The sequence below is a fragment of the Peromyscus leucopus genome, chromosome 1 (genome assembly GCF_004664715.2).
Source record: "Peromyscus leucopus breed LL Stock chromosome 1, UCI_PerLeu_2.1, whole genome shotgun sequence".
Lineage (NCBI taxonomy): Eukaryota > Metazoa > Chordata > Mammalia > Rodentia > Cricetidae > Peromyscus > Peromyscus leucopus.
In genome coordinates, this window is record NC_051063.1 from 101,672,588 (window position 1) to 101,734,225 (window position 61,638).

The following is a 61,638-nucleotide window of genomic DNA, read 5'->3' on the forward strand; positions in this document are numbered from 1 at the left end:
GAATGGGAACTAGGATATGTATTACATCGGGGAAGAGGTTTTGCTTTTGTTTCCACAGAAGAAAAGCTATGGATACTATCAAAATTAATAAAGATTAGATTTGAACAAGAGAGACCTCTTGATTAGAAGAGGTGATAGTTCATCAACCAGCATGACCATCCAATTGAAAATTAACTTATACCACTAACAAATGCTTTTTATTTAATCAGAAATAACTTGCCAAAAGGGAACCTCCCCAAAGTTAGACTTGGGGAAAGGTTTTTGTTTTTATCTTTCAGGAGAATGAAGGCTAAGGAATCTGAAGAACACTGGACAAATGAGACATCTGAAGAAATAGGATGAATCATCCAGATAAAATGTCCCAAGAAAAAGACTAAATTGGCATATTGATATACCACATTTCCAAGAGGATAAAATTTCATAAATCTTCCTAAATATTTGTTTCTGCTGTTCTCTACAAACATATAATGCAAATGGTCTTTTTGAAGTCCCAGTTCAATTAAAAATTAAAGATGGCTTTGGAGTTGGAGTTTGGCTCTCTCCTTCTCTAAACCCAAACATGCTTGTTAAAAAGGAAAATCCAAAATCTCTGTCTTATGTCAAAAAAGCCACTTGATAGGAGATAGAAGAAAAACAAAAATTAAGAGACTATTCTATTGCTGCTAATCTCAAGATCCTTTGGGTTTGTTTTGACTCTTGAAAAATTTCTTGAGGTATGAATATTATATCAAAATTTATAAGATTAATATACTTTAAACTTTTTGTCATGATATTTGTGGCCATATAGAGTACTAACTAATTCTAGAAAAGGGCTTCATCTAGTTTCCTGTACATGACTTCAGGTTTGTGTCTCTATCAGGTAACTATGAATTAAGTTTTTGTACTCTGGATGTATATAAAAATTATGATCCTTTAACCTCTTTGAGATCTGCTGCACATGACATTTAAAATGTTTGTAGTGGACCATGACCATGCCTAAAAATGACTTTTGAAGTCTCCAAAATGATGATGCGGCCCCACAACAAGGATTCTACCTAGGCTATGGTAATGCTACTAATCTGACAAACACCACTAAAGATTAGATTTGTCCTATAAACTGCTTAGGACAATTTCAAGGAGGCTAACTGAGATGATCCAGCCTTACAGACTACTCTAGCTAGGACTTGAGACAAACCCTGAACTTTCCCATTACACAGAGACTAGACAACAAATGCTATAGCTAGCTCCTCCAGGACTTGACAATAACCTAATTTTTTTCAGGGTCTCCTAAAGATGCCGTCACCCCCAGACAGCAGGAAATAATTTTAAGAATAAAACACCCACATTCTCAAGAGGTTGGATGGTTGGTTTTTTGTTTTTCAGTGGGTTCTGGGCATTTGTCTTTGCTTATGGTGGTTGGTTACAAGTTGTTGTTGGTAATGGTCAGGAAAAAAGTTGAACAAAGGAGTTTAGATTCAGGAATCTTGTTCTAAAAACAAAAAAAGGTGGATATAGAATGAGGATAAAAAGGTAAATTATTGAATCTACTTATAAAAAGCAACTACTAGTTTTAAATATTTTACATTGGCTTGGATTTTTGTATATTGGTACAAATTTAAGGTTATTTTTTGTTATACTGTATATAAATTATGGAAATAATAGGATAAAAAGGTAAATTATTGAATCTACTTTTAAAAAGCAACTACTTGCTGGACGGTGGTGGCACACACCTTTAATCCCAGCACTCGGGAGGCAGAGGCAGGCAGATCTTTGTGAGTTTGAGGCCAACCTGTTCTACAGAGCAAGATCCAGGAAAGAAACAAAGCTACACAGAGAAACCCTGTCTTGAACAAACCAAAACATAAAAAAGCAACTACTAGTCTTAAATATTATACATTGATATGGATTTTGTATATTGCTACAAATTTAAGCTTATTTTGGCTAGAATATACTATACATACATTTCTACTCTTGTTCAAGGTATTTTACCTATACAGCTCATCTAACAATGTAATTTAAATTTCTAGTCCTTGAAAGTTATTATTACAAACTATTTAGAATAATAAAGAAATGCAGTTTAGTAGTTAGTCACCTATTACAATCAAACTCTTAGGGATGTTTTCAAGATATATTTTAGATAGGCAAGTGGTCTTCAAAGATCTACAGAATATGGCATTTAAGATGTTTTAATAACATAGGTTATTTTTTATGACAATGAGACATGTCTGCTCCTGGCAGCACCAGCCTACTTCAGAGAAGATGATGGGCATCAAAGAAACCCCATAATGAGTTTACTTTCTTTATGGCAAAAGTTAGCCACTGAGCAACTGCTGACTCAACTGCTGACAGTATGCAGGACATTGGACAAACAGAACAGAAAAGAAGTGACTGTAGAACTTTGCCAAGACAAGGTGGGAGAGTCCTTCAAAAATCCTGCTTTGCAGATAATTGTGCCAGATACTCTAGGCCTGTGGGCCAAAGATGAATGCCCCAATGTAGCTGAGGAACCTTGGGTGACTGTCCAGGCAGCCAAAAATTTATATATCATTTCTTATTTTTGAATGTTGTTTGAGCTACACTTCCTGTTTACTCAGGTAATATTATATCTTTCTCAGGTCTCTGATGGAGCTGATAGTTATAGCTTTCCTTGATATCAGATTCAAAAAAGACACTCATAAAAGAGGTGCAAAATGTATAAGGTTGGGAGACATAAAAAGATAGTTTTGGGTTGGTAATGCATTGTGTTAGAAAGTGAGTTAGGTACAACACTTTGGACTCACCCAGACAGGATGGATAATGGAGTATTTTCTCTGGATATGTCAAATACTAATGGACTAGACATTGTTAATTTAATTATTGTTTGTATATATTAGTATAAAAGTTATTGTATTTATTGTTTTTCTATGTTAGTTAAAACCTTTACTTTTTGTTTTAGACAAAAAGGGAGAAATGTTGTATGATATTTTGTTTGTGTTCTAACAAATAAAGCTTGCCTGGAGATCAGAGCATGGTGATAGCCACTAGAACCAGAGAGGCCCTACAGTGATGGCACACACCTTTAATCCCAGCACTTGGGAAGAGGAAGCAGGAGGATCAGGAGTTTAAGGCCACCCTGAGCTACATGAGATTGAACCAGTCTCAAAGAGAAACAGAGCCAGATGGTGGTAGCTCACACCTTTAATCCCTGTAATAAGGAGGTGGAGACAGGAATATAAAGTGAGTGGAGACAGGAACACCCATTCAAACAGAGGATTTGTAGAGACAGGACACCATTTTGTCTGAGGATGCATAGAGACAGGATCACCCCTTTTCAGTCTGAAAATTTCATAGCAATAAGAAGTTTCTAGTGGATGGCTGCTCTGTTTCTCTGATCTTTCAGCTTTCACCCTAATATCTGACTCTGGGTTTTTACTGTTAAGACTAATTAGGATCATGCATCACTTACTCTCTTTCTTTCTCTCATCATTCTCTCCTCTCTCTTATTACTTTGCCAATATCTTTTGATTTTAATTGTATGTGTAGAAATGAAAGATATATCCAGACCTACCCAAAGACATAGTGAAAAACTAATTTCTTACTCTGGATATAATTAACTTTTATGTCACATTTACTGTAATTGTAACAAATTTCCACCTAGAAATACCACATTACTTACAGATATTATCTATAAGTCTGGATTTGTGGATTATAAATATTTCTACTTGACTAAACTATATATAGCTAAATTTCATCATCTTAAGTTTAAGAAATTATGCATGTTTTTAGACATATGATTAATGGTTTCCTGATCTAAGAATTTCATATTCACTTGACACTCACAATTTTTGCCTCTGTCAAAAATAATACATGCTCATTACTTGTTTACTCACTGCAATGGATAGTCTCCTTCCTTGGATACTAGTATCACAGTCATCATCTGTTGCCAGCACTGTGAATAACCACCTACACTACCTACCACATACATCTACCTCTGTGCCATTCCAGGGTGGGAATTGCCCCAATTTTGGGTCTATTTCTCACTTTTTTTTAGTAGTTTTTAAAGAAGTAAATTTCCTCATGACATTTTCTTACACAGTTACTTAGGATAATTTCCTCATCTACATCTCCCTCTCCCCATGTCCCTAACATCTACCCCCTACTTACAGCCTTCCACACTGTTTTCTATTGCTATTGTTACTCATTGATGTGGCAGTGCTAAGTACTTCTATGAGCCCCTTCAATTTTTCCTGGACTCTCTAACTTTCATGAGGGAGGCGCTTTTTCACCTTACCTAAGATTGACCATTTAATTGGCTGCTAGTCTGCAAAATCAAGTTCTATACCTGCCACACTCATTCCAGACCTGTCTCATCCTCACTGTCCCTTCTGGTAGCTAAAGGTGTTCTGCAGACACAGCCTTATTTTCTTCCTCAATGTACCATTTTGTTCCAGTCATTACCAGCCTAACTAAGAACAGCTGCGATGACACAAAGTATTTTGAGTTGATGCCCTTGATCTTCATATTCTCCTGGATGCCCATCTGCCTAAACCAGATTGCCTCATATACCTACTGTGAACAAGTGACCATGCCTATGATGATACATGACACATCAGACCATATCCAGGTTCTCATGGCCTTTTCTGCAGTTGTTTAATATTGTCAATCCAATAGGTGCTGTGTAGGAGAAACTGTAATTGGAGAAACTCTACCTAGTGTTTAGTGCAGATGTTCATTTCTATGCAAACGTGCTGTTGTGAATATCCATGCTCAATTCTTTCTTCTCCCTTTGCTTTAGCTTCCATATTCTCATTCTTGTCAGTCTCAGCCTACTGGTTCTTTCCACCATTGAACCATCATCGGGGGCTAGATAGGGTCAAAGTCCTAAAGTGTTAAAGTATTGAACTTCTGTTCCCTGATAGGGTCATGCTTGGCCAGGTGAGCAAGGGGCTGGCGCCAGGGTTCTGAGGGTCCTCAAAGCCAGAGACTGGGGCCTGACAGTTTCCCCAGACACTTAGGTGCAAAATGCTGTCCTTTCTGTACCAGCATGCACCTTGCAAAAGAGGACACTAGCGCTGTTCTGATCTCCCTGCAATCCGGATATCTGATGCTCTTGACTTATTTTCTGCTTTCTCGTTTGAGGGGTGTACAAGGAAGCTGTGATACTAATACACTCACTGACTTGGGCCATCAATCCTTGTAGCAGCATACCTTTTGACTATTTATTTTTCTCATCCCTGGTCCTCCCTCCTTGGAGCCCTGGAGTGGACCCAGCAAGAACCACTGGTCCAGTTCAAACTATGTCTTTCTGGTTTTTATAGAAAAGCATGGTACAGAGATTTTGTGGGAAACTTCCCTATAATAAAGTCATAAGCTTGAATTCCTTTGTTCTCATTAGTTGAGGACCAAGAAAGTGTAAATAACAAAGTTCATCATAATTTGTTGTTAAATTTCATCCACAGATATTTCTGCAAGATTGCCTAGTGACTAAGTGCTCACCAAGCTCTTGGAGACCAAGCCCAGGGATCTTTAGCATGACAAGGGTATCAACTTTGAGTATTGTGCTTTAAAGCATTTATTTTATCATGATTTTACTAGACAAAGAACTTTTCTTAGAACAATGTATAAAAAAATTCACATTCTAGATTTTCCAAGGACTGCATTAACACATTAATTTTAATTGAAAAGGTCAAAACCTAAACCTAAAATGCTGAGCATTTCTTTTATTCTATTCTGTTGTTTCTACTGATGTTAAGATAACACCATACACTAATTTTATAGTATTATAAAGAAATGAACTACAAGTCAGTTGGCCCATAGCAGTCAGCAAGCAAATTTCCATAGGATAAACCACAACACAGATAATCTACACATTGACGCTTTTCTGTGCACATCGAACTAAAAACTTATAGTCTCAGCTCAGTCAAAGATCACTCATTCCAGATATGGTTTGAACATGGAATGTCTCCCCTGGGCTCGTGGGTCCAAGGCCTGTTCTCCAGTTGGTGGCACTCCTCTAGAGGTAGAACCTGGCTGGATGAAGTCAGTCACTGGGATTCTGTCCCTGGAGCTAATGCCCTTCTGTGGTCCAGTCCTGTCTTTCCTTCTTTCCTTTCCTGCTAACCATTTGATAATTTGCTTTTCTCAACCAAATGATCACACCATATTTCTAGGGCCTCAGCAATGGAACCAAGTGAACATGAACCAAATAAATCCTCACTGTGTGTGTGTGTGTGTGTGTTGTGTGTGTGTGTGTGTTTCCAGAAATTTGTAACTGTGATGCAACACTAAGGAGCACAGTTTACTAGAGGGTTAAACTCCATCTTACTTTCTTATATTTTTTTGATGCCTTGCGTGCTAGTGAAAGCTAGCCCATCCTACTGAAGAATGTTTTCTAATCATAACTATTTCTGACCACAAGGAGTGAGAGTGTTCATTTCTTCTTCAAACTGTCCTTAGGATAACAGATAAAATGCACAATTAAATCAAGGCCTTTCTCTACCCCAAGATCAGTTGAAATTAGCCAACAAGGCATTGTAGCAACCAATTTGCCCAGGAAACTGACTGAGAAAATGGTTATAAAATAGTTTATCTTAATTATATGACTAACAATTAGTGAAGGTCTAATGACTGGGCAGTAAGGTAGTGTTATACTAGGGCCCATTATATTTCTTCCTCTCTAAAATGAAAACTGTCACTCAATAACATAATTCCACAACTATTTTTATTTGTTATCTGTATTTTTTGTAAACTGTATGCCTTTGTGAACAGTGTGCATTTGTATATAAGTATGTACACAGTTTAAAAATCATAGGCATTTGAATGATTTCAAGGTCACACTTTATTCTCAGAGTCAAATGATTCTTCTGTTTTATTCTTATTCTTTAATAAAAACAACAAACAATAAAATACATGGAAGTTTTAGCATGGAGATGTGATAAATGTCTGGGGTTATGAATATACTAATTACACTGATCTGATAATGGCACCTTACATACATGTGTTAAAGTACCACATTGTGTACCTTAGTTAAGCACACTTATAATCTATCACACTCTATTGCTGAAGACACCACATATCTGAGCCATAAAACAGAGAGAAATCAATGAGGTACTGATCTGAAAGCTTCATGTCTCCTGGCTGGCTTTCATTTATCTAGAAGATGGTAGGCATAATCTTACTCATATGTGAACTCTATGACCTGTAACAATGACTACCTTGGCAAGATATACCTACCGTTGCAATAAAGACTCAAATGTTATGGGAGTAAGTAACCACTTTCTGATCAGATTTAAAGTCCTCTCAACTAGATAGAACCCATGCCTGGCAACATTAGTGTGGTCAATAACCTGTTACTAGATATGTCATAGGCCCTAAGGAAGAAGCTACTATTCTGCTAATTGGTCTTAACATTAAAATGACTCATAATGCTATTGCTATATCTGTAGATTAGTGCATCCATCAACTCACACCAGAGAAGTTTCTACTTGCAATAGATGGCAATTAATACAGAGACAAATAATTGGTCAGCATTCAGAGAATAAGAGATTATGGAGTAATGAGTCCTGAAAGGGACATCTAGAGAGCAGCCTTATCCACACGACTCAGAGATCATCACAGAAGAGAGTGTGGAAACATTCCATGAGCCAGAGGTGGTGATGGATAACTACAAGGAAATAATGTTTATTCAGACACAACAGTGCACATGTGTACTCACAGTGAGTGTGACAGAATGCACCATAAAGAGATCACATCAATATGGAAAGTCAACTATTTATGAATGCTTTGCTTATCATTCAGTACTCCTTGGGACCACTGTTCATTTGAGATAGTAGCTTAAAACCTTCTGGGAGTCAATGGTGTTGCCTTGCATTTTTTACACATTCCTTCTTCTTTGTCATGTTCCCCAGAGAAAACACATCTTGCATATAATTCCACAGTTCAGTTCAAACTTACTGTGAAGTCCATAGGTCCCAGCATGATAGCCTGTCTGCTTGCAAAGACATAGAACTTTCCTGTTTTCATACAACACTGGTAAGATAGGTAAGGATACTCACTCTTTTGTCTTTGTATTTTGTTTATTATCTACACATAAATATCCAAACAGACTTACATAAAATTCAGTAATAGTATACTCTACCCTACCCTTTGGGATCCATAAAATATTATCAAACAGTTTGGAGCTACATATTTTAACTATTCCTCTCAGATATAGTTGAAATTAGAGATTTACAAAAGAAAAATAGCATGAGAAGAATGATAAATTAAAAACACATCACAAGATTTATTAGCCTAAAGCAAATTTCATGATAAATTTGACTGAAAACTTTAACAAGGTGAGTAACATTGCTACTATTTGATTTTTAGTCATCCTATGAATCAATTAATTAATGAATGACATAATTTTAAATGAACAGGGCTCTGAAACACTTATGCCTATAGAATCATCTGCCTGCCTAATTCTATCTTCTACCTTGTCTTCAAGTAAACATCCATCACTCCATACTTTTTGGAAACAAACAAAATCTACCCTTCATAATCCCTGAGCGAACTATAGCTATTGAGTGAAAACTCCCTGGTATGACTTTCCATCAGTCTACCAACTTGACACACCCTAGTGTCAATGAAAATGCTTAACCTTATCTTTCTGGAAGTACTCTCTTGTACTGTGTTCAATCACATGATGCTTTCATACTTTTATATATCAATTGAGTTCACTCGTTCTTTATGTAAAATTCATCACCGTCTACTGTATCTGTATCCACAGTTTATAAATTTGTATGTTTATAGAAATTCTCATAACACCTCCATACCTCTTACAGCCTCCATTAGTCACAATCTGTCTCTATCATTGCCTTAACCGATAAATTTCTGAGGATGAAATTAACTATACCACCACATTTCGCACCTATTCCCTAAGCCCTGTTGCAGTGTCAGTTTCAGTTGTTAGCAAGTGCCCCTGCTTTTCTCATGATCACTAACATACTCGGAACTGAATGTGAATGTTTTAATACTTACTAATACTTACTAGACTTGGCTGCTCAAACAGTTCAGCTCTGTTATCAATGTGTGTGTGTGTGTGTGTGTGTGTGTGTGTGTGTGTGTGTGTGTGTGGAGAAACCATGGTCTCTTTGTTTTTACAGTTCTCTTAAAGCATTCAGAATCCCCATGGCTTAGGAGATATAACACTTCCTCTAAACTTCCACAACAATCTGTTATTATTTTTCTTTTAGTAGTCAACTTTTCTTACCTGTTCATCCATTCTGTGGAATTAAAATGATCTATTTCTAAAGATCTATGTCTGGAACATCACACCTGCAGGACCATTCCAAATGTGAACATCTTTAAATAAGTTTCTCTTGCTCACTTTAAACATAGCATATTCAAAATCCAATGCACTTGTTTTGCTGTGTTTTACAAACTGAGTCTCCCACATTGAAACCTGCCTAGTTTCTACAATCCTTGAAATGAATATCTATGCACACAATCTGTTGCGAATTAAAGGTCAATGAATACAAAAATAAACATATAAATGTACAAAATTACATGAATGTATTTTCTTGGTTTAAAATTTAAAATTTGCCTTTGCTAAATATCTCTAATGATAATTGCTAGATTAATAAATTTTAGTTTTCTAGATAACAGAATTTATTTCCTAAGGTAGTTTTTTTAATCAGTACAATTTGTTGCTTCTTAGGATGTGAGCATTGTAAGGCAAATGCTACAAATGCAGGACAACACGGAATTCCTGAGCAATTTCACGTCAAAATTACCAACCTTCTTGTTGACTGGCATCCCGGGTCTAGAGTCTGCTCATGCCTGGATCTCCATCCCCTTCTGTTGTCTTTATGCCACTGCCCTCTCTGGGAACACCATGATCCTCTTTATCATTGTGACTCAGCATAGTCTGCATGAACCTATGTACTATTTCCTCTCCATGCTCTCAGCCACTGACTTGGGTTTGACTATTTCTACAATGACAACCACCTTGAGGATCCTGTGGTTTCATGCAAATGAAATCAGTCTAGACTTGTGTATTGCTCAGATGTTTTTTCTTCATGGGTTCACATTTATAGAATCTGGGGTGCTGGTAGCTATGGCTTTTGACCGTTATGTAGCAATCTGTAATCCTCTTAGATACACCACAATTCTTACTAATTCTAGAATCATTCAGATGGGTTTCCTAGTGATTATGCGAACTATAGTATTAATAGTTCCCCTACTTTTGCTCCTTAAGCCTGTTTCTTTCTGTAAAGTGAATACCCTTGCCCATTCCTACTGCTATCATCCAGATGTGATTAAGTTAGCATGTTCGGACACTCGAGCCAACAGCATATGTGGATTAATTGATCTCATTCTGACCACAGGGGTAGACACTCCATGCATTGTCTTGTCTTATGTATTGATCATTCGCTCTGTCCTTACTATTGCCTCCTCTGTAGAACGGTACAAGGTCTTCAGCACCTGTGTGTCCCACATTGGAGCAGTTGCGATTTTCTACATCCCTATGTTTAGCTTGTCCCTAGTGCATCGCTATGGTCGGTCAGCCCCCAAAGTAGTCCATTCAATGATGGCCAATGTTTACCTTCTTTTACCCCCTGTGCTCAACCCAATCATCTATAGTGTAAAAACAAAACAAATCAGAAAGGCTATCCTTAGTTTGCTCTTTGCAAAATAAACAGAGACTACCCTTTACTTCTGAAAACCCTGGTGTGATTTTCTTGCTGCAAAAACAACTATGGTTGGAGATTCCCCATTTTATATGTGAGTTTTCAAGACTTTAATTTATTTAGCAATGTTTAGTGAATATTTAAGTGTTTTATGTTTCAAATACAAGTATACTATGCTTTCCCAGGAGTTTTAAAGTCTAACCAGGGGAATGTAAATAATAATAATGAAAACATAAAACTATTATTCAAGTAACTGACATTTCCTGATAGTTTTGTGTTAGATTTTCTACTAATGGCCCACAAGACATAGTCTACCTATTCTTCAAAACAGCCCAACAAAATACATAACATTATTTAAAGAGACATTTAGGCCATACGTCTATCATGGAGAAAAGTTGAAATTTTAATCTATGATTCCCATATCCTAGACACCATGCTCTGTATTATACACTATGCCAAATGTACCCAGGGGAGATACGACATGGTCAGAAGTAAAATATGGAACACCATGAATCCATGCCTCATTTCTAAGTGTTTCATAGCTTTTTCAAAACTACTTTTAACTTATTGCATTCATGGACAACCATAACATAAATGATAAGAATAAATAATTCAGACAAGTCATTATCAAGTGACAGTCAAAAAAAAGTTTTGGGAACTAGGGATATTTATTTATTTGATAAATGGAATGGAACTCTGAATTTAAAAGAGATCATCATGTAAAATGCAAAAAATCTTAGAGCAGAGGTTCTTGTGTTGTTTCTGACACTTGTTCATTAAAGATTTAAATACAATCCACCTTCATCACAGGAAAATCAAAGCAGCATCAACATACTCATATTACTTTTGATAAAATTTCATCTTCTGTGACTGTCATAAATGACACACATGGCTCCCTTAACCAGCCAACACACTAAAATTAAGGTTGATTGATGATTCTCAACTGATATGTAATTTATACAAAACCAGACACAAAATATTTGCTTTCTAAAAAGAGACTCAGGAAACTATTTGGATTTAGATGAACAGCCCAAAGATAAAACTCTCTATTGCACAGAGGAAATTAGAGATGTAATTACATGCTGTTATATATGATGGACGTCACATACATCTCACAAACACTGGGACACCAGTGTGATGGAGCCAGTTTACATTAGCTTGCAAACCCATTTTGTATACTTTTTTTCCAACTATGAACTCATTCAAATGACTTTCTCCCACAAGATACTTAATTTATCAGCACAAATGTAGGTATACTTTACTGTGTTAACCCTTGCATGGAGTAATAAAAATTAGAGGATTAACAGGTATACACCCTTCTGTTCAATAAAGTTTTGAGTACATGTCTGAAACATGAACATGTGCAAAAAATTAAAATAATGCATTTAATGGTATTGTGGCAGATAATTCAAAAGTAGTATTCTACCTAGTTTTCTTTGCAATCTGGAGTTTAAGAATTGTTCAGAACACATCAAGAAGGTATTTTGGAAGCAATTCTATAGAAGAACGTAAGTGTTATATGTGTAATATTCATAGGGAAATATAGATTTTAAAATCATAGGACTTATCTGAAATAGATCTTGAGATAATGAAAACACAGACATTCTTCTGAAATCAGTGGAATATGATTGTTTTTTAAATGCCCACTATTATTGTTTATGTCTTGCACTGTTCTAAAATTATAGTCACAGAAAAAGTAGAAAGCTTTACTATTACAAAACTCACAGGAAAAATAAGATAAGTTAGAGATGTAAGAGGAATATCTGGTAAATGTATCACGGCAGAAATTATTTGTTATATTGGGTATCCACATATTTTAAAATAAAAATAAATCCATTTTTTTCTGAAGGATGATCAACTCAAATTGGATAAAACACTTAATGTAAAGTATGTAGTGTTGAAACTGATAGAGGAAAATACAGAGGGAACACATCAAGATACAGGCATAAACTATTCTGAAAAAGAACCCACTGGTATAGAAAATATTCCTAAATATTAAGAAACATGATTACATGAAGTTAAAAAGCTTCTGTACAGCAAACTAAATGATTTCAAGAGTGATGAGACCTGAAAAATATTACAAACTGCACATTACACAGGGATTGATAACTAGATTATATGAAGTGCTAATATTAAACATTCTCCCCATATCATGAATGAGCTAATCAAGTAAACAGATAGTTCTGAAAATAAGCACAAATGTCAAATAAATGTCTGCTAGTGTTCTGCATTTTTAGCCATCAGAAAAACACCAATTAAAACTGCCTTCAGATTCCATCTTAGGCCAGTCAGACAGTGACCAAGCAAACAAGCAAACAAATGCTAGTTAGAATCCCAACTTGAGGCCACATCATGAGAGGGAACCCATGCCAGGAACCAGAGGCAAGACAGCCCAGAGACCTAAAATCCAAAAACCACTGGCAAAAAGAAAAAAAAAAGTAAATGAAATGATCACTAATGATATTCTGCAATATTCTGCTATAGTTAGTATAATGATATTCCGCTATGGATTAGTGCCTAGTCCAAGTGTAATCAGAGAGGTGTCGTCCAGCAACTGATGGGAGCAGATACAGAGACCCACAGTCAAACAGGAGCAGAGCCAGGGGAACCCTTTAGAAGCAGTACTGGGAAGCACACACACCTTTAATCCCAGGAAGTGAGGGCTGAGTGGAGAAAGGCATATAAGATGTGAAGAAATAAGAACTAAAGCAGTTCAGCTGAGACTGTTTCAGATGAGACTCAGAGGTTTTCAGTCTGAGGATTTGTGGAAACAGAATTGGCTGAGGAGTTGGCAAGCTGAGGTTGGCTGTGGCTTGCCCTGCTTCTCTTGATCTTTCAGCTTTCACCACAATATCTGGCACTGGATTTTTTATTAAAAGACCATCTAAGATTTGAACAATAGACATTTGCAGGAAAATCAGTGGAACTAGAGATCAATGTCTTAAATATGTCAGATCCAGAAATATAATAGCATGTTTTTCCCCACAGGCAGAACCTAGATTTAAGTTTGTGGGGGGGGGAGGATCTCGAAAGTAGAAAGATGACCATGAGAGGGGAGAAAAAGATCTTCACGGGTTGAAGAAGGCTAAGAGTATAAGGTAATTATTATTCAAGCCCAAAGTTTCAAAAGCACCAGGATTAGTTCCAAATTTCAAAAAAAGAACTAGGAAAAGTCTATGGAAATTTGAACATCTTTTGTTATTGCAGCATCAGCTGGCTTGGATGCAAGAGTCCCAGTAAGGCCCATAAGCTACAGCAGAATTTATGCATATGCAAAACAAAGAGAAATGGATTCAAATTCTCGAGGCTTTATTTAACTTCCAGTGAATACATTCTATGTGTCTACCTTATCTTCTTTAACAATTAGATCCTCACCTGACATGTATTCAAAATGATGAGAAAGATGCTTCCTGATCCCATTTGTGTTCAACCTGCTGCTTCCAAATCAGTTATCCAAAGGGTGACAATGACCTTTCAAACTGCAATGTATTCATGAGCTTTTCCTGCTGTTTAACCTTTCTGCGGTTTTCTACCACTTGAATATAAAAATGTAAAGATTAAGGTTTCCACAGGAAAGTTGTCTGGCTAGGCAGTATCCCATTCCATCTTTGTTCATCCTGGCTTTCTGGGAAACAGTCACATGCACCACATTTTAGATTCTTTCTTTAACATTCACACACACACACACACACACACACACACACACACACACACACACACACCTTCCTTCCATTCTCCCATTATGTTTTTATGTCCTATTCATGCCTCAGATCCATATACAAACTAATATCAAATAAGGTTAATGTGGGTATTTTCCCCACTGCTATGCCAAGTGCTATAAAATGAGAATGCTTAGGAAATATTTAATATGATTATTAAATTAAAATGAATATATTCAATAAAACAACAAAAAATGGGGGCTGGAGAGTTGGCTCAGTGGTTAAGAGCATTGACTGCTCTTCCAGAGGTCCTGAGTTCAATTCCCAGCAACCACATGGTGGCTCACAACCACTTGTAATGGGATCCGGTGCCCTCTTCTGGCCTGCAGGGACACATGCAGGCAGAATACTGTATACATAATAAATAAATAAATCTTTTAAAAAAATGGATGAATTACTAAAGGCAGAAAATAGAGTATATAATAGATGGTCAGAAAAGGCAATTATAATTATCTCAGAAAGTATCAAAAAATTACTAGGATTCGGCTTTTCTTGTTTTTGTCCTTTTTATTTCTTCTTGAGTTTGTTACCTTAAAGGTAAGGGGGAAATGATGTAATTAATTTCAAAAATTAAAAAATAGATTACATTAAAAAAATCAGACAAGATATTGTAATAAGTATTTACTTCTTTCTGTTTGTTCTAATAAGCTTTCTAATGCAAAGAAAGGAATAAGATCCTAATGAGGAGTATTAGGTCGTAAATTCATAAATGCTCCATGTGTTAGGTTGTGCTAAATCTTCACTATTACCACCTTTTTTTTACCTTTGGTGACACTCCAAAGAAGGAAAGATTTGCATAAAATATGTGATGTGATATCCTTTCAATGGACTTTGACCCAACTATAGCAGGCTGCTGAGGAAATGTACTATTTTTTTTTTCCTGTATTCAATCATCTGGAGAAAGCCACTTATATGGTACCTTGATCTTGCCAGAGGCGCTGATACTTGATCCCACCCCCCAAGTATCTCAGAAAGCAAGTGCAGCTGCTACTCAGCTGTTTTAATAACACTTCGAAGCTTAAATTCTTTCAATACTGATAGTTTCTACAAAGACAGAGTAACCTCTCCCAGTGACATCTGGTAACAAGGTAGATAGGGAAAGGGAAATACAGGGAGAAGAACCAAGACCATAGAAAATTTTAGAAAGTTGAGAAAAGACTGAATCTATTTTTTCTGCTTACCTGAGCTTTGGGAAATAGTGGAAAGGGAGATGTAATGAGTTTGTAAATATCAAACCACACAGCAACTTTCTAGAAAGTTTAAACCGAAAACCAAATGTTAAGTTATCCCGCCATAATCCAGCCAGGAAAAAAATTTTTTCTCATTCATGCAAGCATGAAAAGACATGTTATGAATAGTAATCACAAAAGAGAAAGAAAAGAAAAAAGAAAATGAAGGAAAAAATTCAGGACTACAGTAAGGGAATTAAGACTCATTTGCCTCATATACAAAATTTATGAAAACACAAAACCTTCAGGACTATGGTAACTACTATTATAATAAGCATTAAAAATACTATCTATTATTTCATAGATGAAATATTACAATGTAGATAAAGACCAGAGTCATTCCAAGCTATAACAAATCCTCGGGCAAAAGGAAATGTGTGTTCCTAGTTTCAAGGAAGTAAAAATAATAATATTCAAATTTTGCCTCTTTGCTAATCTATTTTTAACTAAGAGAATGACTATATTTGATTGACATTTTCTCTTGACTAAGTGAAGATTAAAAATATTTTTAAATTAATCTTAAGTAGAATATAATTATAATAGTTTATGTTCTGGTGAAAAATAAGTTTAAAATAATTTTGTGAGTTTAATACAATATCTTCTAAATTTTTCAGTATATTTCAAGCATCTTAATGGTCCAGGAAAATGATAAAATATGTAAAAGCATATTTATACATGCCAAATTTAGTTTCTCTCTTGCTTTAGACTCTACTATGGCTTTTTAAGAGAATTTTATGTGAAAGTGATACATTGACGTCATTTTCCTCCCTCCAATTCCCCCAGCTCCCTTCCACTCCTCAAATTTTATGCTGCATTTTGATATTTAGCTTCCTGTAGAGTTTGTGCATTACCACTGAGCTTTTAAAATATTATAGGCAATGTTATTTCACTGAATGCTGGACTTTCTAGCACCCTCAATGATATTTTTTTCTGCCTGATGTCACATACTACTGTTCATGGCATATGATAAGTATGATAACAACAGGGCAAACAAGAACTTTAAATAAAAACATTTGTGTTTAATGAAATAACTAAGCTAAATCTTTGAATGAAAACGAACATGACAGATAGGCTCTAACTCAGAGTGGGAGGAGGGAAGAGAGGGGGATCTGTGGTTGGTATCTAAAATGAATTAAAATTTCTTAATAAAATAAAACACAGTCCGAGAGAGATAAAAAAAAGAACTCTATAGTATACAAGAACTACAGTAACAATCAGAATGCCTGGAAATCAGCATTTTAACACATGAGCTGTGCCATTTCAGGGACTTCCTATAGAACACCATGCTTTCCATTAACTCCACTTCCACAGTTTTCTTCTTGACTGGAATTTTAGGGCTGGGAGCTTTTCATGTCTGGTTTTCCATCCATTTTTGCTGTGTCTATGTGATTGCCCTCTTGGGGAAGAGCACTATCCTCTATGTGATGGTGAGAGATGTCAGTCTCCATGAGCCCATATACTATTTCCTCTCCATATTCTCTGCTACTGACATGGGCATCACTTTCTCTTCTCTTCCCACAACACCGGGTATCTCCTGGTTCAACATCAGGATCACCAGCCTTGATGGATGCATCCTACAGATGTTCATTCTGCATGGATTCACTATTATGGAATGATCTGTGCTCTTAGCCATGGCTTTTGACCATTTTGTTGCCATCTGCAAGCCCCTGCAATGTGCAAGAATCTGAACCAACTCTAGGATCACAAAAATGGGGGTAGTGATTTGTGTATGTATGCTGTTCATTTTGATGCCCTTGTGTGGTGTGGGTGGTTTTTTGGTCTTTTTAATGGGTTTTGGGTCTGGGATAATTTTCATTGTTTAGGGGGGTTGGTTACAAGTTGTTGTCAAGGGTTAGGAAAAAGGCTAAGCAAAGGATATTAGATTTAAGGTTCTTGTTTTAAAAAGAAAAGAAAAAGACAATTACTAGTTTTAAATACTTTACATTGGATTGGATTGTTTTATATTGTATACAAATTATATATATATTGAAATTGATATTGTTAGAAAATGCTATATGTATTTCTAATTGTACTTAAATGTAGCTAGAGTTTTCCTGCCTGGCTCACAGTCAGGACAAATCTCTGTCACCCGCCAGTCCCACAGCCACTCAGACCCAACCAAGTAAACACAGAGACTTATATTGTTTACAGACTGTATGGCTGTGGCAGGCTTCTTTCTAACTGTTCTTTTATAGCTTAAATTAATCCATTTCCATAAATCTATACCTTGCCACGTGGCTCGTGGTTTACCAGCATCTTCACATGCTTCTTGTCATGGTGGCGGCTGGCAGTGTCTCCTTCTGCCTTCCTGTTCTTTATTTTCTCCTCTCTGTTAGTCCCACCTATACTTCCTGCCTAGCTACTGGCCAATCAGTGTTTTATTTATTGACCAATCAGAGTAATCTGACATACAGACCATCCCACAGCACTTATATCGTTCATTTAACAATGTAATGCAATTTTCTGATCCTTGAATGTTATTATTACCAACTATTAGGATATAAAGAAATGAAAGTTAGTAGTTAGACATTATAATAGAACTTGTAGTCATATTAGGTATGTTTTCAAAATTGAGCAGATATATTTTAGATAGACAGGTAATCTTCAAACCCTTCAGAGATCTACAGAATATGGCATTTAAAATGTTTTAATAACTTAGAAAATTTTTCTTTTTTGTTATGACTATGAGACATGTCGGCTCCTGGCAGTACCAATCTACTTCAGAGAAAATATGGGCATTGAAGAAACTGCATATGGAATTAACTTTCATTGTGGCAAAAGTTAGCCACTGGACAACAAAGTATCCTCGAATCAACTGCTGACAAACAGGACAGACAGGACATGAAACAAAGGACTACTGATTCTTGCCAAAACAAGTGTGGCTATGGCTTTATCAAAAGGCATCTTCTGAGGCCAGGATAATATGGCACCATCCCTGAGGTGGCCTTTGCAATCCGGAAAAGGTACAGTGCCCTTTTCTTCCAAGGCAGCTGAACAGGCAGTGGGCCGATGGCTTCTGATGTGCAATGGAACAGCAGCTGAAATAGTTATTCTTGAAGAGTAACTAAGCTCACGCCTCTCAATAGTAGACTGGCATTTAATAGAGGGATGTGAAGAAGAATGGGATGCTGAGATGAAGCCACATATACACAGCCAAGAAGAATGGACAGCTGAATTAAAAAAAAAATCAACAATTTCCAGAATTTAAAATCCTGAATCATGACAGGACACTAGTGGAATTCAGGTGTTTCTGGTACATGGACTGCTCTCACCCAATGTGAAGTCAAACTATTGACCTTGTGTACATCCTACTTCACAAATGAGTCTGTTAGATATGTTAAGCCTATAGGCTGAAGATGATGCCCCAACACTGTGGAGAAACCTCAGGTGACTGTCCAGGCAGCTGGCTGTTTCTGTCAACTCACAAATTTTTTGGAAGTTGCTTGCATGTACTTCCTGGTTTTATTTTTTATTAGGTGATATTATTTTCCTTCTTGGATCTCTAAGGAAGTTGAAGATTAGTTAGTTATAGTTGAAGATTAATTAGGATAGAAAGTGAATTAGATACATTTTGGACTTACCAAAGTAGGATAGATAATGGAATTATTTTCTCTGAATTTGTCAAATACAAATGGACTAAACATTGTTTAGGTATTTATTACTTGTATATAGTTATTGTACTTTTGTATATAGTTTTTCTTATGTTAGTTATAACCTTTTTCCTTTTTTCTTTTTATTAAAAAAGGGGAAATATGGTGATATTTTATTTGTGCTAAAATGTTATTTGTATGTTAATAAATAAAGTTGCCTGGGGGTCAGAGCTATTAGCAAGCCATAGGAAAGCTGGGCGGTAGTGGTGCATGCCTTTAATCCCAGCACTTGGTAGGCAGAGCTAGGTAGATCTCTGTGTGCTCAAGGATACAGCCAGCATTGGAAACACATGCCTTTAATCTCGATACCAATGATAGAAGACCTGGAGGTCTGTACAGACAGGCAGTGACTAGGAGGTCATGTGGTTGGGTTGGGTTTACAACCAATGAGAAGGCAGAACAGAAATTCTATAAAAAAAAAAGAGAGAGAGAGAGATAGACACAGGAAGTAGGTCTCTTTCGGAGAGGTAGGACCACCGCAAGAGGAAGGGTAAGGTTTTTAGCTCTTAGCTCTGACCTCTTGGCTTTCTTCTTTGCATTGGTTCTGTGTTTCTTATTTAATAAGACAGTTGGTTACATCTACACCCTTGCTCTTGTTCCTGCTCCTTAAATGACTGTCCTTCTGTGGCCCTAATATGCTTTCTCATTCCTACAGCTACCAAACGAATGTGCTCAAGTGTTCTTGCTCGAATGTCAAAGTCAACAGCATTTGTGGGTTAGTTGCTCTCATTCTGAAAACAGGTATAGACATCTCCTAAATTTTTGATCATCAAGTCTATCCTCAGCATTGCCTCCACAGAGGAAAGGCAAATGGCCTTTGGCACATGTGTCTCTCATGTTGGTGGTGTCATAATCTTTTACATCCCTTGCATCATCTTGTCTCTGGTCCATCGCTTTGCTCATAATGCCTCTCCATATGTTCATCCCTAATGTCCAATCTCCATTTCCTCTCCCCACACCAGTGTTAAACTTCATTATATTTAGTGTAAGGACCAAACAAATCTGTAAGGCTTTTTATCAAGATCTTTCCAAGCACAGAGTAGATTATCTGCTCAGGTAATTACCTAAATGAGGCAATCTTCCTTTCATCCTCTATTTTCTTCTTCCTTCAACATTTTATTTCTTAACATCGAGGTTTTTGTTTTTTGGTTTTTTTAGGGATGATAATACAAGTATACACAAGAATCTTCTCTCTCTTCTCCAATACTTTCTGTGGTCTCATAGCAGAGACATGAAACTAAACAATAACAGTAATAGTAATAATAAAAAACAATAATGATGATTGCCAAATCATTCAAGAAGCTGTATAGACACTGAGGCAAATACAAATCATCCTTAGAGAAAGTGATTAGTTGGACTAAGAATAAGTTACAACTAATATAGGTATAATATGCTGAGGCCCAGAGCACATCATTGTGAATCCAACAAAGACTATACCAAGGGTCTACATACAGTTAGTGTAATAGAAACAAGTGTTACATCCAATATGGAAAGGAGTAAGAAGTGTAATATATGAGATTATGGAAGAATCTTTATACTTGGCAAAGTAACAACTATAAAAGCTTCCCGAAGGAGATAATGTGTAATGAAACAATTGTAGTGACAATGAAGAAAATGGAAACTCTGCACTGTAGTCTATAGGTAGCTGCGACCACATTCTCTCTTTGACCCATAAAGATCATATGTCCATCCTCAAATAAAATTATTTATGAGCCAATTTTTCAATATTACAAAAGAGAGCCCAGCCAGTGCAGCATGGTAAAAAAAATATAAACAGACACTTATTCACAAATAGTAAATGGAAAGAAATGAATAAATATGTATACTAACACTTACTTAAAATAATGTTATATAGAAACCCAAAAAGAATATAAACTTTTTATGATTAAATGATCTGGGAACATATCTAACACAAGGCTACTATACAAACACTAATGCTTATATTTCCTACTAGAACAAAATAAATGTAATGTGTTATATTTTTTAAAACATCCAAAGCAATGAATATTTAAGGATAATTTTAAAGAAGTCTAAGACATCTCTACCCTGAAAACTGAGTTAGAAAAATCCTAAATAAATGAAAACATAAGCCATTCTCACTGGACAATTTATTATTTAAACTGTTGTGAAGTTTCTCCCAAAATTGAATTGTATATTCATTGCAATCCCACCACAACCTCACAAATGTCTATGTGTATATTTTTATTTTGTATGTATATAAGTGTGTAATTATGTTATGCTGCTTTTAAATCCATGATGAAATTATAACAATGAACTTTGAGTTTTATTCTACTTGTTATCTGTTATTACAAAGCGTTGCTAATTTAAACAATATAGTTTTACACTGACTTGACACAAACTAAGTGACAAGACTGAATATAATACAAAACTGATAGCCACATATTTGGTCCATGTAATTATATAATGTAACAATCATATCATAGTAGGGGGAAAGATGATTTTCTTTGTAGAATTTACCCAGTTATTTATCTGTGACACCATTTTACACCTTAAGAAATGGATTTCTTTAAAATTCTTTTCTTATATATTACACCCTGACAGCAGTTTCCCCTCCCTCCACTCTTCCCACACCCCCCTCACACCTCCCCTTCCCCCCAGACCCACTCCTCCTCCATTTCCCCTCAGAAAAGATCAGACCTTTCAGGGAGATCAACTGAACACAGCTTAACAAGTTACAGTAAGACTAGGCACAAACCCTCCTATCAAAGCTGGACAAAGCAACCTAGTAGAAGGAAAAGGTCCCAGGCTTGAGCAAAGAATATATGGATTTCTAATGGATTATACTTTAAAGGTGAATGATTGTTTAAAAGCTGCTATAAATGATATAGAGCAATATACTTGTTTAAGTACACCATAAATTGCATATGGAAAGCACTAAATAAAAATTTGAAATTTAAGCCGGGCGGTGGTGGCGCACGCCTTTAATCCCAGCACTCGGGAGGCAGAGCCAGGCGAATCGCTGTGAGTTCGAGGCCAGCCTGGGCTACCAAGTGAGCTCCAGGAAAGGCGCAAAACTACGCAGAGAAACCCTGTCTCGAAAAACCAAAAAAAAAAAAATTTGAAATTTAACAGACATTTTTATTAATCAAAATACAATGTTAATTTTATATCAATTAGCTAGACCACAATGCACAGGTATCCACAAAGACCTTTTGCAAGTTTATTCATAGTAGCTTTATTTAAAACAGGTAAAATGAGAAGCAATACAAAATGTTCATCAACAGGTGGACAGGAAAACACATAAGGATTACTGATACAACAGTCAATATGAGCAAGTTGCAATTGACTTCTATAACCACTGGACCCATTTATACATCATGTTGATTCATCCCATTTCTATGCTTCTGGGTGTCAACTGGCAAGTCTGAAAGAAAGACTCAATACCAAAGGTTTAGTACAAAATCAGTAGTTCCCTCCACCACATTTGGCGCTGAGATCATAACTTATGTTCATCACTACCTTCATTTACCAGATTTTTACTGGATTTCATTTACTTTGAGCCACTTCCCATGATGTAGGCTTCTGCTCATTAGACTAATCTAGTTCTTTACTCTTGAAAATTATAAGAACTTCATTATAAATCTCTCATAGGCTATAGCTTGTACAATTGTCCCTTTCTCCTTTTGTTTGTTTTAAATTTTCACATATGGGCCGGGCAGTGGTGGCGCATGCCTTTAATCCCAGCACTCGGGAGGCAGAGGCAGGCGGATCTCTGTGAGTTCGAGGCCAGCCTGGGCTACCAAGTGAGTTCCAGGAAAGGCGCAAAGCTACACAGAGAAACCCTGTCTCGAAAAATCAAAAAAAAAAAAATTTTCACATATGAATACTATATTTATAACATTTCCTCTAAAAAACTCTTGTCACACTTACTCCTCAAATTCATGGCCTCTTATTATAAATATATAATATACAATTATATATTATTTATACATAATATAATTATTGTATGTATGTGTATAATATAATTACGTAACATGAAATATAATACAATATAATATATGTATTTGTGTGTGTATTTATATATATAGCCTCCTGAGTTCATTTGGTGCTGCTTATATATGTCTATGTATGGCAACTTTTGTAAAGTAAAACTGGTATGGTCCAAAAAATATATTTAATCCATAAAATTTACTGAGTTTTTACATATGTATATATCCATGAAGCTATCAAAATAAGAAAGGTAATGATCACCTATGAACATTCTCTTGTGTTATAGTAAGTTTTTGTTTGTTGTTTGTTTGTTGTAGCTATTTGCCTTGGTTTTAAGGAAGGAATTTGTACTATGAGACATACTATCTTAATAAATTATTTACATGTCCAATACACTGCTATTAACCACAGGAACTGTGTTGCCTCAAAGATCTCTAGAGTTTGTTCATCTGGTGTAACTGGATATTTACATCCAATGAACAAAAGCTCCCTATTTCTCCAAAATTTCTCTTTAACTCAATATTCAGACAGAGTGTCCCTAGTGAATGGCCCAAACTCAGATACAAGCCTTGACTATGCACCAACAGCCTTAGTTCATGGTAGTGATAAATGAGCTAATGGTCACAATAGCACAGTACATAGACAGCATGGTAGAAATAAAATCTTAAACTGTTGCATAGTTCTAATCAGTTACTCAAGGTCATTAGATGTCTTCAAGTCAAAGCCACCTATAAGGGCAGTCCTGTGTCTTCCAGGAGTGAGCTTTACTTAGTTTCCAAATCCTCATCATTTTCTAGAAGCATGGAGAAGAGGTCAGTATGTCATATGATGATGATCTGGGGCCATTAGCATTCATAGCTTGAAATGTGAAGGGAACGATGAACAGCAGTCAAGTGTATCAAATTAAATGAAGCATAAACAAGGTGAAACACAAAAGAGCCAAACCACCAAACCTCCAGACAAAGAAATCAGAAAATCGATGGACTTCTTGAGAGAAATTCAATGATAGGCCATTTTTCAGTCTTCACGTACCTTCCTTAAAATTTCAAATGCTCAGGAAATGCTGTGTGAAGACAGAGGATATATGACAAATTATTAACCTTCACACTACTTTTCTATATCTCTGAAGGTTTTGGAATGTGTTCAGAAAAGGGGAAATATTTTGCCAAAGAAACACCCAATACCACTTATACCTACAAAGTCACTGATCATAGGAATAACAAAACAATTTCACAAAAATTAGAGTATACACATTTTGTTATGTCATACCTTTCCGACTGGTCATCAGGGTCAGAACCAGACACTTTAGAGCAACAACTAAAAAATAATCAAGATTAAAAATTTATGTTACTAGGCTAAGAAACAATAAAATCCTTTATAAATAATTTAGATTATACATAAAATTCTCATGCTTGTTATATTAAAGAATTGCTTATTCTGACAATTATTGTTTTAGGAATCTCATTTAATATTAAAACTTGGCTAACGGCAAATGATGTAAACTATTAGATTTTTTTAAAAAGCTAATATTTCTTAATCTGTGACAATTTAGGAAAATTAAAATATGCCAAACTAATCACTGAAAAAACCTCATTAGTAACTTAAATCTGTTTTTGCACTAATTGTCCTATGATTTGGTAGAAATCCATTGTTCAAAATTAATTTCACATATTATGTCCTTATTGTTCATTGTTCATTCACTGAATATTTCTCAACACCTGCTCCATGCAAATGTTAAAATGCACTTTTCTAACCACCTTCCTAGACAACCCACACAAAGTCCTTCAAGTTCCTCAGTACTTCAAAATCAGAAAATGAATCCAAGTCAACATAGCTTGCCCTGCATGTTCCATCCTGCCCCAGTTGTCAGACGGAATACAAGATAATTAAAGCCACTTTACTTTCAGAAGAATGACAACATTTCTCAGACTCCTGTCTCTGTGTGTAAACTTCTTTTTTTTTAATCAAAATAGCATTTCTTATTTCCCTTTTTGAGATGTGATCCTGTTTGACCAGCTAAGCTGGATTTATTAATGTCACTTGTAACTCGTCTCTGAAACACCATTCAAACTGATTCCACTTTACAAAAATATAATTGTTTTGTTTTCACTCTTCATATATTTTACCACTTTGGCTTCATTTTTCGGTCTCTGCAGACTCTCTCATTATAGGCACATGTAGGGGTGGTTGTCTGTGCTTTACCCTGAAGCACTGCCCCTAGTAGGCAGCAGATAACTGTTAGGTACCTACCTTCCCTAGGGCATGGCCAAAGGGGGACTAAGACCTGGAATGCATACACGCTGGTGCTCTTGGCTACCTCGTGGTCTTGGATGCTGAATGCTCGTGCTGTGGAAGGCAAAGTTCTCCAGAGAACCTCATTGGACCATGCCACACTCTTTCTGGATCCTGCAACCAACTTCCTTATGTGCATTGTAAGTTAACACAGAATAAATCCCCTTTGAACATCAGACAGACTCTGTAGAATTGCCACTGCAGGCACATTTTATCAGGAGTCCCTAACTTCATCCATTTCGTTTGCATTTTTGAATTTTCATCCATGCAAATATGCAATTGATCTTATACTGAAATCACATATTAAGTGAAAATATCCCAAAGTTTCTTCTGCTCTCTAAATCACAAATCCACCTGCAAAGAAGATACTAAGTCATAAGACTAAATATTGACTTTAGATTTTTCAGAAGTTATCTGTGCCATCATTCTATTCTGCTGATAAGAAAACAAATGCCTGTACGTGTGGTTGGTGTCTTTTCTTCTGACCACCGGTATTATCAAAGCAGAGTTTTCTGGATTTCTGCTAATGCTCCACAGAGATCTTGGTGCTGTGAGATGCTTCTCCCAAAAGCAGGAATATTTGAGCCAGTTGCCTATCATCCTCCAAATATGTCACCAGTCCAGCAGCTGGACCCTTGGAGATCATCCTCTACGCATCAGTACCTCACTACCGCGTTAAGCAGCTATCATCAATTTTTTGTATCATTTCATAATGGGATTTTTACATGGCCCATTGGATATTTTGCTAATTACAAGGAAAATAATACAGACTTACAGTTTTTCAGTTTCATTAAAAGGCTCAACATGAAAGAATGAATGCGTCTGTAATTTCTACATTAAAAAAAATATTAAACATAGGTTAAAATACTCCTGGTTCAAGTTACATCACTTTTGCTAGTTTATTAACCTAATGGCCCAAATAGAATTGAACAAAATGTCTTCTACTTTTCTACTTTCTTTACTCTCATAATTGTCTTTCCTAGTCTGAAATATTTAAGAGTGTGGATAATATATCCAATGAGAATCCATTGGAGAAAAGTATTTTTTTTTCTTTGCAGGAGGTTGTCAAGTGCCCAGAGTAGTTGGTCAACACAGAACTAAACTTAATGTATTTTTGTAGACCTTTTGTCTCATGCTGCTTTGTTTGAGCTCTTTTTTTGTCCTATTGGTCTTTTGCTTGTATATTTTGTTTTCCTGTGCGTACATATGGTGTGTGTGTGTGTGTGTGTGTGTGTGTGTGTGTGTGTGTGTGCTTGCACACACGCACATATATGTTTTTGCTGTTGTTTAGTTTTTTTGTATGTTTGTGTTTAAAGAGAAAGAAAGGATGAGGAGTGAGTGGGGAAGAAGATCTGGGAAGGATCAGAGGAGGGGGTAAATGTGATCAAAGTAGATAGCATGAAAATTTTTTCAATAAAAAGAGAACGTTAAAAAAGAGTGAGGGTAAGTTATTTTAGCAGACACTGTGGGTAGTATATAGTTTGTCAAATACCAAGTTCATTGATAAAAAAGGTAAATTAAAAAGTATGCCTTGGCTTGGCATGAATAATCAAGGTTAAATAGGATAACTTAAAACTACTTAGAAAGCCTTAGCCACTGGACAAGATTTAATCAGTATAAAAACCTGAATAACAGTAATTTCTTCTGGAAGTCTCTTTCACTTGAGTTCCCAAGCTGCCAATTCTTCCTTCTATTGAAGGAGAAACTCTTAATGGAACCCTTGGCTTTGTCTCTCTAATTTACTGCTTATTTCTGAATCTTGGAGATTCGTGTGTTCATTTTATCAGATACTTAAGATATACATACTGTGTAACTACAGTGCATACATACTATGTAATTTATGTTAACTGTAATCCTCTTGAAGTTTCTGTTACTCCAATTATACACATAACAGAAGTTAGTGTCCTGACACACCCCGTGAAGCCCCACCCAGCATCCTGATGTAAAGTCTCCTTTAAAAAAGAAAACTTTATTTGGTTCTTTTTCATATGTCTAAGTTTTCATGAGCCCAGAGGTCAGCGAAGCATCCCAGGGGGGCAAAGCACTGAGACATAGCATCGTGGCCCAGAAATCCCACATGCTTGTGTTTACTCCAGCTGAGTAAGTGATTCTGTCACCAAAAGTCCTTATAAAGATCCTCCATTCATAGAGAGGAGTGGGTGGCCTTCATATATTCCACTATGTAAGAATAAGAGAAACCTCCACTAAGGGTCCAGACAACCAGCCACGTTCTGGAAGGAAACCATACTTTCTCTGCCTGTTATACGTTTGGTCATTTTAAGCTGAGCTGTAATTCATCTCAAAAGACATAAGACTTCAGTGGACATAAGTATAAAGACAACTGCAAAGTTTGTGGTGTTTTTCCTTCAACATACCCACCTGTAAGGCTTCTAATTCTCCACATTGTTCAAGGTAAGGCCCTCCCTTACTTAGCCTATACCATTCCACTCCTCCGAACTCCTCACTACACTTATGACACCTGTTCCGTTCACTTCTGTGGGACTGCCTACTCAGAAACTTCAAATTCCATGTAGATGTTTTACTTATATATGTTTAAGTAGTCATAGTAAATTAATATACAAGTGTGAAAATGTTTGATTAGACCTAACATTTTGTAAGACATATATTCTGTGTTTAACTTATAATGTATTCGTGATACATGTAATAATGAAACTCCCAAGTACAGAAATGGGCACACCCTCATCATTAGTAACATACATTTCTAGTTTATTTGCATTTCTACAGCACATTTATTCCATTCATAGTCCTGGAAGCATCAGCTGAATTAATACCTATAATTTAATTCTGAACAAGAGAAAGACAATGTGGCATAGTAATGAACACACTGAAAAGACATGGACTTACACACTGGGTCCACTACATCATTCACAGGAACGTTCAATAAATTCTTCAGTCTGAAGCTACATGGTCATTCTTTTGTCTATTGCTGATGTCAAATCATCCTGTATTAACTAGTAATTATTTAGTGAATTCCACTTTTTTCATTTTTTCATGAACCAGTGAGTTTTATTGGGGTTACTTCCGGGAGTATACATGAGGGGTGACTTACAGAAGCAGAAATGACTTCTCATGTTCCATTGCTTCTTCAGTAAACATATTACCTAACTAAATGGTGTATATGTTCAAGCATTTCTATCACTTTGCAATAAGCTTTTTAAAGATGGGAGACATTTTACTATAAAATAATTCTTCATATTTTACCAAAATAAAAATATCAAGTTTGACCCCCCTTGGCTTTTAGCTTTAGTTTTGTTATTAGAAATTCTGTTTTCACTCTGAAATTATATTAATGTTTACCTGGATTTTGTTCTAAAGCATCTGTGGTTTATTGATATTTAGCTATTTAACTGTCAGGAAATAATTTCAATATAATTTTGGTGATATGTCTTATTTATGTTATTTTTTATCAAGTCATTTTATGTAACACTTTTTTCTCATTCAATTGCTACTGTTTTTAAAGTCTACTTAGTGTTTACCTGGACCTCTTTCTATAATTATATTCCAGGACTCTGTTTCCAAATAGGAACTAAATTCTCCTATTTATGTCAGTATCTAATACAATAGTGCAGATCACAACAAATCTTTCTATGTGGGTAAATACCTGTCAATCATTTTAGATAAAAAATTTTTTCCTTGCCTGTTCTTGTTCCATTCTCAAAAAACCACTACAGCATTTCATGTTTTATTTTAAAGCTATATTTTATGTTTTATTTATATGAAGATGTATTTTCTGAACTTTTGTTTATTGCTTATGAGAAACCATCACCACTACCCAATTTTAGAAGATTTTCCATCACCCAAAATAGTTTCCTGGTTGTTGTCCAACTCCCACCCCTAGAGAGACAAAAGTGCTAACCTGCTTTCCGTCTTTAAATCAAATTTCTTTTCAAGACTAAGGATATAGCTCAGTGGACAAGAGAATTTGCTAGTCAAGCATGAGGACCTGAGTTTGAATCCCAAATAACCATGTCAGACATGGCCATTCACACTGTAACCCTAGCTCCGAGTAGGTGGGTCAGAAACAGGTGGCTCACTGAAGCTTGCTGGCCACCAGCCTCATTGCAGCTTCAGTGACAGACCCTGTCTCATAGGACTAAAGTGAGAAAAGATAGAGCAGGGTGCCTGATGACCTCCCCTGGTCTCTGAGCAGGCACAAGCAGGAGCACTTGTACACACATGTGTAGTACTCTATACACACAGGTCACACACCGAATTTTTTCTCTTTTCTAATGATTTGATTAAAGTGGATCACACTGTAATTTTCAAACTAGGGCTTTTCTCATCCTGCACAATATGTCTGCAGTACATCCACATTGTAGTAGTCTGAACATCATTCCATCATGCGGGTGCTTCATGGTTTGTTCACCACACATCCAGCAGATAGAATTGAATTGATCCCAGTTTGGGGCTATTGTAACTAATGCTGTTATGAGCATTGATGTGTAAGTGTATGTACCTATGCTTTCCTTTGTCTTTGGAAAGTTTCTAGAAAAAAAATTTCTGGGTCCTATGGTGAATTTATGGTTGAATATTTAGGAAACTGCCAATTCATTTTTCAAAGGGAATGCACTGTTATGTGCTACCTGCAGGGTGTTTCCAGTTTTTCCATATACTGTCATAACTTAGCATTTTCTTTCTTGCCTTCTTCTCAGCTCTAGACATTCAAATATTTACGTAGCCTTAGCTCATTGCATTTAGAGAACCGCTATCTTGCATGTTGACCTTTCTATTCACTTAATGGGGACATTCTACATATTCATATCTTATAATTCACAGTGTCTAAACTTCTACATATTTATGTCTTATACTCCACAATGTCCAAGTCTTAGTCATTGGGGAAGGGTAGATAAGTTTGCGGAAAAGTTTATTATTATTTCTACAGCTTAATTTAAACATTTCTTTAATTAGTCTAGCTTTGTAAAATGGCTTGATTTAATTTTTTTTATAGAAATACGTATTTCATTCTAAAAATAATGTATAACTTTTAAAAAACTTATTAAAGTCAAGAATTTTGCATATGATTTTATGTCTTACCAAATATTTTCTCATTATTTTCTTTTCACTATTCTTTGTTTCTATAAGATTTTTTCAAATGAATTTGTCCAAATTGAGCTGATTTAAACAATTACACTTCAGTTTCACTTTTGATTGCATCCAGCATGTTCATTAATCCTGTATTTTTAGTGTTTCATTATTTTGACTCCTCTTTTCTATGTACTTTTTTTTCTCCTGGTGGTATTATATGCACTGCTGTAAGGATATTTTCTTTGAGTTCTACAAAACTTTGGACACCTATGATGATGACATAAAACAATTTTATGATGTAATAGACTCTGTTCTGGGTGGCTTACAGACACTACTACACATCTCTATATATGTGCATTCTCTGATTTTCAGATGCTATTTTCTTTTAATGTAATGTTTTTAACATTTCATAATCCTATTTTTTTCTTTACACTTTCACAGTACAAAGAAAAATCTCTTTAGTTTTTTTTGTTTTTCGGTTGCTTGTTTGGTTTGGTTTTTGCTTTGTTTTTGGTTTTTGTCGTTTTGTTTTGTTTTGTTTTGTGATTTGGGTACATAACTTACCCTTGGTGGCTGTCTCAATAGGCATTATTATGTGGTGTGTGATCTGATTCTTCGGTTACAGGAGACTCTAGCTTCCACTACGACAACCCCCATCTGTAGAACCGTGTAGTTGTTTTCTATTCTGAAATAATAATGAAAATCAGAATCCTAAATTTCTAAAATATGTTTTTTTCCTTGTTTCCACTTCTTCTGATGAAGATGTGTGTGTTAATGCTAATTACAAAATTTAATGTTTCTCCATCAGAACCACCCTATATGCCATTGTCTTTGTCTGTTTTTCTTAATAAGAGGTATATGTCACAAGGAAAAACATCTAGGTTGATCATATAGTTAAACATCCTATGAAATCTAAAAGTCCACTTCTCATAGTTTCTTTGGTAAAAACCAGATAGGCTTCCATAGACTTGAACATGCATTGGGTGTTGTCCTGTTTCTCTATTTCTTTCACTTTTTGAAATTATATTACATCATTCCTCCATTCCCTTTTCTCCCTTCAAGCCCTTCCATAGACCTCTCTTTGCTCTCTTTCAAATTCATGGCCTCTTTCTTTTAATAAATTAATGTTACAGGCACATATGTATACACATATGTATCCATAACTATATAAATGCAAGCTACTCAGTCTGTATAATGCTGTGTGGATATTTGAAGACCTGACCATTTGGTATTGGATAATCAGTTAGTGTGCTCTTTCCTGGCAAACACTATCTCTCCACTCTCAGTATTCTTTCGTTGCCTATGTAGCGCTGAGGCTTTCAGAGATGCCCCCCTTGTACTGCAGCAGGTCTTTTGTTGTTGTCCTTGTTCAATTCATCTTCTTTAGGCAGTCATGTTGATGAGACTTTATGGGCATAGCTTCTGACAATCCTGAGAGACAGTCTTACAGTCTTACAGAAAATTCCCTGATTCTCCAGCTATCAGAAGTTTTCCTCCCCTCTCCTTCAATGTTCTCTGAGCCTTAGTGTTTTGTAGATATGCCCATTGGGACTGAGCTCCACAACTCTGCACTTTGATTGGTTGTGATTTTATGAAGTGGTCTCTATTGCAAAGAGAAATTTCCTTTATGAGGTCAGAGGGCTACATTTATCTGTGGGTATAAGGAAGCATTGTCCTGCTTTTTTAATCAATCCATCTACATATACTTTATTTTAAAGGAGTTACTCTCAAAGATATTTGATTTAGGATAATTATCAATTTTAGCAGTAGATCATATGTTTGCTCATCTTTATCAGTGTTGAAAATTTAATAGAAATAGAATAGTTGAGGAAGACTTACTTTCACACTGTGATAGTAATAAAGTTACTCTGAAATGATAGCCTCAGAAAACAGACAGTGGTATAAGCTAGACACAACTGCAGCAAACCAGGAATTGATGGTTAACAAAGAAAAAGAGGTCATGGACTTCAGAGAAAGCTGGGGGAATGAACAAAGAAAAAGAGGTCATGGACTTCAGAGAAAGCTGGGGGAATGAACAAAGAAAAAGAGGTCATGGACTTCAGAGAAAGCTGGGGGAATGAACAAAGAAAAAGAGGTTATGGATTTCAGAGAAAGCTGGGGCAATGAGGTTACATGGAAGGAGCTGAAGGGAGAAAATGAGGTCATTGCATTTGAAGTTCAAAAATTATGTAAAAAACAGATGGGGTGAGAATATGCAGATTTCTGGATTTGGGAGCATGACTTATGGTGCTGCCATGGATCTGCAGATATGTCTGTAAGACTATCATATAACTCATGGAAAGCTACCAACTGAAAAGAGAAAAATGCACAGGCTAAGTTTCCATGTATAAGACTGAATTCTGATGAAGATGTTGTGTTTGAGCTTACATTCAGAGAGTGAAGTGAAGAAATAAAAAAAAAAGCTACATGGATCTACTAGTCTTAATGTTAGTCTGAGAAGAGTAATGCTTTAAAATAAAAAAAGACAGGAAAAGAGTAAAAAATTTCATCCTTGTACACCCAAGAAGTTTAAATTTATAACAAACAATACTTTGTACAGAAAGGCAGACTCATTCTCATCTACATCCATAAGTTAGCTGTGTAATTAGAAATGAAGAATGTATAAAAATAGGCATAACTGATTAAAATTACCATGGAAGTCTTCTATAGAATCATTAGAAATCTGAAAGAAGTTTAAAATACATTTTGAAGAATATGTTGGCTTTTATAGTAAATATGTAATTTTCAAAATGCACTACTTTATGTATTCATGTTATGCCAAATAATCTACTACTTGTTAAAAGTAACTCTCAGCAATTTAATTATAGGTCACAAAATGGGTACACAATCCTAAACAATGTGTTGTAAGTCTGGACAATAGACATTTTAAGTAATTTGATATTTTCCAACAAAGATATATATCCCACATTTGCTTCATATATTAGTAGAAAATAATATTAATAATTGAAACAAAATTACATCATAATTACTGCCATCATCACTATCACCAGGTATAACCAGACAGGGTGGTCTGGTTTGTGATGACACTGACCCTAGAGCCTCTTAATCACTGATTCCCAATGCCACCTCCCTGTTTTTATAAACATGAAGAGTTTATCCAAACTTCTAAGATTTATCCATCTAGAAGACAAATACATCTCTCAGATTCATCAGAAGGCTCAAAACAAATCTATGCAAAATATTTACAGGAATGTGTAAAACACTCTTATCATTGACACATTGGTGTGTATCTCTCTAATACCAAAGCAGATCAACTTCAGGTTAAAGGTCAGGCAGTATGTGTTACCAAAGAAGTTTATAATTTGACTCAGTGACCACTGCTACAGGAGAGGAAGGGTCAATAATCACAAACAAGGCAAGGTTTTAGTACTACAAAACAAGAGTCCCAACCTTCAGAGTCATAGGAACTGCAGCATCTTCTCTCTAATAAGATGCATGAAGATTGGCATTAACTTGACAGAATCCTAGGCACATCAGAAAGACAGTTGTTCACTGCTTACTAAATGGATCAAGTGTAGTGGCTCCCAGCTGTCTTGGTCTACTCTTGCAAGATTCCCAAAAGTTGCTTGCATCCATCTACCATTTCTCAGGTACCATTATGTTCCTTCTCAGGTCTTTGATGGGATTGAAGACTAGCAGTTATAGTTGCAACTTAGTATATATAATATCTTAGATAGAACATATTAAGTATTAGATTAAGGTTCTTTAGGATAGGACACCTTTTGGAATGATCTTTATAACATGCCATTTACCTATGCTCTATACTTCTTCGGATTTTTGTATGTGTTTCCTTCTTGATATTGTTTGCATTGGTTGTAGTTCCATCTTATCTAGGTCATTATCCCTCATTATTCCTGAACAATATTTGATAACCATTCCTTTGTATATATTCTTGTATTAGTTTAGAACCTTCTTATTTAGACAAAAAGGGGGAGATGTAGTGGGTAGCCATTCCAGCTTGGATCTGGAAGTTCCAACCCCCATTGAGACTCTGGCAACTGTCACGCCTATGAGGCGGGGTGAGGGGAGGCGTCTGGAGACCCGAGATCTGGATGGGCCAGTGCTCTCTCGGTTCCGGGACCCTGGACGGTGGAGGTTGACCGAACAGAGCTCCAGAGGACACCGCTGAACTTTGATACACCTTCCCCAGACCCCACAACCTACCTTTCCCTTTTTTGTAAGTTACCCACTAAATAAATCTTCCTTTTAACTATGTGGAGTGGCCATAATAATTTCACCAATAATCAAGCAAAACTTAGTATTACCATTTACTACTCTAAAAATCCAAGTAAAAATTATTTTCCTAGACTGAGTCCTGACTGTGGTACAATAGCATGTTTTAGAAAATATACATAAACAAATATAAATCAATTAGAAAGCACATATTTATACACTATAAACAAACAGTAGTACTAAACAAAGATTAGCTTAAAACCCCTTTTATTTATAGAACATATTAATAAGAATGTTAAGAGACACACTTTTTGATTAATTTTTTTAATTATGTGTATGTGTGAGTGTGTGCCATATGTACAAATGTGCCAATGACCAGACAAGGTTGTCAGATACCCAGAGCCTGAAGTTGTGATCAACCCAATGTAAGTCCGGGGAACTAACTCTGCAAAAGCGGCAAACACTTTTAGCCTTGAGCCATCTCTCTAGCCCCTAAAGAATGAAAGTTTTAATTGAAAGTAAATGATTGATAACTATACAAAATACTAATAATAAATGTGAAATAAATTTAGCTGCATAAATTTAAATTAATTCAAACTTATGGCTGAGCTTTCTGATAGATCTGTATATAATTTTTAATGGAAAAACTACCAACAAAGTAGCATCATTTGCATGGTTCTACTTATATCAAGTTCAAAAATAGGAACTGCTAATTATAGCAGCAGAAGTAAAAAAAAAAAAATGATCACTGCTAAAGTAGACAATGGATAGCATGGGGCATTAGGAAGCCTTCTGGTAATGTTCTCCTAACTGGCATCAAAAGTAGTTACCTGGGTATGTATAAATACCAAACTTAATTGAACCACACGTTTAAGTTTTGTGCACTTTATTGAATGCATATTGGACTTCAACTAAAATAATTTTGAAATTCTAGACTTAGGAAGTCAAGATCCTGATTGGACAGAACATAATGCCAATCTTCCATAACTCCACCTCTCCTGCTTTTCTCCTGACTGGTGTCCCTGGAGTAGAATGGGCTCATTCCTGGATCTCCATCCCCTTCTGCTGCCTCTATTTAACTGCACTATCTGGAAATTCTTTGATCCTGTTTGTAGTCCTTACGGAGCCAACTCTCCATGAACCCATGTACTATTTCCTGTCTATGCTATCCACCACTGACATTGGCTTATGCATCTCGACAATGGTGACAGTGCTGGGAATACTCTGGCTCAATGCCAGGGAGATCAGCTTCAGTGCCTGCTTGTCCCAGATGTTCTTCATTCACCTCTTCACGTTCATGGAATCCTCAGTGCTCCTGGCTATGGCCTTTGATCGTTTTGTGGCCATCTCAAACCCCCTGAGATATGCCACCATTCTAACTCATGCAAGGATTGCACAGATTGGTCTGGCAGTCATTACTAGGGGGACTGTCATTTTGACCCCACTGGTCCTGCTCCTTAAGCGTCTATCATTCTGCCATAGCCACATGCTCCACCACTCTTATTGTTTCCACCCTGATGTGATGAAGCTGTCGTGTTCAGACACAAAAATCAACAGTGTATTTGGACTAACGGCAATTATTTCTACTGCTGGAGTGGACTCTGTCCTTATCCTGCTCTCCTATGTCCTGATCATTCGCTCAGTTCTCAGCATCGCATCCCCTGGAGAAAGGAAGAAGGCTTTCAGTACCTGCATTTCTCATATCACTGCTGTGGCCATCTTCTACATCCCCTTGATCAGCCTCTCCTTTGTCCACAGATTTGGAAAACACGCCCCACCCTATGTGCCCACTCTCATTGCAAATGTGTATTTGCTCATCCCCCCTGTGATGAACCCTATCATCTACAGTGTGAAAACAAAGCAGATTCAGAAAGCTATTCTCAGACTTATATATTGCAAAGGACCTCATGTTTTGCAATCATTAAGCACATAAAGACTTATTTCAAGATGAGAAGCAATTATAACACATTAAATGTTAGAGTGATATGGATCTAGGTATAATCCGATCAAACAGATTCAAAATAATCTTCTCAAATACAATTTTTTTAATCACCAGAACACTTACTCAGATTCTCATTATCTCTCAGCTTTCTTATTTTGTATTTGATTTTTTTAGCTTTTATTTTATTTTTAATTTAAATTTTTTCATAAAATATGTTTTATCATGTTTTCCCTTTCCCTAACCCCTCTCAGATTCCCCACCACCTCCCTACTGACCCAACTTTATGTTATTTCTCTCTCAGAAAAAAAGCAAAAATAAAATAATAAAATCAAAATGAACAATGAATAAGACAAAAACTAACAAACAAAACAAAACAAAAATTCCACAAAAAAAAAAAAACATAAAAACAACAAGCCAAAAATTGTTGGCCAACAATTCCTAGGCATGGGACCTGCCTTGGAGTGTAGTTAATATACCCAGTGATACTCCATTGGCAAAACTGACTTTCTCTTTCCCAGAAAGTATCAATTACATGTGTTTTTAATTAAGTACTCAACTGGACAGAAATTTTAAAAGAAAAATAAACATATCTCGGGTTTACTTCCTATATACAAACTGAATAAGTTCGTAACTTCTATAATCTACTTCAACTTTCTATTAATTTTAACACATGCCTCACTGTCTCAAGAGTATAAGAAAATTAGTCCAACTATTCCTTTAGATTTTTGTACTTTTCTTGGTGGTGAACTTTACTGTCCACTCCACTTCAATCTTTCACCACTTTCCACCTCAAAGTTTTGTGGTTTTATGACTTATCTTTAAATATCTTCATTAAGTTTTTCATAATCTCTCCAGTGATATTCAACACTGTCTTATCACCTGCTTTACTAGTGTTTTGCTCTTATCTGTTCACTTTTATATGAATATGAGCATTGATATGCATGTATACTAATCACTCAAGTTCTCACAAGGATATAAATTACATAGATAAAAATTGCCTTGATTTGTAAAACATATACAATACCTAACAGAATATTATCCATGAAACAGGCACCCACTGATAGTTGTTGATACTGTTTCTAATAGTCTTTCATATATAGAACAATTAGAACAATTCCAATGCAGCCAATTCCATTTCATGTATAATATGTATGACGTAAGAAATTGCTTTTATAACTGGTGGCAAACTTTCTACCTATATCATCTAACAATTTACCTTAGTTCTGACACAGATAATGTTAAAAACAATTACTTGAGAAGCTGAGTTGTCCATACCTTATCCCAGTTTGAATAAAGTGAAATCTATGCATGATTTAAACTATATTTTTTCATGAGTAAGTCTCCCCATTGGGTTTTTTATTTTCTGATATTCTTTAACTCCCAAGGTGCTAGCAAGCTAACAAACTACCCTTCACCACTTCCTCCCACATACACTGCTTTCCTATCTTTTTTCTAACATTAAAATTTCTGATCTTTACCTTTGGGCTTAGTCTAGAGCCCCTCAAAATGTTATGGCTTCCTCTTTGGTCTATAGATGTCCAACTTTGTCATTTTCCTTCTGTTTTCTACAAAATAATCAGAAAAAAACTTTTTAATAGCATTTTTGCTAAAGTTTAATTACAGAAGAAATAACGATTATGCTCTGATTAATAAAATATGGTACAGAAAAGGATAAAGTCCTCCCTGCTACTCTCTTCAAGTCTAATCAGTAGTTCTACTTTCTCAAGTAACAATAGTATATTGTTGATTCTTATCCTTCCTTCTACATTGAATTTAAATATATATTCAAAAGAGTTACATTTAAAGCAAAATTTTATTATTTATAAACTGGAAAAAACTATAAAATTCCTAGGAACACTTTATTTGCATTTGCAATTTCCATTTTTGTATGTTTGGCCTAAGAATGATGTTTCATATAGACCTAGAGATGTATGGATGTCTACCTGTAGGAATCCCATTGGCATCAACCCTTGACTCTCAAATTTCCTACTATGATTACTCCAAAACATTGCCTATCAGGTTAACACCTTAGACTATGACAGCAAAATCTAAGTTTGATCCTTGGGATTCTCACGGGGAAAAAGGGAGAACTGACTACTGCAAGTTTTCCTCTAATCAATCCAAGCACGTACACGCACGCGCGCGCACACACACACACACACACACACACACACACACACACACACCTAAATAAATAAAAATAAGTTCTACACCCACCCTCAAAAAAAAATGTGGCAGTCTGATTTATCCTAACCCTACTTTACACACTCACTTTTTTGTTTTGTTTTGTTTTTAAGATAGGGTTTCTTTGTGTAGCCCTGGCTGTCCTGGAATTCACTATGTAGACCAGGGTGACCTTGAACTTAGAGATCCACCTGCCCATGCCTTCTGAGTGCTGGGATTAAAGGTGTAGGCCACCACCTTTTTTATGATAATAAGAACATTTTTATGACAATAAGAATGTTGCACATTTTACCATAGAACTATCCATCTCTAAGTTCTTGTGGCCTTAGGAATAGAACACTCAAGACTTTACTACTCTTCAGACAGCAAAATGTATTTCATGTCTATGCAAACTAGATTAGGAAGATAATGAGAAGCTAAATATAAATTTGATTTCCACAGTAAGAAATAAAATTGGTAAAGATCGTTTTTCATTAAAGCATTCCTTATAAATGCATCTTATTTCAGGAAATATAATAAAGAGCATGAGTATTGTGTAAATCATTAGAAAAAATAGTAAATAGTACATCTTCACTTAAGTAGACATAAAGAACCTCTCTCCCCCCAAAAAAAATGAAAGACAGTCAAGATTAAGCTTAATAATGCTCATGCACCTGTTATTACAAATACTAATGACATCCAAAAGGAACATCATTCACAAGATAAAAATTTAACTGGCATTAAATATTGGTGATGGCATCTTTCCTCTGTGAAATGTTAGGGTGAATGTAGAAAAATCATGGTTGGTACAAGGCTAAACACAGTTTGTTATTTATTATCTCCAGTTTCTGTCTCTGTATCTCTCTGTCTCTATCTCTGTCTCTGTCTCTCTCTCTCTCACACACACACACACAAACAAACATACATACATACATACATAACACACACACACACACACACACACACACACACACACACACACACTGTAGGGGTGAAATAACTCTGCCTAGAATTAGTTCTAGAATATAGGATGATTTTTGTGATCTCCTTCCCAAAACAATATGGAAATTACATCCTTACACTTTTCATATGTTCAACATTGATACTTTCCCTGACAAAATTTTAATATCAATCACCAGTTTTTTAAAAAGCACCTCATCAACTGTGTATGAAGCTACTGTGTAGGTAAGTTGTGAAGATCTAATGTTCAACATACAGATAGCTAATAATACTATGCTGTAAACTTGAAATCTGTGGAGATATATTATGTACCCTAGTAAACTTGCATGAGGATCAGAGAACAGAGCCAGCCACTAGATTAGACACAGAAACCAGGCAGTGGTGGCACACACTTTAATCCTATCACTCACTCGGGAGGCAGAGATCTGTTTGGATCTCTGTGAGTTCAAGGCCACACTGGGTTACATGAGACTGATCCAGTGTAGGAGAGAAACATAGCCAGGTAGTGATGGCACACACCTTTAATCCCAGCATTTGAAATCTCATGCCTTTACTTGGGAAGCACACAGACCTTTAAGCATTTAATTCCAGGAAGTAATATGGCAGAGAAAGGTATATAAAGAATGAGAAAATAGGATCTCACTCTCTTTAGGCTGAGGAATTCATGGAGGTAAGAACTAGTGACTGCCTGTTCTGCTTCTCTGATCTTTCAGCTTTCACCCTGATATCTGGCTCTGAGTTTTTTATTAAAAGACCATCTAAGATTTGAACAACAGAAATCAGCTATGAAAGTTAATTGTGAAACTTATCAAAAAAGAAGTACCTGTATGAGATGATGGCTGTAGTAATTAGCTAGACATGCACTGTTAAATTACTCAAAACAAAGTTGAAGCTTTAAAAAGAATCTGCTTCATTGTAGGATGGCTTTTTCAGGTGTAATATAGTCACCATCTTTGAGTATAGACTACTTTGGTCCAGAAGCCATGGCAAAGGAGTACAGAGATATAATGGTAGCTAGGTCTATGGAAATTGTAATAGTGCCATTGATACTATTCAGAAGAAGAAAGAAGAGAATCACAGGACCCTCATCGGGGATTCCACACATTGCACCCTCCTGCCACACTCCAGTAGATGCAAGAATATAAAAGAAGTAGAATCTTAATTGAGAGGAAAACTCCATGGTGAGGCTCCCAAACAGTGAAGAATGATTAAATACAGCACTTCAGATGGGCTGTGTGTTGACAGGAAGTAACCATTACAAGTGTGTGAACACAGTGCCCACATAACTAATAGATTTCATAATTGAACTTTGCAGTAAGGATATTATTGGAAGAATCCTCATATTACTCATATTACAGGAAGAGATGTAGAATATTTTAGAAGAACATTCTTATTCCCCAGAACATCGATATGAGCAGAGAGGAACACCCGCTGCTGTCTTCAAAGATTACAGCATTGGCACCTGGAGCTGCTTTCTGAAGTGCTTTATTCTGGCTCTGGATCATTTCTAAAACTGAAGAGTCTTGAGCACATTTCTGTTAGGATTTCCAAGTATCTGATTCTAGAATGGACAGGTAAGGGAAAACACGGTTTTTTCAAATGAGGCCATAAAAATTCTTGTTAAATAATAAAATTTTTATATTTGGTACATATAAATCTTTAAAGACTGTAGGCAAACATTTTAGCAGGTGTTGTTAAAAACACCATGTGGGCAACAGCACTTTCTAAGTGATTTGCTTGAAAGTACAAGATTATACAGGTTGCTCTTTATTATGTAAGTGATGTTGACCACTATATTCAGGGAAATTATTCTTAAAAGAAACAAATGCAGCTTTTGTTCTTTTTAGGGTTGCTGAGTTGAAAACAGTCTTTCCTGATGCTGGAGAAAAAAATGTGGCAAACATCAGTTTTCTGCCTACACTGGGAAATAGAAAGAACCATGAAATATGTTTTCCATTAAAACTATATAAATGTCAGTTCAATAATCAGATTAATATGTCTTAATTCAAAGACAATTACTCTTCCATCTGTCTGATCTATAGCTGGCTGCACTTGGGCCTCTGGATATCAAGAAAGATGGTGTCTTCATTTTCACTCACATCCTAGGAAAAGTTTTTTAACATTGCCAACTCAAGTTTAAAGAAAGACAAAAGACATAAAACCAATAGAGGACTTCTTGTTTATATGATATTATTGTATGATGCTTCCATATTTGTGAGTCTAGAGATTTTACATACTGACACTTTTGAGATTCCATCAAAGATCTTCCACTAAACAGCACTGCTTTCTCAGAGGCTTTTTTGATTTGGACATACTCTAAGACAGTATTCTTAACAATTAAATACAAATAGTGTGGGCCTCCTTCTTCCTCAAGGATCATTGACTACCGATCCACGAGATTGGAGGGAGCAGAAGAAAAATTCAGATGACTGTAGATACAACGGACATAGGCCTTCAGGAGATAACTTCAATGAGACAACTGAACTTTATTCTAGAGTATGAGAAATATATAGGATTAGGAAGCCTGGGAACAAATCCTAATTTGCATTAAATGGCACAATCCATTTAATGGATTTAATCCATTTAATCCACAATATAGCTGGATTAGTGAAAGCAGGGCCCTATCAAAATGGCTAGACTGTTAAGGCAATTATCATGTGGACAGCAGGGAAAGAGCGGTTGCAGGGAACTATGTTAAGGGTCTTCCTTAAGATAAGACATGTATCCAGGCCTAGAGACATTTCCAGATAAGGTTAGGTAGGGAGCAGGAAGCCCCTCCTGTGGGGGAGGGAGTCCTCCATGTTGCCAAACATAGAGAGAGCTGCCAAGCCATGGTAGGCTGCAACATCTGACCATCAGAGCCTTCCAACAATGTAGCTTTCTTTTCATAGGACATATTTGTACAATCTTTGCATAAGCAGACCTTGAGAGATAAGCTTCAACCCAGTAGGCAAAGTAAAATTCTCCCTCTAACACCATAGCAACTTCCAACTTCCCAGTCCCTTCGCTGGCTCTTTATAGTTTTCTCAGAAGGAATCAGACATCAATCTACATTTGTTTCCATTTCTCTCTGAAGGCACCACTAAGTCACCCCAACCTACTTGGCTATTCCTCCTCTGTTGTTCCAGAAAACAAACTAAATACAGCTTCCTCTAGAGCAGTCCTTTTCTCAAGGCTTGTAATAAAACCTCATCTGGCAATACTTCCCTCTCCATATCAGAAGGTACCTTGTCTATTACTTCTGCATCCCAGTTTCCTGACCTCAGGGGAAAAAAGTTCTTAGAAACAAGGCTAAGAGAACAAAGGCTAGTAGTTCTTGCAGAAAAAGCCACTTGCCTCTAAAATAAGATGCTGAGTTAGCTCTACCTTAGGGTGAGCAGAGCATTTGCCTAGATCCCTACAGATGATGAGTGAAATCTGCCTCTTTCTTTTTTCTGGTTCTAGGATCTAGAAGGGTGTAAAGAAACAGCCTACATAACACCTCCATGCCTGTATCTGGGTGGAGCTTTCCAGAGACTTTAGATGAGAAAAAACTAAGCTCATGGCAATAAAAAAAAAAAACCTACTAAAGTACAAGAACAACATTTACTTCATCTGTAGGTGAGATGGAATATGATCTCATTGATGTCAGTATTAAGCATCCCAGGCTCCAAAGAGCTTGCAGATTTGCTTCAAATTGACACACAACACCAAGGAGCACTTAACATTTCTTCTTTGAAGCACTGTGAATAGTTAGTAAACAAAACTTATTCAAGCAACTTTGATTAAATTTTTTAATGTTTTTATTAAGCATTTTTCATTCAATGTATTTTATAATATTCTTTCTCCTTCTCCAGATCCTCCAAGAGCCTACCCACCTTTCTACCCACCCAACTTCACACCAATTAAACATCTGATAGAGAGTTAGTGTCTTGAAAAGAAAAAGAACTAAACAAACAAGCAAACGAAACACTAAACATCAATAAAAGATGTGTTAAAATAGAATTAAATCCTTTCCTCTCTCTGTCTCCTAGGTACCCTCCCTCCAACCTACCGGTGACCCTCACTATCAAATTGATAGCACCTTTTTCTTTGATTACTATTGTTACACACAAACACATATTTGCGTATACATAAATGTGTGTGCTTATATGTATACACAAATATGTAAATACAACCTACTGAGTCTATTTTTATTGCTTGTGTGCACATGGTTTCAGAGTTGACCACGTTGTATTGAACAAATAATAAGGGGGCTCATCACTGAGAGAAGCTAATTCTCCCTCTCCTGATAGTCATTAATTGCCTATAGCTCTTTGTCTAGGGGTATGATTCAGTGAAATTTTCTCTCTTCCATGCTAGCATATATATTGATACTGATTCTGAATTGCTTATGTAGCCATTTCTAGGAGAGACTATTTTACAGCAAATTTCCTGATATTCTAGCTCTTGTGGCCTTCCTCTCCCTCTCCTGTGATGTTCTCTGAGTTGTGGATACAGGAGTTGCTTGAAAACTTTTAATGAAAAGACTATTTTCAAAATGATGAGAGAGCTAAGAAAACAAGTAAAGGGTACTGAGAAACTAGAAGACCAGTAATTTTTTTTAAAAAATCTTTACTATCTGATGGGCCAGATGGGAGAAAGAAACACAGTCAACACAGTATATCTCTTCAAACTCTGCATTATCCTGCCAATGTCTTCCATTTTGTTAATGCAGCCTGGAGTTAGCCAACCGTAGAACCTGAGTAAGGTTATCCTATTGAGACCAAAACTCTTGTGTCAGGAGATGCACAGAGGGGTGAATAATAGAATTTATGAAAGCAGGACAGAGAAAATAATGAGCCCAAAATTCCAGTCTATCATCTAAGTACAGAAATGACATATATTCAACCTTTGTAGGGAAATCCATTAATTATCAGAAACAGGAGCAACTTGGAAAGCTGAGTGTTAATCACAGAATGAAGAGTAATGCACCAGGGATCCTGATCCCACTGCCAGGGTCACCTCAAACAGACCAAGCTACACAACTGTCTCCCATATGCAGAGGGCCTAGTCCAGTCCCTTGCAGGTTCCACAATGGGTGGTCTTACCCTTTTGGAGGAGGGGCTAGGATGGGATGGAAGCTGGGAGGGGAATAGAATGAGGGACAAGAGGGGGATCTGTGGTTGGTATGTAAAATATAAAAATATTATAAACAAAAATAATTAAATTAAAAAAAAATGCAGTAATTTCAGTCTCTGAGCAGCCTACAAACCCCAATACAAAAGTGGATGTAGACATAACCTGTAACTGTCATTGCCCATTTTAAATAAAAGCAGAGTTAGTTGCCAAAAAATGAAGAATAATTATAAAGGAGAAAAAATACATGCCTCCAAGACAGACCTTAAATTTATCAACTAGCATCTTCCTAAATTATGTCATAATAACCTGTGAAGCATGGAAACACCAGACCAGTTACAGTTAATAAAAGGTTATTGCTTTTATTATCAGCATTCAGGGCGACAGGACCAAATAAAACCCTTTTCATGACTATAGTGAGCTTAATTATGTAACAAACACCTTGGTCCATCATGCTGATCTTGAAGAAATTATATCTCAGCTCAAAATCTATGGCCTACTTTTAGTAAGCAGACAGCAAGTCTTAAATCACATACATTATTTGACAGTTTCTGACTAATTCTCTTAACTGGAGGATGTTAGAAGGAAATTAGAAGATGCTAGAATCTTGTGTTTGACTGATGTATTGTCAGTACTCCTACAGTAATATTTTCTGCATAATGACATTATTTTGATGTCTATTTTTACTTTTCCCCCATGATCCATTACAATATAATTATGCTGTCTCAAAACACAACAAACCAATAGACCCTCTTTGGGACTTAGAACCTGAACTCAATTAATGCTAATCTATTCTCCTAAGGAATAAGGTATAATATGGAAACACCCTTTCCCTGAGCTTGAGTCCTGGCTCAGTAGCGCAGCACCCTCTCAAGGGAAATCTTCGTGTTAGCTCAGGGGAAGCTTGCTGTCAATGTTCTAGGTTTTAATAACCCCAGGTCCTCTTTGTTCTCAAACTATACAGGTAAAGGAAACTCCGAGAGTTATTCATTCCACATCCCTTTATCAGTTTCATTGTCCATTAGCTTTTTATACAGTTACTTACATTAAATAACCTGTGTAGTTATTACTGGTATCATTTCTATAACCCTAACTACAGGGTGGCTGATATCCCCACCATCATTTGTCTTGATCAAGAGGTCCAAAAGTAACATTACAAATATAATCAAATTAAAATATTTCTACATTCATTTTCTTGTAATTTGAACAGCCCAAATAAAACTAACTTATTATATAAATATCTTTTCGTTTTCTTTATTTTTGAGAATTTTATGCATATATATATAATGAAATATGATCATACCTACCATGTCTCCCTCCAGTTTTCTCCATATCCTCCATCAGGCCACTCTCAATTTCATATATTTTTGATAACCACTAACTCCTGGTACTCTTGCTCATTTGTGCATGGGTGAGGCATTATCCACCGGAGCACAGGAAACCAGCAAAAAGCCATAATCCTCACTAAAGAATTGGTCTCCTTCCCCTGGCAACTATCTACTGCTCTTTGGTATGGAGTAGAGATCATCTACCCTATCAGTGCTGGGATTTTGGCTGTCTTGATCTCATTCGGGTCTTGTTTAGGTAACTATAGTTGTTATGGGTTCATGAGTGCAATATCCATGTCAGGCCCATAAGTCAGCATTTCATCGATCTCTTTCCCATCCTATAGCTCTGACATTCTTTATGTCTCCTCTGAAGGTTTCTTCCTTCTGGCTAGATTTCATAGTTCCTGAAGGTACTATTCGGGCTTCTGGGGGATGGAGACATTAATGGCCCTTAGCCTTCCAGACAAGACATGCCTTTGTTGAAATAGTGTGACACAAGTGTTATGCAATCGCTGCCACTTTCTGATTGGATTTGAAGCATGTTCCATAGGAGGAAGCTTCATACCTGATACTGTAACCCTGCTCCAAGCCCATGGCTAGGGAGCTCATACGCCCAAAATAGAACCTGATGTTGTTATTTTGCTCAATGATCATGATGTCAAATTGCCTTCTAAATATTTATGTTTATACGCACAGACCTGGGATGCTCTCAGCCTTGGTCAGAGAAACTTCTTTATGTACTAGGAAACAATCAACAGGGAGATACAGAACTGGTCAAGTACTAAAAAAAAAAAGTGACTGAGTACTCAACCCTAAAGAGGACAGCTGTATTACCTTACTCCCTCACCACCAAGTCTCATGAAAATTTAATTAATATGTAAAAAATCTTTAGAAAATCATGAGAACAGAATTATTAAGTAGTAAACACAACACCAGTACTGTGAAAGAAATAATACATTAAATATGAGTAAAACAGAGATATTTTTCTTGGATGACTTATACTAAAATTCCAGAAACTAGGAAAATGTATGAATATTTATCAACTGGTCATGGAGATACACTATTATAAATTTGGTAATTTATATGAGTCATTATTCAGTATAATTTTTACTTGTATGTATCTGTGTGTTTTATTTTTTAATTTAATTTTACATATCAGCTACGAAATCCCTTGTTCTGACCTCCCTTCCCCACAGCCCATCCCCCATTCCCATCTCCTCCATGGCAAAGACTTCCCTGAGGATTGAGTTCAGTTTGGTAGATTCAGTCCAGAAAGGTCCAGTCCTCCTCCCAAGCTGAGCCAAGTGTCCCTGTATAAGCCCCAGGTTACAAACAGCCAGCTCATGCACTGAGGACAGGTCCCGGTCCCACTGCCTGGATGCCTCCCAAACAGATCAAGCTAATCAACTGTCTCACTTATCCAGAGGGCCTGATCCATTTGGGGGTTCCTCAGCTATTGGTTCATAGTTCATGTGTTTCCATTCATTTGGCTATTTGTCCCTGTGCTTTGTTCAACCTTGGGCTCAACAATTCTCACTCATACAAACCCTCGTCTTTCTCACCAAATGGACTCCTGGAGCTCCACCTAGGGCCTGGCCCTAAATCTCTGCATCTGGTTCCCTCAGTCATTGGATGAGGTTTCTATCACAACAACTAGGGTGTTTGGCCATCCTATCACCAGAGCAGGTCAGTTTGGGCTGTCTCGACCATTGCCAGTAGTCTATTGTGGAGGTATCCTTGTGGATTTCTGTGGACCTCTCTAGCACTTTGCTTCTTCCTATTCTCATGTGGTCTTCATTTATCATGGTCTCCTATTCCTTGTTCTCTCTCTCTGTTCTTGATCCAGCTGGGATCTTCAGCTCCCCTAAGCTCTCTTTCCCTTGAAACTTGCCCTTCATTACCCCCACTCATGTCCAGGTTGTTCATGTAGATCTCATCCATTTCTCTGTCATTGGGCAATTCCTGTGTCTTTTGGGGGTCCTATTTTCTAGGTAGCCTGCCTGGAGTGGTGAGTAGCAGTCTAGTCGTCTTTGTTTTACTTCTAGTATCATCCTATGAGTGAGTACATATGATATTTGTCTTTCTGAATCTGGGTTACCTCACTCAGGATGATTTTTTCTAGATCCATCCATTTGCCTGCAAACCTCATGATGTCATTGTTTTTCTCTGCTGAGTAATATTCCATTGTGTATTTGTACCACATTTTATTTATCCATTCTTCAGTTGAAGGGTGTGTCTTATTATCTATAAAAATTTCAAATACTTATTGTACATTTTACTATATAACAAACTGTATGCTTTAACACAAGTCTGTATCGCACTTTGACAACATCAACAACATGCTTTTCTACCCTGTCCTTTCTCACTGCTCTGCTTCTTATTAGTTCCCTTTGCTGTACTAGGCAGTTTTGCTTCTGTTGTCTTGTGATGTATACATACACGATTATATATATATACATCTCTACAAAATCTGGAAACCACAATTGAGAGAAACACAGTATTTTTTCCTTCTGAGACTAAGTGAATTTGTTTAATATTGAAAACTGCAGTTGCATCCATTTTTCTGCAAACTGTAACATTGTTCTTCATGATTAGAAGAGAGTCCATTGTGTATATACAGCACATTTTCTTTATCCATCCTGTTATTAAACATATAGGTTATTCTATAATTTCACTATTATAAATAGTGTAGCAATAAACTTTGAAGAGGACAGGTGCATTTCTTTCCATAAAGGAGATATATAAGCCACTTAACAGATATGTCTCTTCTTCCACTTAAATAGAAACACTCTACATTGCAAAACAAAGCTAAATGATTGTTTAACTAAGTTACTAAAAATATTTGATATTACAATCTGAAAATGTTCCTAATATCATGAAAAATATTTGAGGAAACAGTAAAACCTCCAAAAATCTGTGGCTCATATTACTATCTCTTAACTCACTGTCTTCTTATTTATATCTGAAGTTATCTTTTTAGACACTTGAAACACAAGCATCAAAGTACATATAACCTCCTTTAACGGCATTTCCTTTATTCACAAAATGACAGAATAGAAAACAGTAAAATGACCATTTAGCTCTTTGCCATACTGGAATGGAGAACTTTCAGCACAGCCTTGCGTATCTGCTTGGTCTTCACACTGTAGATGATGGGGTTCATGACAGGAGGGATCAGCAGGAAGGCATTGGCAATCAGAGTATGGACATATGGGGGAGTTCGTTTCCCAAATCTGTGGACAAAGGACAGACTGAGCAGTGGAATATAGAACACAGCCACAGCCCCAATATGAGAGATGCACGTGCTGAAGGCTTTCTTCCTCTCTTCTGGGGAAGCAATGCTGAGGACAGTTCTAATGATCAAGACATAGGAAAGGATGATGAAGACAGAGTCCACTCCAGCAGTGGAGACCAGGACAGTGAGTCCAACTGCACTGTTGATCCTGGTGTCTGTGCATGAGAGCTTCATGACATCGGGGTGGAAGCAGTAAGAGTGGTAGAGCACATGGCTGCTACAGTAGGACAATCTTTTCAGAAGGACAACCATAGGAGTCAGTACCAGTGTTCCCCGGGTAACAATTGCTATTCCAATCTGAGCTATTTTAAGATCAGTTAAGACAGAAGCATATCTAAGAGGGTTTGAGATGGCCACATAACGATCAAAAGCCATGGCCAACAGCACTGAGGATTCCATGACAGTGAAGAGATGAATGAAGAACATCTGGGACAAGCAGGCATTGAAGCTGATCTCTCTGGCATTGAACCAGAATATCCCCAACATGGTGGCCAGAGTGGATATGGACAGCCCGAGGTCAGTGGTGGACAGCATGGAGAGGAAATAATACATAGGCTCGTGGAGGCTGGGCTGAGTGATAATGGCGAAGAGAATCAGGCTGTTCCCTGAGAGGGCAGTTGCATAGAGAAAGCAGAATGGGATGGAGATCCAGGAGTGGAAGGCTTCCAGCCCGGGCACACCAGTGAGCAGAAAAATGATGGAAAAAGTTGTGGTGTTCTGGAAAGTTGACATAGTGAATTCAAACTTCAGTATTTTCAGCTGAGTGTCCTGCAATGACAAATCTGATGGTTCAAAGACTGATTACTATATCAAAAAACATGTGTGAGAAATTTCCATATAACATAGTCATTATGAGCAACTATGTATTATGTAAGTTTCATAAACAGTTTGATGTCATAATTTTTATTCTGCTTCTCAGACCAATTTTCTTAAAACAGCATACTCTACATTTGATGGGTTTCAAATGTTTTGCCATTTACTAAGTTGCCAGATAACAAATTACTGATGTGAGTGTGTCTCAGTTTCATTACCTCTTGCATAATAATGATGTCCTCAATGACAAGATTGTTATAAGGAAGAAATTATGTTATACAAAAAAGGCTCAGGAGAGTGGCCCACTGGAATAAAGCTCTAAAAACATTAGCTCTTGTTTATTGTGACCCATTCATGATAAACATTATAGGGGATGACCTGGATGCCCATCAACAGATGGATGGATAATCAAAATGTGGCATAGTGATACACAATGGGATTTTACATAGTCACAGAGGAAAAACAAAACTACATTTGCAGAGAAGTGAATGAAACCAAATGCTATTGCATCAAGTGAAATAAGCCAGATTCACAAAGATATTGCCACACTTTCTCTCCTTGGCCTAGGTACATGTATGTATGTAGACATATATATATGTATCAAAGTTAAATATGGAAGAACTGTTTTTGTGAGAAAGGAGACAAAAGAGTTAGAGAAGAAAAAGAATCAAAAGAAGGAAAAATATTGCATGTTTTCTCCTCTGTGTAAAAACTAGTTTCTATCTATTTGAGAAAGGGTGTCACTTTGTTGACCTGGCCTGAAACTCACTATGTAGACCAGGTTGGCCTCAAAATCACTGCCTCTGCTTCCCAAGTGCTGAGATTAAAGGCATGAGATATGACACCGAGAAGAATCTAGTTTTAATGTGTGTGTGTGTGTGTGTGTGTGTGTGTTGTGTATAGAACATGAAAACAGAAAGGGAACTATTAGAGGAAACAGACAAGTGAGTAAAAATAGAGACCATAGGATAATGGGGATGGTGCATAAAACCAGAGTGAAATTTTATATATATACGTGTGTGTATGTGTGTGTGTGTGTGTGTGTGTGTGTGTGTGTGTGTGTGTGTGTATTAAAAGGTCATAGCATAGGCTATTAGTTTGTATACTAATTAAAATTTTAACCACTTAATTTATTTCTAAAAATAAAACATACCTAGAAAGAGTTCTCCTTACCTGAAAGGCTAACTAGCATGTCTTCCAAGGGTGAGCAACTTTGATTGAAATGTCTTATTTTCTTATTTAATGCTTTCTTTCCCCATAATCATTAGCAATGTAAGTAACAAACTCGTTGCATGCTAGAAAATGGGTTACATGATGTGATTTTCCCAGGTGATGGCATGTAAAGTTATACCATATTGGTAAGTTTGTTATTCCTTCAATTTAGGTCTATTTTTTAACTTGACTGCTGCTTTACTCCTCTGTACTAGATTTTTAAAGTTCACAGTCCAGTGGTAGACATGAAATAAATTCTGGAGCATTCTTGCCTTTGAAACTGTTATCAATTCATTTAAATGAAATATATAGCCAAATATTAAAAAAAATAAAATAAAATGAAGCTGGGCCATGATGGTGCATGCCTTTAATCCCAGCACTCGGGAGACAAAGCCAAGCGGATCTCTGTGAGTTCGAGGCCAGCCTGGTCTACAGAGCGAGATCCAGGACAGGCACTAAAACTACACAGAGAAATCCTGTCTTGAAAAACCAAAATAAATAAATAAATAAATAAATAAATAAAATTTTAAAAATTAAATGAAACCAATATTTCTTACCCTTCCTTTACTTATGCTTCTTCCTCTCATCCTCCCACTCTGGTTGTATAGACAGAGATGTGGGAATATAACCTAAGACTGGCCTTGTTTCCCAACACCAAGACTTTTGGTGTGGTGAGTATCTTTTACACTTCTGTTCCATCACCACTGCTTTAAAGAGCACTCATGCTGATCTCCCTGGCATTGAACTAGTCCAATAATGATTTAAATAACTTGTCTGCCCTGTGGCTAAAAGGTTTCTAGACTTTTCCTGTATCAATGCCAATGGGCTCTCCAGAAAATCAATCACCATTTTCTTCCTCAAATGCAGCTCTTCATTGCCCTCATCATAAACTCCACAGATATACTTTCCTCAATTCATGTGGCTTCCTCTTCTTTGAAATATAACTAAATTCATTGAACTCCTTTTCTGATACATCATACCATTTATAATTTAGGAAGCAGTCACAATACCACCTTTACTAAACCATAACACAAGAAATTACTACTGGTGCAATTGTTCTCTCTCTCTCTCTCTCTCTCTCTCTCTCTCTCTCTCGCTCGCTCGCTCGCTCTCGCTCTCACTCTGTGTCTGTGTGTCTGTGTGTCTGTGTCTGTGTGTCTGTGTTACAGTTGGGATTTTTGGGTGGAGATAGAATACTCTTTCCTAAACAGAAGGATAACATGAGTATTCTCTCCCACTTATTAACACTAATCTCATGTGAAGATACTATCCCAATCCCACATCAGAGCAGGCTGCTAGTTCAGTGCTGAGATGCTTCCAGTCTCTCTCTGACTACTGGTCTTTAACATTGGTGTGGTGTCAAGTAAACCTGGATTGTTAGTGCTGCTCAGCCACCAATCAGACTGAGCTCTCCGAATGAGCACCACATAACAGATGCCACCTCTGTGACCTTGAGAATTCAAAACTAGAATATGGAAAATAAAACTAAAAGCATTTGTAAATGACTTAGCATGCTCACTAGTGTGTAGTACATAATAGTCACTTAGCAACAGTCAATGAAGATGATGGCAGCAGTGGATAGCAGTGACAGTGATCGCTGACTGTGATAGTTTTTAAATAATACTAACCAGAAACTAGAGTGACAAAAACTCTTAGACTTCTCTAAGGAGCAGAACAGAAAGATCCTGCAACAACTAAACACCCTCCTATACAAAACAGAAAGCCCAGAAATTATATGCTTTACAGAGAAGCTTTCCAGCTTTCATCAGGGTTCAGAGACTCCTTTGATGTTACTGAAATCAACATGCAGCCTGGGTAGAAGCTGTTGTTTCCCTGAATACATACAGCACTTTACTTACAAATCACACAGATGTATTCTTTCCTGCTTTCCTTTCCAGATGTGAGCTGAGGAGCTGGGGAAGTGATAGGGGGCATATATCAGGATTTGTGTCTCAGACTCTGAAATATCCTCATTAGAAAACTCCTGAAGGAGAAGACACAGACCCCAGAGGGTGAGGCTTCCCATAGACTGATGACACAGGACCACAGAGGGTGAGGAATCCCATGGGCTCATTGTGTTTTCTGGTTTTCTTTCCATCTACTTCATTTCATAGTTTCTTTGAAGAGACTGGTATTCTAATTATTTCACTCATGCCCTAAGAAAATGTTCCCAAATAAGGACAGAATCTTTTTCTACCACCTCACTCCTCACTCCCACACTACTGCCCAACCCAGCAGGTAAATATATCTTTCTCTTGTATTAAATTCGATTCTATGATTTTGTTCAAACTTTTCACTTCTTTTTACCTGCAACCAAATCATCTTTTTCTATTTTTTTTATTTTTCAAATTAAAATGTAATTATCTCATTTCTCTGCCTAGTCCTCCTTCCAATTCCTCCCACACACCCCTCCACTTGCTCCCTGTCAAAATCATGACCACTTCTTCTTTAATTGTTATTATTTCATGTAAATATATGTATGCCTGTAAATATGAATACAACCAGAGCATTCATTCATTGTTACTTGTACATACATGATTTCAGAGTTGACCATTTGGTGTTGGAGGAACAATTGGTACACTCATCACTGAGGAAAACTATTTCTCAATTCTCAGAATTCCTTAGTTGTTTGTAGTTGTCTACGGGTGAGGCCATGTTAGCTGTCTATTTCTCCCTTTCATGTAACATTTCTATTGGTACTATATTTCTTGTTTAGGCAAACATATTGTTGAAATGTGCATTGTGGGTGAATCTTTCTGGTCATTTCTAACAGATGTAGTCTCATAGAAGATTCCTTGTTTCTCTGGCTCTTACTGTCTTTCCCCTCTTCCACCAATATCCCTGAGCAGGGTGCAAGAGACAAATAATCTTTATTAATTCTTTCATAAAACACTGTAAGTATGGTACATTGTAAGGGATTAGCCCTAATAATAAGGGGGACAGGGGGAGAACAGAATCTCCTGCTCATAATTTTAAAACCCCAGAGGGCAAACAGATATCAAATACAAGCATTATAACAGACAGAAATAATTTTACTACTTATTGTCCATGCATGCACCTGCAGGATTCAATGTCATAATTCATAATATTTATATGGTGATGCGTTTATCTAATTATTCTTTATCAATAAAAAATCAGGAGCCTGATATTGGGGTAAGAACCTGAATGATCAGAGAAGCGGTGGAGAAGCCACCAGAGACCTCCAATCTCTTCTGTTCCTCCATCCAAAAGGGCTGAGATCTCAATCTAGAGAACACAGTGCCCACATTTCCAAGAGGTAGGGTGGGTAGTTTTTTGGTCATTGAGTGAGTTACAGATATTTGTCATCATTTAGGGGAGTTGGTTACAAGTTGTTATTAGTAATGGTCAGAAAAAAAGCTGAACACAGAAAATTAGATTCAGGGATCTCATTCTGAAAAGAAAAAGGGGGAATATAGAAATGATTGTATAAAAGGGTATATTGTTGAATCTAATTTTTAATTGAAAAAAAAATGACTACTAGTCTTAAATATTTTACATTGGTATGGATTTTTGCATATTGATGCAAATTTGAGGTTATACTGTATATGTTTCTACTCTTGTTTAAGATATTTTTGTATACTGATACAAATTTAAGGTTATTTGTGTTAGAACATACAGCACATACATTTCTACTCTTGTTTAAGGTATTGTACCTATACAGTTCATTTACCAAAGTAACATAAACTTTTAGTCCTTGAAAGTTATTATTAAAAACTATTTAGGATAATAAAGAAATACAGATTGGTAGTTAGTCACATTACAATCAAACTTGTAGTCATGTTAGGTATGTTTTCAGGTCAAACAGAGACATATTTTAGATAGAGAGGTGGTCTTCAAATACTTCCAAGATCTACAGAATATGATATTTAAGATGTTTTAATATAAAAGACTTTTTATGACAATGATACATGTCTGCTCATGGCAGCACCAATCTATTTCAGAGAAGATATGGGCATTGAAGAAATCCATATGGAATTTACTTTCTTTTTGACAAAAGTTAGCCACTGGACAAGAAACTGCCCTTGACTCGACTGCTGACAGTATGTTGTCTAAACTGGACAAGCAGGACACAAAAGAAAGTGACTACCAACCTTCGCCAAGACAAGGTAGGACAGTCCTTCAAAATTCCTGCTTAACAGAAAAGTCTGTTGTAGCAGGAATCTTAGAGAGTCTTATTAATAAAATCAAACCTGGAGCCAGGTATTGGAGTGAAGCTGGAAGATCAGAGAGACAGAACAAGTCACAGCTAACCTCACCTGGCCAACTTCTCAGCTGGTTTTGTTTCCTCAGACTGGAAGCTTCTGTGTCCTCATCCCAATGGCTCTCAGCTGAACTGCTGCTCAAAAGCCTGAAGCTTAACCAGCTAAAAGCTTCTAGTTTCTGGTCCTCACACCTTATATACCTTTCTGCTTTCTACCACCACTTCCTGAGATTAAAGGCTCACTTTCTGGGATTAAAAGCGTCAGTCACCATGCTTAACTGTATCCTTGAACACATGGCTTTCTGCCTCTGGAATGCTAGGATTAAAGGTGTTTGCTACCACTGCCTATCCCAAGTACCTAGTGGCTTTTCTGTTCTCTGACCCCAGATAAGTTTATTAGGATACACAATATTTTGGGGAATACCACCACAGTCTGTCACATATTCCAGGACTGTAAGCCAAAGATGGATGACCCAACATTATAAAGAAACCATGAATGACTATCAAAGCATCTGTTTCTGTCATTTCTTAGTATTGGAAGTTGTTTGCTTTGAACTTCATGTTTACTCAGGTAATATTCACCATAGAGAATAGGTTCCAAAAAGCCAGTTCATACGCAGGGACAGATCCTGGTCCCACTGCTAGGGGAACCACAAACATACCAAGCTACACAGTAGCTTGCAGGGGGCCTAGTTCTATTGCATGGAGGCTCCCTGGCCATCAATCTAGAGTCCATAAGCTCCCCCAAGCTCAGGTCATCAGTCTCTGGGTTTCTCCTTCATGATCTTGATACCTCTTGCTTACATGATCCCTCCTCCCTCCCTTCAACTGAACTCCAGGAGCTTGGCCCAGTGCTTGGTTGTGGATCTCTGCATCCATCTACCAGTCCACCATGGACAAAGGTTCTATGATGACAATTAGAGTAGTCACCAATCTGATTACAGAAGAAGGCCAGCTCAGGCATCTTCTCCACTATTACTAGGAATCTTAGCTGGGGTCATCTTTGTGGATTCCAGGGAGTTTCCCTGGCACCAGGTTTCTCTCTATCCCCACAATATCTAAGGCCTTTCTCTTCTATATTTATATCTATATATTTATATAAATATATCTATGTTTATATTTCTATAAATATATTTATATATGTATAGCTATATAAATATATTTATATATTTATAAAAAGTATTTAAGGAGAGGAAAGGAGAAGAGGCCCTCCTATTTCCTTTTTAATAACTCAAGTCTACATCCATGGAAAATCCTCTTCTCACTCCTGACAAATGAACTGTAATAAGGAAATATCCCTTCTTCTGATTTCAGGTCTTGACTCTAGATGACTCATTATCTAAGTCCCTGAAGTACCAGGATGGACCTAGAAATAACATACAATTACAGAATGTAGCCTTAGTGATACTAAAATCTTCATTTTGTTCCCAAAGCAACTATATAGGAAAAAACATCCTAGTTATTTCCATTCCCTTTGCAATTTTTGTCCTCTAATGCCTACTGTCCAATGTGTTGAATTAAATAATCCCTGTGTTCATCAAGGATATGATTTCTATCTTCCAATCTAAACTCTCAGAGATATACTCACTAAAATTTTTCCTGGAGAAAGATCCAAAGCAAGTACAGAATGTATATGAAAATATTTTCTCCTGCCCATCAATGCCTGAGGCAGATGGGAGAGCTGGCCTTGTGGTCATAAGAACAGGAGAGCTATCCCTGACCCCCACCAGCTGCAACAATCAGGAGAACAGGACCTATACCTTGCCTGGGCAACACAATGGAGCCAACCTTGTTGGTGCAGGTGTGGGTAAGCCAGCTCCAAACTAGTCAACAAGGGAGAGATGTCCCCATCACCCATCTATCCTGTAGTGGCATGGGCAAGGGAGAGTTTCCTTCCTCTCCCTACCATCCATTAATTCGCGAGGCAGGTGTGAGAACTGGCCCTGAAGTCTCCAGAGCAGGAGGGCTGTCCCTCGCCCTCACCAGCTGCAGCACAGGGAGAGTGGCCCCTGTACCGTACCGGGAAAACACAGTAGAGCTGACCCTAATGGTGTAGGTGCTGGAGAGCCAAACCTGAGAGGGTGAAAGCAAGAGAACTGGCTTCACTCCTCAGTCATCACTGCAAGAGGTGAATTAGCATGGACAATGCTGGAGAGCTCAACTGGTGGAGAGGACAGAGAACGGGTGGGCAGACCAACTCTGCAGCTGCCCAGAACCAGAATCAGAGTTATGAATTGGCCTGCCCCAACATCACCCCATCTATGATCTGCTAGAGCATGTGAAGGGACCTGACCAGCAGACCCAAAGCTGCAGGATCTCCACAATACAGGGCAACAACAGGATACCCAAAAAGAGTCCCATTGAGGGCCCAGCATCGATAATGTAACAGAAACGAGAGGCATCAAACCAGATCAATGCCTCTTTGCAATGAACACTGCAAGTGTGCAAAGTGAACGAGGGGGTTTACTACATGAATCACAACAGATTCCATGAGGAGGTTGTGAATTTTCCCCGGTTTTTTTCCTTTTTTCTATTAAATTTTGTTTTATTTTGGGGGGAGTGCAGGAGCAGAGGGCAGATGCAAAAGAACAGGGAAATGAATGGGATCAAGATACACAATGTGAAAGACCCATAGAATAAATAAAAAGAAAGAGAAAAAATATTTTTACATTTGTTTATTAGGTCATATAATATTACAATTGCAACTAAATAAATCTGCCTTTCTCTTGGATAAAAATCATCTCCAAATAATTTAATTTCTTTGATGTCTCAAAACAATCTGAATGATGTGAACTTCTGGTCCTCTTCCTATAGCTGGAGAGTTTTCTCTCCAGGTCCCATCAAGCCCCAGCAGTCTGACAGCCCACTTATAAAATAAACACACAGATGCTTATATCATTTAAACTGTTTGGCCTAATGGCTCAGGCTTCCTGTTAACTGTTCTTATATCTTAAATTAACCCATTTCTATAAATCTGTACCTTGCCATGTGGCTCGTGGCTTACTGGCATCTTCACATGCTTCTTGTCATGGCAGCGGCTGGCAGTGTCTCCCTTCCTCAGCCTTCCACTTCCAGAATTCTCTTCTCTGCTTGTCCCGTCTATACTTCCTGCCTGGCCACTGGCCAATCACCATTTTATTTATACAGAGTGATATCCACAGCATCTTCCCTTTAACTGAGCAGTACTGGGAATGGAGGGGTATACACCACACCCAGTTTATGCAGGGTGTGAATATAAACTATATATGAGTTGAATTTAAAAGTTATCATCTTCAAATAAACATCTTTCTTCTTATTATTAAGAAATTTTCTATTCATATTACATACCAACCCCAGATCCCCTCCCTCTTTTCACCCCCAGCTTCCCCAGCAACCCACCCTCCATAAAAGTTATTTTTCATAGGTGGCATACATAAAAATCTTCTCTGAAGAGATGAAAATGTGAATGTTTGCCCAAAATTTTAGATTCCTGATGTCAACATTACCTGTTCAATAAGAGGGTTGAGACTCAGAGAAAAAGAGATAAAGTAAGGGTATTTGTACAATTAAGTAATAATGGACAAGGCCAGCCATCAAGTTATATCTAGGTACTAAAATTTGTAATTTGGAATGATAATATATATTATTCTCACTTATGAATAGAAATGATGCTATTTCTTTCAATAAGGAAGAAATTTAAGTCAATAAGCAGACACATTCCCTTTTTCAATTTAAAAAAGTGATAAATCCATATCAGAAATCTTTACAGAGACATTGGTTATCAACATTATTGACAGCTTTCACTCTAATTATGAAATATCACTAATATGATGGCATTTTAGGGAACACTGATATATTTGAAAATCTGCAGATTAGTTTAGTCTCTCTTGGATCATACAATCTTTCTTGCAAATAAATCTACCAATTTGGTAACTCTCAACACAGGCATGGCTCTCAACATTGTAACTTCTTTAAAAGTCACTTTCCTCATCCACAGAGTGACAAAGAATAGAAAACATGTGTGAAACAACCATCTAACTCTTCGCCATGCCAGAATGGAGAACTTTCAGCACAGCCTTGCGTATCTGCTTGGTCTTCACACTGTAGATGATGGGGTTCATGACAGGAGGGATCAGCAGGTAGGCATTGGCAATCAGAGTATGGACATATGGGGGAGCTCGTTTCCCGAATCGGTGGACAAAGGACAGACTGAGCAGTGGAATATAGAACACAGCCACAGCCCCAATATGAGAGATGCACGTGCTGAAGGCTTTCTTCCTCTCTTCTGGGGAAGCAATGCTGAGGACAGTTCTAATGATCAAGACATAGGAAAGGATGATGAAGACAGAGTCCACTCCAGCAGTGGAGATCAGGGCAGTGAGTCCAGCTGCACTGTTGATCCTGGTGTCTGTGCATGAGAGCTTCATGACATCGGGGTGGAAGCAGTAAGAGTGGTGGAGCACATGGCTGCTACAGTAGGACAATCTTTTCAGGAGCACTGCCAGGGGAGTCTGGATCAGGGTTCCCCGAATAATGATTGCTACTCCAATCACTACTATTTTAACATCAGTTAAGACAGAAGCATATCTAAGGGGATTAGAGATGGCCACATAACGATCAAAAGCCATGGCCAACAGCACTGAGGATTCCATGACAGTGAAGAGTTGAATGAAGAACATCTGGGACAAGCAGGCATTGAAGCTGATCTCTCTAGCATTGAACCAGAATATCCCCAACATGGTGGCCAGAGTGGATATGGACAGCCCGAGGTCAGTGGTGGACAGCATGGAGAGGAAATAATACATGGGCTCATGGAGGCTGGGCTGAGTGATAATGGCAAAGAGAATCAGGCTGTTCCCTGAGAGGGCAGTTGCATAGAGAAAGCAGAAGGGGATGGAGATCCAGGTATGGAAGGCTTCCAGCCCGGGCACACCAGTGAGCAGGAAAATGATGGAAGAAGTTGTGGTGTTCTGGAAGGTTGACATGGTGAATTTAAACTTCAGTATTTTCAGCTGAGTGTTCTGCAATGATATATACATATTTATATGTGATGCACTCAGCCCCAAGTGGGTCACTTCCCTAGTAAACGTTTCTCAAAGGCAATAGCTGTTGAAAGAGCTTGTAAAAAAAAAAAAAGAGTAAGAAAACTAAGGGATCAAGTGAGAATATTCCCTTAAAGGACCAAAGTCATGAAAGGAAGAATTACATTAGGATGATACTTTATAAAAAATAATACACTAAATGAATTAAGCCAAACTCAGAAAGATGTAAACCACACATTTTCTTTCCCTTGTGGAATCATTTTTATTAGCATGTGAAAACATAAGAGGGAGCATAAGGCTGTGTATTTTAGGAAAGTGTGTGACTAGTGTACCAGCAAAATGGATAAGAACAGATAAAAAGAGAATATAATCAAAATACACTGTAGTTCTGTATGACAATACCATGCTGAAAGCCTCTATTTTATATGAATAATAATGTAAAAACAATAAGGGCATTCCATATTATTTATATTCACAAATTTGATAAACAATGAATGAGATGTTTGCTTATTTCTTCCTAAATAAAATTAGCAATAAATTAATAAATATTGAAATTTGAAATAAGTGAAAATGGTTATGGAATTTCATATGTATAGTGAACAGTATATGCAATGATTCTGAGATGGTCCATTTACAATGTTAAAAGTTTACCTATACATGAGCAGTTTCAAATATAATGTATGTATGAGGAATTAAGACACACAACCAGAATGGAGTATGGAGCATTCTCAATATAAATATTAGGAAACATATTTTGAATATTTATGCTGCTTGCAAGCCAAATTTCTTCTAATTGCATATTGTAAACTATGAGTAGGTTCAAATGCTCTGCCATTTGCCTTGTAACAGAAGACTGCACTATACTGTACCTCAGTTTCA

At 36.9% G+C, this 61,638-nt stretch overlaps 4 protein-coding genes across 4 annotated transcripts; 2 read left to right on the top strand and 2 right to left on the bottom strand.

Moving 5' to 3' along the window:
* Nucleotides 1–9,673: 9,673 nt before the first annotated feature.
* On the top strand, nt 9,674–10,633 carry LOC114706675 (olfactory receptor 51F1). Its single transcript, XM_028889166.1, has one exon. The coding sequence runs from the start codon at nt 9,674–9,676 to the stop codon at nt 10,631–10,633; it is 960 nt and encodes a 319-aa protein (XP_028744999.1).
* A 25,028-nt stretch (nt 10,634–35,661) lies between these two features.
* LOC114706654 (olfactory receptor 51F2-like) lies at nt 35,662–36,639 on the top strand. The gene has a single exon (XM_028889146.1). The coding sequence runs from the start codon at nt 35,677–35,679 to the stop codon at nt 36,637–36,639; it is 963 nt and encodes a 320-aa protein (XP_028744979.1). The 5' UTR covers nt 35,662–35,676.
* Nucleotides 36,640–49,272: 12,633 nt separating this feature from the next.
* Nucleotides 49,273–50,223, bottom strand: LOC114706666 (olfactory receptor 51F2-like). Its single transcript, XM_028889156.1, has one exon. The coding sequence runs from the start codon at nt 50,221–50,223 to the stop codon at nt 49,273–49,275; it is 951 nt and encodes a 316-aa protein (XP_028744989.1).
* A 9,528-nt stretch (nt 50,224–59,751) lies between these two features.
* LOC114706668 (olfactory receptor 51F2-like) lies at nt 59,752–60,702 on the bottom strand. Its single transcript, XM_028889158.1, has one exon. The coding sequence runs from the start codon at nt 60,700–60,702 to the stop codon at nt 59,752–59,754; it is 951 nt and encodes a 316-aa protein (XP_028744991.1).
* Between the last annotated feature and the right edge of the window lie 936 nt (nt 60,703–61,638).

What these genes read in the sequence shown, in the direction of transcription:
- LOC114706666 (XM_028889156.1), bottom strand. Translation starts at nt 50,223, where the DNA reads ATGTCAACTTTCCAGAACACCACAACTTTTTCCATCATTTTTCTGCTC.
- LOC114706675 (XM_028889166.1), top strand. Translation starts at nt 9,674, where the DNA reads ATGCTACAAATGCAGGACAACACGGAATTCCTGAGCAATTTCACGTCA.
- LOC114706668 (XM_028889158.1), bottom strand. Translation starts at nt 60,702, where the DNA reads ATGTCAACCTTCCAGAACACCACAACTTCTTCCATCATTTTCCTGCTC.
- LOC114706654 (XM_028889146.1), top strand. Translation starts at nt 35,677, where the DNA reads ATGCCAATCTTCCATAACTCCACCTCTCCTGCTTTTCTCCTGACTGGT.